Source organism: Thamnophis elegans, unplaced genomic scaffold (genome assembly GCF_009769535.1).
Source record: "Thamnophis elegans isolate rThaEle1 unplaced genomic scaffold, rThaEle1.pri scaffold_88_arrow_ctg1, whole genome shotgun sequence".
Classification (NCBI taxonomy): domain Eukaryota; kingdom Metazoa; phylum Chordata; class Lepidosauria; order Squamata; family Colubridae; genus Thamnophis; species Thamnophis elegans.
This window is the reverse complement of record NW_022473912.1, coordinates 215001-270497: the sequence shown is the minus strand read 5'-3', so window position 1 is coordinate 270497 and position 55497 is coordinate 215001. Positions and strand designations below refer to the sequence as shown.

At 41.2% G+C, this 55497-nt stretch overlaps 2 protein-coding genes across 2 annotated transcripts in view; one reads left to right on the top strand and one right to left on the bottom strand.

The window, feature by feature from the left end:
- Positions 1–1674: 1674 nt before the first annotated feature.
- Positions 1675–42466, bottom strand: LOC116523666 (procollagen galactosyltransferase 2-like; the record flags this gene model as incomplete). Its single annotated transcript, XM_032238793.1, has 2 exons — positions 42106–42466; positions 1675–1785 (listed from the first exon to the last, which is right to left on the bottom strand). Coding segments are annotated over exons 1-2 (380 nt in total), but the record flags the coding sequence as incomplete, so codon positions are not given.
- Positions 42467–49767: 7301 nt separating this feature from the next.
- The window catches only part of LOC116523667 (tRNA-splicing endonuclease subunit Sen15-like), a 15872-nt gene continuing 10142 nt past the window's right edge, over positions 49768–55497 (top strand). Inside the window, exon 1 of the mRNA XM_032238794.1 lies at positions 49768–49941. Within this exon, the coding sequence (XP_032094685.1) occupies positions 49768–49941 (174 nt within the window). The remainder of the gene's footprint in view (positions 49942–55497) is intronic.

The following is a 55497-nucleotide window of genomic DNA, read 5'->3' as shown; positions in this document are numbered from 1 at the left end:
ATATTAAAAGAGAGCACAACAGTCACACAATTCGGGTGGGGTTGAAATCTTAACCCCAGGCCAGCCGGGACAAGCCAGATCTTTAAAGCGGCGCGGAAGGATTGAAGGGTGGTGAGGGTCCGAATCTCCACGGGGAGTTCGTTCCAGAGGGCTGGAGCAGCCACCGAGAAGGCTCTCCTCCGGGTAGTTGCCAGTTTGCACTGGCTAGTAGATGGAATTCGGAGGAGGCCTTAAAAGGTTGGGGGCCACTGCCTTATATTATTCCATTACCTGCAAATTGCAACAGTGGTTAACAAAACGGATTCTACACACACAGCGAAAGTTTATTTGGTGTAGGTGGTCCTGTTTGTTTCCTACTACTTTCCAGGAGAGACAGAAAATTACTGTGAGGCAAACCTCAAAAACAAAATCACGCACCCTTTCAATGTCCTGCTTAGGCATTTGAACAGGAGGTGTGTTTCTGTAGTCATGCCAAGACTATTAGGCATTAGGAAGCCTAGCAAGGCACATTTTCCTGGCAGATTTCTGCTCTAGATTGAAAGAAGTTAAGAATATATATATATATATATATATATATATATATATGTATGTATGTATGTATGTATGTATGTATGTATGTATGTATGTGTGTATGTATGTGTGTATGTATATATATATATATATATATATATATATATATTGCCTTAATTAATTTTATTCTTGTTTTGCAGCCATTTGTACGAATTGTTCCAAATTTCATAATATTCCGACTCTTCTTTATCTTTTAATTTCAGTGTTAATTTGTCCATCTCTGCAAAATCCAAAGGTTTTTTTTAATCACTAATTCATCCGAGGGGGTATTATTTTGTTTCCAGCATTGGGCAAATGCTACTCTAGCTGTAGTTAGCAGATGTGTTAATATGTACTTAATTTTCTTTCTATATTTCCCTTTGATTATTCCCAGTAGAAAGATTTCGGGTTTGTATTTTATCTGTTCTCCTGCAATTTCTTGTACCCATTACCAAATTTTTGTCCAATATTTTTGTGTTTCCGGGCAGGTCCACCATATGTGGTAATAAGTCCCTTGTACTTTTTACACTTTTGATTGGATTTCATGGAGGTAACATGACATCACACACCGTTCCTGGAGGCAACTCTGTGTTGAATGAAATAGCTAATGGGGAAGAGAGCAGGCAAAGAGATGCCTGGAGCCGAGGTGGCGCAGTGGTTAGAGTGCAGTACTGCAGGCCACTTCAGCTGACTGCTAACTGCAGTTCGGCGGTTCAAATCTCACCGGCTCAAGGTGACTCAGCCTTCCATCCTTCCGAGGTGGGTAAAATGAGGACCCGAATTGTTGGGGGCGATATGCTGACTCTGTAAACCGGTTAGAGAGGGCTGAAAGCCCTATGAAGCGGTATATAAGTCGAACTGCTATTGCTATTGCTATGATTATGGAATCCCCTATTTTTCCATGCACAAGGAAAATGCCTACTTGGCAATCCAATAAAACCTCTGTTATGTGTTATCCGTTAAGCAAGCATCAGGGGGATTCTAAGAAGAGGAAAACCCACCTATTTTCAAAATAAGGAAGGTCAGCCAAGAATTTTAACCCCAACCTGCATTCCCAAGCTTAATGGGCTGGCACTTGCTCCACCAAGTCATTTAGAAATTGCATTTCTTCCGTGCAATACTTACTGAGGCTCATCCATTGGCCTCCATTCGACATAGTGGTAGAGTTTTTGTACGTTCTTCAGCCATTCTCTCAGCATGGCGGTTGTGTTGTCAATGTTATGATCAGTGGCCACCCTAAAGAAAAAAAATAGGTATAGAAAACAATTACTTGCATTTATGTCCCTTTTTTTCCGATAGAATTTTTTTTTATTTCCCATTTTCGTAGCATATAATCACACGTATACTATTACATAGTCAATATCATGTTGTATTATTAAGTAATTACATCAATTCATCTTACCATCAACTACCAAAGGGGGAAAAAAAACAGTTATTGGCTCTTCTGCTCTCCATACACCATATTTATACCTTATAGGACACTTTCTTCCCCCTCTCTCCTCCCCCTTTCTACATCCTTTCCTCCCTCCATCATTTTCTACTCTACTTCCCCTGCCTTTCTCCTCCTCCTCTCTCCCCTTACCACTCCTCCTTATACACCTCATCTTCCCCCCTCACCCTCTCTCCTGTCCCTCTCTTTCTTCTCATCCTCTGCTTCCACTCTTCTACATCCTGTCTTCCCTCCATCATTTTCTACTCTACTTCCCCTCCCTTTCTCCTTCTGCTCTCTCCCCTTACCACTCCTCCTTATACACCTCATCTTCCCCCTTCACCCTCTCTGCTATCCCTCTCTTCCTATCTTTCTTCTCTCCTCTGCTTCCCACTCTTCTACATCCTGTCTTCCCTCCATCATTTTCTACTCTACTTCCCCTTCCTTTCTCCTTCTCCTCTCTCCCCTTACCACTCCTCCTTATACACCTCATCTTCCCCCCTGACCCTCTCTCCTGTCCCTCTCTTCCTATCTTTCTTCTCCCCTCTGCTTCCCACTCTTCCACATCCTGTCTTCCCTCCATCATTTTCTACTCTACTTCCCCTTCCTTTCTCCTTCTCCTCTCTCCCCTTACCACTCCTCCTTGTACACCTCATCTTCCCCCCTCACCCTCTCTCCTGTCCCTCTCTTCCTATCTTTCTTCTCTCCTCTGCTTCCCACTCTTCTACATCCTGTCTTCCCTCCATCATTTTCTACTCTACTTCCCCTGCCCTTCTCCTCCTCCTCTCTCCCCTTACCACTCCTCCTTGTACACCTCATCTTCCCCCCCTCACCCTCTCTCCTGTCCCTCTCTTCCTCTCTTTCTTCTCTCCTCTGCTTCCCACTCTTCCTCTCATTCGCTTGGTGTATTTCAGCTTCTGAGCAAACTCCCTTTTGTGTTGATGGTATTTATAATTCCATTTCAATATACATAAAAAAGAAAAAATAGCAGTATACATGTACAATCATAATACCTTAAAGTCCAACACCCCTCCATTTATGTCCCTTTTATCACCTCTTTGAAAAAGCAACTGCAGGCCGCTAGAAGCTACGCTATTAAGACTTTCCTAAAAAAAGAAGATATATACTAGAGAGCAGCTTCTCCAGGGCACTATCCTCTACAGCAGCATTTCAAAAAGGATATTGACAAGAATCAGAGAATCCTAGGGTTGGGAAAAGCCATTCACGTCTACCTCCCTGCTCAACACAATAATCCAAATTAAAACATTCCAGACAGTTGACTGTCTAGCTTCTGCCTGAAAAATAATCAAATCAAGGGGAGCCATTCCGGGTCATTAGTTCCAGTGTTTGAACTGTTCATAGTTCACTGAGTAAGATTTAGTTCTGAACAACTGCTTTCTAATAAAGGTCGGGATAATTCATCAGTTGGAACGAAGTAATTACGGTAGGTTTTCTCTGAACACAATACTGTTAACATTTTTAACAGACACATGGTCATATTCATATATTTATGCTTGTGAATACTAGGTGGATTAAACTAATGACCCGAAGGCAGGGCAGAGAGAGGTGCAGAGAGTAAAATTCTGGTAAGGGCTGCTCATAAGCCCAGGATTTCCATAGCTGACAAATAAGGGTGACATCGATCGAGGCTTGCAGCTACTTTGGAGCAATAACATTCTCTTAGAACAGTGGTTAACAGAGTTGGAAGGGACCTTGCAGGTCATCTAGTCCAACCCCCTGCCCAAGCAGGAGACCTTACATCTGCCTCCACCTAGGATTGAACTGACAACCTCATGATTGTGAAGCAAGAGGTCCACCTCTAGGCCACAGCACACTCGGGACCAGAGGTGGGTTCCTACCAGTTCGCACCTATTCAGTAGAACCGGTTCATCAAATCTACTGAACCGGTTAGAAGAGGTTCCACCAGTGGACCCGGAAAGCAGGCCACACCTACAGAAGAGGTTCCAAAATTTTTTGAAACCCACCACTGCCACACACACACAGACAGACAGACAGACAGACACAGAGAGAGAGAGAAAGAGAAAGAAAGGAAGAAATAAATAAAGAAAAAAGAAAAAAGAAAGAAAAAGAGTGCGAGAGAGATGAAGGGAAAAAAGAAAAAAGTGACAGAGAGACAAAAGGAAGGAAAGAGAGATAGATAGATAAATAGATAGATAGATGATAGATAGATAGATAGATAGATAGATAGATAGATAGATAGGGAGAACACATGGGTGGCAAGCCACTCCCATCAGGTCACATGGCTGGCAAGCCACTCCCACAAAGGAGGCCACACCCACAGAGTAGGTTCCAAAAACTTTTGAAACCCACCACTGGTCGGGACCCCTTTGGGGGGGGTCGAACGACCCTTTCACAGGGGTCGCCTAAGACCATTGAAAAACACATATTTTCAAAAAAAATACGGAAAACATAAAATAATCTTATGGTTGGGGGTCACCACAACATGAGGAACTGTATTAGAGGGTCGCGGCATTAGGAAGGTTGAGACCCACTGTTTTAGAAGATCAGAGAGATTACTTATGAGTAGTGTTCTGGCCCCCACTTAGCCTGTTCCCAAAACTAAAGTCGCACAAAGCTTGCCAAAAGAAAGCCTTTATCAGTCTCGGCTCACGCTGGCTGCGAGCCCAAAATAAACATAGATAAAGTCTCTTGCAAACAAGGGTTACGCAGCAGAAGGCAGAAACAAAACTCTTACAGCACCAAGTTTTCAAGAAGCAAAATCACTTATCCAAGTGTCTCACAAACTCAAACAGGAATGGAACTGAATTCTCCATGAACAAACGACGAACGTTGACTTCTGCAACCAGGGCGTGGCACCCTCCGTCCTTTTATCTCCAGAAGACCACACTAACGAGCCCCAGCTGCATTGTTATTCCTGCATCCCGACTCAACTCGCAGCAGCAAACTTCTGCTGAGTCACAACAGAGTAGTATCTTCCTATTCAATTCAAATGACAAAAGGTACATTTCTCACCAGTCCACTCTGATAAGGGCATCCAGTCCAGAAAATCGTCTGTCTTTCTATTCTGCTTGAGGACACATTCCATATTATCTTACCTACGTAGTTCTACAAGACCAGGAGTGTCAAACTCAACTTCACAGAGGACTGCATCAGGGTTATGTTTGACCTCAGAGGGCCATGGTGGGGATGGCCAGCTCAATGTTACTCATGTTGTGGAAGCCCGAGTGAAAATGGGCTCTTGAGTTCCATTTTCTCCTGCAATCCTCTACCAGAGGAAATGGAGCTCGGGAGAGCCGCCCACAGCCCTTACGAGCTCTGTTTTGCTGGCAGAGGCACCGCAAGTCAGTCTTTTGCTATTTCAAGGGAGCCCCACAGGCCAGATTGAAGTTCCCGTAGTCCAGATCCATCATCCCCCCCCCTGAGCCTTGAGTTTGACACCCCTGGACTAGAGCAACTAAGACCAGCCCTTTTATCTTTTTAAATTTGGCAAACTCTTTAAAGTGACAAGTGGTGAGCCAGAATAGGATTGGTTCAGTTATTCCACACACACCCTAATTTTGAAACACCTTTCCCAGACGTGAAGACCATTGGTACTCAGACTTCATACTATTTTAATCAGCTTTGGTTGATCCTGTTTTATTCTATCCTATCCACATTGTAGTTTATAATATTGTAAAACGGAGGGAAGGAAGGAAGGAGGGAGGGAGGGAAGATAGGAAGGAAGGAAGGAAGGAAGGAAGGAAGGTTAAAGTCACACCTGGTGCATGTTCTGATTATGCATGAAAGTTTCTCTTGTGACAGCTAGGAATATATATTTCCCCATCAACAGAAGATTCTAATCTTCTTTATTCATTTAATAAAGGATCTTGCAATTGAATTCTGTGGCTCTAAGACAAGATCTGCTTATGGAAAGTTAAACCTTTTAAACTGGGGAGATGACAGCAATTTTAGCCATCAACAACTCAGTGTAGAAATGCAAACATTCCAATTCCAGCATATCACCTTTTCTGTTTTATTGAAATAATAATTCCCCTCCTTCTTGGTATGGGAAGATATGGATGTAGAAACTTTTACTGAAGCAAAAAGGGAGAAGGGGGGGGGGGAGAACTAGATGCACATCTGTGCTTCCGTTTAACCTGCCAAGCAGAGGAGAGAACATTATGAAAGAAACACAAGACTTACACACATGTTCTCTTCATGGGGGTGGCAGAAAGTTTCTGGGTCATTTGCGATGTTATATGAAAAAGCTAGAATTGATAACTTGTCCAAGAGGAGATGAATACATTCACTGCAAACATCATGAAATTTAGAGCAGAATACAAAAAAAAGACGGTTGCCAATTTGGATTTTTGCATCTTCTTTATTAAAAAGAAATAACAAATCGGATCGCGTTTTCAGTTCTCCTTCACGCTTGTTTCATATTTCATATTTTGGATATTTGACTAATGGCCCATTGGTAGCCTTAAGATATTTGCCTCCTAAAGCTGCAAGTAAATTAGGCATAAGATTTCAGACCTAAACTTTTGAACGGCCTTTTTTCTAAAAGTCATGAGTTTAGTCCTTGTGTTAGAAAATATACTCCTAAACAGATGAAGAACGTTTCTAGAAGCCAAACGGTTGTGAAATATTTTTATTTAAAAGCAGTGAGCATATTATCATGTATACAGATGCTTATACTCCCTTGATATCAAATCTATATACACACACATACAAATTCCTCTACATTTAAAATTAGTCTTTTTTTTTTCTTTATGGCCCACAATCCAGTTTTACTACATATTCTCGTAGCCATCATCTCGTTCCCTAGTCAGTACTCTCTGAAAAGAAATAAGGGAGGGAGGGAGGGAGGGAGGAAGGAAGGAAGGAAGGAAGGTAGGAAGGAAGGAAGGAGGGAAGGAAGGTAGGTTTTTAGAACAAATCATTTATAGGTAGAGACCAGGGGTGGGTTCCTGCCAGTTCTAAGCTCTTCTATAGAAGAGGTTCCACAAATCTACAGTGCCATTTAGAACCGGTTCCAGCTCCCTCCCCCTGTCCATCCGCAGATCATCAAGATGAAGAGCGAGAGGAGGAATTCTGGGAGTTGAAGTCCACAAGTCTTAAAGCTGTCAAGTTTGAACACTCCAGGGGTTTTTTTCCTAAAGAATTAGGGGTGCGAGGGTCTTGTAACTGGACAGCTTTAAGACTTGCATGCTTCAAATGCCAGAGTTTCTGAGCCAACATTTTGGTTGCTAAGCAAGAATGTTGTTAAGTGAGTTTCACCACATTTTACAAGTTGGCCACGCCCATCCAGTCACATGACTGCCAAGCCACTCCCACCTGGCCACATGGCTGGCAAGCCACTCCCACCCGGTCACATGGCCAGCAAGCCACTCCCACAAAGCAGGCCACACCTACAGAAGAGGTTCTAAAAATTTTTGAAACCCACCGCTGGTAGAGACTGACAACTTAAAGCATGATATCCAACCAGATATTTATTTCACTGAAAGGTAACTAAAAGAAGAGGAACATTCTTATTTGGCAATAAAATGGCCGACAGCAGCAATTTTGTATTTAACAAATAGAGCGTTATGACATCTAGATAATATTCAGCAAATTGGTCAGAGAATTAACGAAAAAAATCGATCTTTCTTCCATGTGTACATCGCTATTTGGAGCCTCTGCTTATTTACTTTGTGAGTCTTGTCAGGGAGCAGAGAACATTTTGCTTTTTTTTTTTTAAAAAAAATCCTGCTAGGAAAACTACCATAATTTCTACCGAAAGAAACACTTTGTGCTTCCCGGTTTCCAAGATTAAGTACCACATTGTGGTTTATGCAGAACAGGCAGAGAAAACACACCCCTAATACAAACATAAATGTTTACTCACCTATTTCCCCAACGTAATATGAAATGCAATATACTCTTATTAGTTCGGGCAGCAATAGCAATAGCAGTTAGACTTATATACCGCTTCATAGGGCGTTCAGCCCTCTCTAAGCGGTTTACAGAGTCAGCATATCGCCCGCACAGTCTGGGTCCTCATTTCACCCACCTCGGAAGGATGGAAGGCTGAGTCAACCTTGAGCCGGTGAGATTAGAACCGCTGAACTGCAGATGACAGTCAGCTGAAGTGGCCTGCAGTACTGCACCCTAACCACTGCGCCACCTCGGCTCTGGATACACAATATGGGATACACAAAAAAATGTGCCCCACTAATTATTATGGGCAGAGAAACATTACGGAAAAAAATTAAATTCCAGTACACTTGCACACCATAACGATACCAAATAAAATTTTGAAGGTTTCAGTGATACAATCAAAGCAATCATTATGGCATTTGTATACAGGGTGAGTGAAAGATACTTGTTCAATATTTTGTTGCACTTTCAAAATACTATATTTTTCCTCATTGGAGAGAGGGAGAGAAAATCAAGATTCAGGATTCACCTTCTGTTCATAGCAGGAAAAGTTTCAGTTAGATATTTTTTAAAACTCAAAAAAAAATCCTATGTTTCCCCTAGAGCAGTGACAGCTAAATTTTTCCAGGCCGAGTGCCCAAAGTGATTGCGTTCGCAAATGTGCATGCACGTCCCCAAATCCAAAAAATGCAATGTGCGTGGGCCTGGCCCCTGTCCATGTGCACCAGTGGTGGGTTTCAAAAATTGTTCGAACCTACTCTGTGGGTGTGGCCTCCTTTGTGGGAGTGGCTTGCCACCCATGTGACTGGATGGGAGTGGCTTGCTGCCCATGTGAACGGATATGAAGATGCCGACGACACTTGTCAGAACCACCTTAAATGACCTCACACACAGCACTGGCATGCATAAGAATAGGATGTAAACTTGTGTTTTTTATTTATATATATATATATATATATATATATATATATATATATATATATATATATATATATATATATATATATATATATATATATATATATATATATATATATAAATAAATAAATAAATTTTAAAAAAAGATTTTATTGGTAAAAAGAAAATACAACATCCATAACTTGTAAAAAGCAATACAACTACATTTCGAGATATTCCCATACTATCAAATCATTATAAACATCAAAGGTTAGGTATCTTATTCCTTCCCTCCCTCTTCTCTTCCCTCGTTTCTTCTTTTCCATATCCTTTTCTTCCCTCCCCCCCTTACTTCCTTCTCCCCTGCCTTCCCTCCTTTCTTTTCTCCTTTCCTCCTTTCCTTCCCCCTCCTTTCCCTCCCTCGATCCCCCCTCCTTCTCACATACCTTCCCTCCTTCCCTTCCTCTTTCCCTCCTCCTTTCTTTTCTCTTAACCTCCCTCCTTTCCTCCCTCCTTCCTTCCTTCCTTCCAACACTCCTTCTCTCTCTTTCTCTCCCTCTTTCCCTCTTTACTACCCTCTCCTCTTCCCTCCCTCCTTCCTCCCCCAGTTTCTTCTCTCTCCTTCTTTCTTCCCACCTCCTTTCCCTTCTCTTCTTTCTCTTCCTCCTCTTTATCCTTCCCCCCTTCTTCTGCCTTTCCTGTTCCTCTCCTTTCTCCTCTCCATCCTGACTTCCCTACTGTCCTCCTTCCCTCCCCTCTAACCTTTGTTGCATTTACATATTTTCCTCTGCTGAGGACAACCTGGTTCTCTTTTCCTTTCCTTGCTTAAAGAGGCAAGGATTATAAATCCTCTCGCCTCATCTAAAATGAAGCTTAATTGCTAATTCCATGCAGGTAGTTATAGCGGATTTCCTATCAGCTTTTTTAAGTTTTCCCAACATTGTAGTCTAACAAAATTGCTCGACGGTGGGTTATCACCCCTAATACATTTCTCCTTTCGCTTATCTCTCAGTTGTTGTATATTGTTCATTTGAGTTATTGGTTTAATCGTATTAGGTTAGTCAGCTATCTCTTTTTGTGTCTAAGTCTTCACTGACTCCTCAAGCCATTTGTACAGCTTCTCCCAGACTGTATAAAAGTCTGTATCTTCTTTGTCGTTAATTCGACAAACTTGTGTTTTTTAAAAAAAATGTTGCGTTGTTTTAATGCAAACCAAAGATGCCTTTTTAGCAAACTTGTGTTTTTTAAAAGGCATCTTTGGTTTGCGTTAAAACAACTTCAACACACGCAATGTTCTGATTGCACCACAAACGCAGTAGTCATCCTTACCTTTCACAGAGGCACTGAGTTTTATAAATAGGAGCATGATAGTGTAGAATAATCATATCCAAGGACCAGTGGTGGGTTTCAAAAAAACTTTGGAACCTCTTCTGTAGGTGTGGCCTGCTTTCCGGGTCCACTGGTGGAACCTCTTCTAACCGGTTCGGTAGATTTGACGAACCGGTTCTACCGAATAGGTGCGAACTGATAGGAACCCACTTCTGATGTGCACCCCATGTGCCCTGCTCCCTCGTCCACATGTGCACAGCCCCCCCCCGTACGTAGCCCTGCAGCCATGCATGTTTGTGCAGGGGTCCCTCACATGCACCCCGCTGTCTGCACGTATGCATGCGGGGGGACCATCCCCCCACGAATGCACGACAAGAGACCTGACAACCAGTTGGCCAGCAGGAGGCACGCATGCATGCATGGTGGAGCTGAACTGGGGTGACAGCTCATGTGCCCACAGAGAGGGTGCTGCGTGACATCTGTGGCACGTGTGCCATAGGTCCACCATCACAGCAATAGAGGATCTCTTTAGATTTGCTCCAGAGAATAACACATGGGCTACTCTGGTTGTTTATATACTCTATACAATTATTTGCTGCATGTTTTAACTTGCAGTCTTAGCATTAACGTCTTAGCATTAACAATCAAAAGGTATTACGCAGCAACTATTTTTCGTTCTCCTTAGTTAATGGAAGGAGAAATGAAAAGTGCATCAGAAGCTGAAGTGGGAAAATACAGAAAGCTTGCCAACAACTTTGTTTGACCAACTCACACAAACCGTTAAGATTCCAGTAACTACACAGCGATTGCGCAAAAGAAGATTTATGGGGAGGCACATCTGGCCAACAGTTGTCAGATTTCTAATTCTAAATGAACAAATAGAGCCGAGGTGGCGCAGTGGTTAGGGTGCAGTACTGCAGGCCACTTCAGCTGACTGTGATCTGCAGTTCAGCGGTTCAAATCTCACTGGCTCAAAGTTGACTCTGCCTTCCACCCTTCCGAGGTGCATGAAATCAGGACCCAAACTGTGGGGGCAAGTTGCTGACTCAATTTGCTAAAAAAAAAAAAATTTATAAACCGCTTAGAGAGGGCTGAAAGCCCTATGAAGTGGTATATAAGTCAAATAAATAAATAAATAAATAAACAAACAAACAAACAAACAAACACATAAACACATAAACACATAAACACATAAATACATAAATATGTAAGACTACAGATGCCGTAAAGAAAAAAAAATTAATAACAGGATCAAAACTCATAATCTTCACTCAGAACTGCCAACAGTTTGCTTCAGCGAAGAAAAATAATGCTTCCTCAGAATTAGAAAAGTGTTGTGGCTAGTTCTCTAACGCAGCCACGGAAGCCCCAATCTAGTCTTCACTACTGGACAAACTTCCAGATGTGTTGCAACCACATCACCCAGAATTCCCAATCAATATAATATTTATTTATTTATTTATTTATTAGACTTATATACCGCTTCATAGGGCTTTCAGCCCTCTCTAAGCGGTTTACAAATTTTTTAGCAAATTGAGTCAGCAACTTGCCCCCACACTCCGGGTCCTCATTTCACCCACCTCGGAAGGATGGAAGGCTGAGTCGACCTTGAGCCGGTGAGATTTGAACCGCTGAGCTGCAGATCACAGTCAGCTAAAGTGGCCTGCAGTACTGCACCCTAACCACTGCGCCACCTCGGCTCTTCCAATATCATTGGAAGTTCTGAGTTTATTAACTATGGATATTGCTTTCCTTGTTCAAGTGTGTGATCTAGCATCAGAAGCAAACTTAGGGAAGACAGGGATTTCATTACTGTACCATCCCTGTTCTGACCCCCCCTTCTCCGTCCAGGAACGAACGCCGAAACCAACGTAAATAAGAATACTTTTAATCAGCCCAGACTCTCGTTGGCTGCAAGCCCAAAATAAACAAAGAGATAAGCACTCTGGCAGCAAGTCCTACCAAAACTAGGCAATGCAAACAAGCTCTCACAGCAAACCAATTCTCCAAGTTGGTTTCTCTGAATCGTCAACGTTGACTTCTGCAAACAGGGCGTGGCACAAGCAGTCTCCTTTATAATCAGGAGAGGATCTTAATAAGCATCAGCTAAACGTAATCATCTCCTACAATTACTCAGTTGTTTTTGCCACCGAGTAGCCCTTCGATGGCGTGCATCCTGAAACAACTCACAAGTGTTTTCCGGAACACTCCCTCTGATCCAAGGCTCCGCCGCCACCTGGTGGCCAACCAGTCTCTCCTCGCCCTGCTCGGAGTCGGCACCCTGTCCAGGGTCCTCCACCTCCTCCAGGGCCGACTCATAAGACCCCTCGCTGTCGGAGTCTGGCAGCAGCTCCAATGGCTCCTGATGGGCCACAACCAGGGGTGGGTTTCAACCGGTTTGCGGCGGTCCCTGCGAACCGGTTGGTCGGCGTTCCCGGAAGTAAGTAACTTCCGGGAATGGCGAAGGGCCCACCTGCGTGCCCCCGCGCCCGCTCCTTACCCGGTTTTGACGAGTTCTGTGCTTCCACGCATGCGCAGGACGCATACAGCGCCTGCGCGATCCTCCAGGAGCAGCTGGAGCATCGCACAGACGCTAGTACGCATGCGTGCGCCGCACACGTGCACGAGGACGCCGCCGGCCCCATTCCAACTGAACCGGTTGGAACAGGGCGAGAAACCCACCCCTGGCCACAACACATCCTTATTGCTTAAAAAAAAAACAGCCTCAAGGTGATAGTTGAAGTCCATCCCTTTTTATGTGCCATATGTCAGAATTAAAAAGAATGGGTCTTCAATTGTGCAGACTCAAACTTCACAATTGAAGCCCCACCCTTTTTAATTCTGACGTGTAGCACACAAAAAGGGATAGATTTCAACCATGCAATTGCAATCACTGTTTTCTCTTTGATTGATTTATTTCTACCGCTTTCCCTGATGTCTCCAATCATAACACCTCAACAGTTATCTGCATTTTTCTACAAGTCACTTAAGAAGTGTAATTTGTCCAGGATTCTGCAGAAACCCAAGGGTAGAAATTGGCAGCTGATTTTAGGAATAGCAAAATTTTGTTAAAATTTTTGCAGAGAAAGATAAAAACAGGAAAAAAAATATATAGAATAAAAAAAGAAGAGAATGAAAAAAAAAGAAAGTCTAGTTTCCAATTTTTATAGCTATTTTAAATGCAGATATAAATTTACCTCTTACTCTTAAGATTCATCATAATTTTTATTTCTTCTGTAATCAATTTTTAAATCATCAAAACCATAAGTCACAGGTTCATCTTTTTGTTTCATCAAAAAAGTTTATAAAGGTTTCCAGTCAACTATAAAACTAATTAATGTCTTTTTCTCTTATCAAAGACACCAATTTGGCTATCTCTGCAAGTTCCACTCATCTTCAAGGACCCGTTCCTCCACTCTGGGTAATGCAATCTCCCTGCAATTTACCTAATTTTATGAAACTCCTAAATTAGATATGGGGGGGGGGGGAATTCTGCACTGAATCTGAAATGCAAAGACTGTACTTTAATTTACTTTCAACGCCCTTTTAATCTGCTTGTCGATGCGCCTACTTTCGGACTAGATAGGAGAAAGCTATCTTTTCTCTAAGGAGAAACTAACAGTTTACTTACAAACCTCACCGTATGTTAATGTTGACTTTCCTTTAAAGCAAGTCTTCCTTCATTTCGTAGTTCTCAAGGTGACAAATTCCTTTAGACACTCTGCTCTTAATCTTACTTTCCTCTTGAGGATCTATTCTGACAAAGATAATGGTTCTCAGAAGAGAGCTACAGGGGGAAAAATGCTTTAAAAACTCATAATTGCAGTCTCAAATACCAGCCTGTCACTATTAGCCTTCCTATCCTAAATGATGTATGTAAAGAGCATTTTTCCTCTTTCAGTTTTCCTCATCAGGCATTTTCCAGTCTGACAGCATAGGTAATTGAAGTAATCAGGTAAATCACTTATCAGTAAATATTTTCAGGAATACCAGCCACCGGGGCTTTTGAAAAATCTAACTATTTTTTTGTTTGTTTCAAAAATCAAAACAATTCTTTAAAGTTAGCTTAGCAAGGAGGAGCTATGTTCAATGTAAAGATGTTATCAATTTTCTATTCTTTTTTCAAATATATTTTGGACTGTTTTTGTTAAAGATTTATACCGTGTATGGGTTCTGGGAAGTCAGGGGAGGAGGGGTTGGGGGGGAGGATGGGAGGGAGGGATGTATATTAGGCTTGACGAGGGGTGTTAGATTTTAAAGTAATATGATTGCACATGTATACTGTCTTTTCTTATTTTTTTTCTTTAAAACTAAGATATGTTAAGTACATTGATATGGAAGCATAAATACCATCAACATAGAATGGAGTTTGCTCAGAAGCGGAAATACACCAATAAGAGGAAGAGTGGGAAATAGAGGAGAGAAGAAAGATAGGAAGAGAGGGATAGGAGAGAGGGTAAGGGGGGAAGATGAGGAGGATAAGGAGGAGTGGAATGAGGAAAGAGGAGAAGGAGAAAGGAAGGAGAAGTAGAGTAGAAAAGGATGATGGAGGGAAGAAAGGAGGTAGGAGAGAGGTAGAAGAAAGAGGTGTATGGGGAGCAGAAGAGCTAATAATGGGTTTTTATCTTTTTGGATTATTTTTCTTTAAAACTAGGATATGTTAAGTATATTGATATGGAAGCATAAATACCATCAACATAGAATGGAGTTTGCTCAGAAGCGGAAATACACCAATAAGAGGAAGAGTGGGAAATAGAGGAGAGAAGAAAGATGGGAAGAGAGGGATAGGAGAGAGGGTAAGGGGGGAAGATGAGGAGGATAAGGAGGAGTGGAATGTAGAAAGAGGAGAAGGAGAAAGGAAGGAGAAGTAGAGTAGGAAAGGATGATGGAGGGAAGAAAGGAGGTAGGTAGAAGTAAGAGGTGTATGGAGAGCAGAAGAGCTAGTAATGGGTTTTTATCTTTCTGGGCGTTGATGACAAGAGGAACTGATGTAATTACTACTTAATACAATAGGATATTGGCTATGTAATAGTGTACATGTGATTATATGTTATGAAAATGGAAAATAAAAAAGTATTTTATTAAAAAAAAATCAAAACAAAGGCACACACTCTTTTTCTATCAGTCGTGCAGCTGAACCAATAATAGACCCTGAGTGATTGAACAATGCAGGATAAAGACAACCAGCCAGACATCTGGACCAATGTAACAATGCACAAATTATATAATTGAGCCAAGTTCCAAAAGGGAATGTAAACAGAATAGAGTGTTTTACCTTAGAACAGTTTTACCTTGGAGCAGTGTTTCTCAACCTTGGCAGCTTTAAAGTGTTTGGACCTCAACTCCCAGGATTCCCAACCAGCATGCTGGCTAGGGAATTGTGGGAGTTGAATTCCACACATCTTAAAGCTGCCAAAGTTCGAGAAACCTGGCCTTAAGAATTTGGCCAGTGATAAACCCCGTGGATGTCATGCCAATCACAATGCATCTACATGAGCAAGTCTTGAAATCCTGCCAGGTAGTGAAATTTTGCAAAAAACATGCCATTCTTGCACAAAATCTCAGGAAGTTTTGGCCATGTATATGTATATTATTATTATTATTTGATATAAATACAATGCATATTTAATTACTTACAAACACTAATTCAACATATTGGCTGGGGGGACTCTGGGAGCTGACATTATAAAAGCAGAGATACACTGCATTAAAGTTTTAGCACCTTATGCATATATATATATATATATATATATATATATATATATATATATATATATATATATATATATATATATATATATATATATATATATATATATATTTTTAAAGATACCAGGAAAGATAAAATGTCAGCGTTCCAAGTATCACGTAGAATTAAATCAGAGTCCAAGGCAAAACGATCCTTAAAGTTCCAATTTAATGAATCAGACATCTTAGCACATCTGTGTTAATCCCAATTCTGGAAATTACATCAGAATCCCACCCAGTTAAAAGTTCATGATCTTGTCCCCACACCCACAATCCATCACATGGTGCAATCTTCTTCTTCCACCCTAGCGTCTCCACCCAGCTGCTTCCGATCAGGTGCAAAGGTGCGGAGACAAAAGATGACCTTGGGCTTCTAGCAAAGAATGAAAACAATACATTCCACAATCCTACTCCTTTCTATTCCCCCCTCCCAACTACTACACTAATGAAACAGCATAATGAAATAAGAGAAAGTGTGGCAGGCCAAAATTCTAAAAGGAATATAATTGTAGGCCTGACATAAACAAGCATAAAATCCTTTACAACTAATATATGTACCCAAGCTTAACTCTCTCTCCCCCACTTCCCAACTCATGTTCAATATTGCAGTTTTCCTGAGACAGATAAGACTTATACTCAGGGGCATCGGAATGGATGCTCTCGTGATAATGATCACAACACAAGCTCTAGTGCACTGCAAACTCACTTCCTTTTGCATCATCTGCATGCAACATCACACCGTAGCTACAAAAGGGCAGAGTTTGCAAACACCTGTTTCAGGTTCCCAGGTCAAGAGTGGAGACCAAAATATCACCTCTTCCATCAGCTCCTCAGTGCCCTTCCTCTACAGCTCATCACAAAAAAAAGTGCAATAAATTTACACAAAGGTTATCATTCGGCTTTAAAATATATCCCCCCCTCCCTGGTTTTCTGTGAGCCGCCCTGAGTCCCCTCAGGGAAAAGGGCGGCCTACAAATGCTAATAAACTAAACCAAACCAAACCAAATCTGCATAGATTCCATCAGAGGTGGGTTCCTACCAGTTCGCACCTATTCGGTAGAACCAGTTCGTCAAATCTACCGAACTGGTTAGGAGAGGTTCCACCAGTGGACCCGGAAAGCTGGACACACCTACAGAAGAGGTCCCAAAAATTTTTGAAACCCACGACTGGTCCTTGGATATGATTATTCTACACTATCATGCTCCTATTTATAAAACTCAGTGCCTCTGTGAAAGGTAAGGATGACTACTGCGTTTGTGGTGCAATCAGAACATTGCGTGTGTTGAAGTTGTTTTAACGCAAACCAAAGATGCCTTTTAAAAAACAAGTTTACATCATATTCTTATGCATGCCAGTGCTGTGTGTGAGATAATTTAAGATGGTTCGGACAAGTGTCGTCGGCATCTTCATATCCGGTCACATGGGCGGCAAGCCACTCCCATCCGGTCACATGGGCAGCAAGCCACTCCCACAAAGGAGGCCACACCCACAGAGTAGGTTCGAACAATTTTTGAAACCCACCACTGGATTCCGTGTACAATTAAGTTCACGCAGCTTAGTGCTACCTAAGCATAGTTCCAACGGATAGAATATGTCTATGTATATCTAAGACTGCAAGCGAGTAGATCTTGGTGATCTAATCAGAATCAGGGATTTGCTAACACAGCAAGAGAAACATTGCCAAAATCAGTCCTTTTTAATTCTGACGTCAGTTATATTCCTGCGGTGCAGCTTTTTGGAAAATTACCTTAAGAAACAGACAAGGCATAGTTAGTTCTTTAGCCCTCTGCATTTCTAAACATGACTCTGCATTTTCCTCTCTTGAAAGGTACCCCTGTCTGATGAATAAAAAGGCAGAGACAAATTGAGTCTACCATAGCTAAAAGCATAGATAGAGGAGCAAAGAGCTGAATATTGTGTTACTGGAAGTGGAGAATATACTATGACTACAAAACATTGTACCTAATGGGCCTATGTGCGGACACATGTAGATGACCACAGAGCATCTTCAAAACAGCTGTAAGACTGTGTCAATGCTTCAAAGAGAAAATGGTTTGCAGGGCCCTAACATTTTCCACAATTTCCCCCAAACTCTCTACAATATAATTTCCACAACATGTGCCTTTTTACATGTTTACAGCAAAACTATTTACCACAGAAACAATGGAAACAGTGAAATCCAAACTTACCACCCCCCGATACACAGTATATGAACTGACTTGGCCAGTGGGGAGAAATTCACACTATTAATTAACCGCATCCTATTTTTGGTCATATGAGGCAAGCTTTTAGGTGGCAGAAATTGGTGGCACTGTTCCATTTTTCTGTTCTTGCTAAGATTCATGTTTCGGACATGGGAAACTGTCACAGATGACAGTTGTCTTCAGGGATGGTCAAGGACCTCGTGTCCATTAATTGCCAGACCATTTGGTAAGATGGACTATTTTACAATCGAGTCACAAATATTATGGGATATGTCGACTACTAAGGTCTGCCCTAGATCAGCAATTCCTGAATACTTTGGCCTCTGAACACCTTTGCATTCTTTTTTTTTAATTGAAAATTTTTAGGAAAAAAAAACTTTTGCAAATATTTACGTCCTCCCCATTCGAACCCCACCCTCCCCCAACCTTCCCCCCACCCGACTTCCCAGAACAAATACAGGGTATAAATCTTTAACAAAGATGTTCTAAAATAAACTTAAAGAAAGTTAGTATCATCTTTCATTTGAGCTTTAACTCTTTTGTTAGGCTAACTCTAAACTCTATCATTCCTTGCTTCTTCAGTCATAAAGTATCTGGAATTTCTTAGTCCCCTATTTATTTTGAATATAGTCAATCCATCTTCTCCACTCCAGTTTATATCTCTCATTGGAGTGGTCCTTGAGATATGCTGATATTTTAGCCATCTCTGCTAGGTTTGTTACTTTTAATGTCCATTCTTGAATAGTAGGCAAGTCTTCCTTCTTCCAGTATTGCGCCACCAACAGTCTTGCTGCCGTTATTAAAGCACCTTTACATTCTTAAAGATTACTGAGGATCTCAAATACCTTTGGTTTATGTGGGTTATGTCTATCAATATTTACTGTATTAGAAATTAAAAGAGACATTTTAAAAGTATTTATTTATTTGACGGAAAAGGTGTCAGGGGATGAGAACTACTGCCCTGGATTATTAAGTAAATCCAGATAGGAATAGAGAGGCTATTCTTACTTTCGGTGGCAAGCGGATTCCATGATTAATGTCACGAAACCAAGGAAACTTAAGAATGAATAAACAGTGTTTTTACCATTCAGCTGCTCAGGGATCGGTTACACAGATGATTAGGCGGTTCTCCAGATTAAACAGAAGGGAAAAACTGTTTCTTAACGTTACACAAAAGAACAGCTTTGTTCAAGAAATGAGTGTCATTTCATCTCTTTTGGGTTGAAATTCTGTACAAGCGCTTCTTAACAATAATGGACTAGCTTGCACCTGTTTCCAGCAAAGCTGAGTTTGCAAAATATCCCTTTCCTTCTCCTCTCATCAGAATACCAAGTCTGCTGAACGAATCCCTTTTATATATTTCTATCCAGATATTTATTTTATTTAAAATACTCTACCCCATCTTTAAACTGATGGGGTGGCTCAGTGGCTAAGACCCAACTTCTTTCCTCAGTGGGTCATTTTGCCCTTAATCTACAGTACACCACAAAGAGATATTTCTCAACTTGACTTCCTAACACTAACCCTAATCCTGTTTTCTATTTGGTGAGCGGCTACTGTGCTACCAGGGGACACAGTGGCTCAGTGACTAAAACGCTGAGCTTGTCGATCAGAAAGGTCGGCAGTTTGGCGGTTCGAATCCCTAGTGCTGCATAACAGAGTGAGCTCCCGTTACTTGTCCCAGCTTCTGCCAACCTAGCAGTTTGAAAGCATGGAAAAATGCAAGTAGAAAAATAGGGACCACCTTTGGTGGGAAGGTTACAGCGTTCTATGCGCCTTCGGTGTTTAGTCATGCCGGCCGCATGACCACGGAGACGTCTTTGGACAGCGCTGGCTCTTTGGCTTTGAAACGAAGATGAGCACCGCCCCCTAGAGTCTGGAATGACTAGCACGTATGTGTGAGGGGAACCTTTACCTTTACCTTACCCATCTTTAAACTAGAACTCTGAATTTTGATTTGTGTATTTAACACATTGACATGCCTCTGGGCGGCAGTTAAAACAATATAATTCAAAATTAGCTAAACTTAGTTAAATCCAGTGATAATATGTATAGTTAAATAAAAATTGATAAGGATAGTAATATACACAACGTTGAGCTGTTATTATAAGTAATAATTGGATATGAGAAGGGAAGGTTAGAAATATTTTTGGACTATATATAAAGATTATTAATAACAATAATAATAAAAAAACAAAATTAGACACAGCTAAGTTTTAACTAGTAGAGGGAAAATGTTATGATATAGGATATAGTTAATTAAAGAAAGGATAATGATAATAAATTATATACATGGAGGATTAGAAAATTTTGGTATTGAAATATTATGGATGTTTAGCTAAAACAGGATATGAGGATTTAATGTGAATGGAGGATTTTATAAATAAGTAAATATAATGCCAGCATGTGGTTATGTATGAATTCTTGTATATTTTATGATGAAGGACGTTTAAATAACAATAGTCAAATAAAAGTGGAGGCATGATGATGGTAATATAATAAATATTTGAGTTAAGATATTTGAATTAATATGAATTATATTTGATGACGGTGGAAGAGATGCACGAAAGCCTTTTGTAACCAGCTGATACACTTTCTACAGTATGTAAAGAAGGAGGAGTTGTATGTTTGTTTTGAAAATTAAAAAAAATTACAAAAAAAACACAATATACCGTAACATGTATCAAAACACTTTAAAAACAATGCTTATATACAAACAACCAAGCCATAAATTAGCCAATAATATTTTACTCCAATGAGTGTGTGAACTGACCTATGTAGTTAGTCTATAATTTAGTGTAATGAATAGAGTAAGTTCAGAGGTATAGCAATAGCAGTTAGCAATAGCAGTTAGACTTATATACCGCTTCATAGGGCTTTTAGCCCTCTCTAAGCAGTTTACAGAGTCAGCATATTGCCCCCAACAACAATCCGGGTCCTCATTTTACCCACCTCGGAAGGATGGAAGGCTGAGTCAACCCTGAGCCGGTGAGATTTGAACAGCCGAACTGCAGAACTGCAGTCAGCTGAAGTAGCCTGCAGTGCTGCATTTAACCACTGCGCCACCTCGGCTCTATCAGTCATATAGTCAGTAAGATCCCTTCTTCCACCAGCAAGTCAACTTAGGGGAGAAGAAATAAAATGGTAACAGCTGAATGGGGGCAAAACAGCCCAATAAGAATGTCTATAAGATCTTGGAAGGGGCATTTGTGGGTTCATGCTCACAGTCTTAGCAAGCCTTCTCTTGCATGCTGTAAACAGCAAATTTGAACTCCAGTGGATCATCGGGAGTTTCTCAGCATGATCCCTGTGAAGCAACACTTTTAGGGAACTGAAAGTAGTTTTGTTTTTTCCAGTTTTCGACTCGCTTGCAAAAGTTTCTTTCATCAGAAAAGAAGGATGTTACTCCTGATATGAATAGAAATGTAAAAGGTATGGTAAATCTTCAGTTCTCTAATGCTAATGCTAATCTCCCATGTTACACCCCTTTTAGGCGGCCTGCACTGGTTGCCGGTTGTCTTCCGGGTGCGATTCAAGGTACTAATTATGACCTTTAAAGCGCTCCATGGCTTAGGCCCAGGATACCTGCGAGACCACCTACTGCCACCGGTAGCCTCCCACCGTCCAGTGTGATCCCACAGAGTTGGCCTCCTCAGGGTGCCGTCGGCCAGACAGTGTCGGCTAGCGACCCCCAGGGGGGGGAGCCTTCTCTGCGGGAGCACCTTTCCTCTGGAATGAGCTGCCCCCGGAGCTTCGTATGATCCCCGACCTCCGATCCTTCCGACGCGCCCTAAAAAGTTGGCTTTTCCAGCAAGCCAGCCTGGCCTGAACAAAACAAAATAAATTATTGATCACTGTTAATTTTAATTCGATTTTTTTTTTTAAAAAATGTCATTGTCAATTTTAATTGGGTTTGGGATATTCTATTTAATTTTTTGCAACTTTTGTATTACGTGTTTCTTTTAATGTTGTACGCCGCCCTGAGTCCTTGGGAGAAGGGCGGCATATAAATCTAATAAACCTAAACCTAATAAAATACATACGTATACCTAAAGCCCTTAGCTAGTAAAGGTAAAACGCTAACAACTATCACTCTCTTTTTTTTTTACATTGAATATTTAGAGACGCAGCTCTGCAAAATTCCAATTCTATGCTTTGCAGTGCTATTAGGCAATCTCATTATTTCATCAGCCCCCTGCCCATGGATTCTAAATATATTTTTGCAACCTCTGCGTGTAGTTTCACTTCTTCATTCCACACTCCTGGAGGGTCCATGCTGCATGTATTATGATGTGTTCGTGCCTAGTGTATACGTACTTATTGCATTGCAAAAATTCCTCTGGGATTCCCTATAAAGTGCTTAAGCTCTCAAAAACAGGTATGCCACAGAGAGTAGCAAAGGCCTCCAACTACAGACCACCTTTTCCAACCCAGAATTTGCTGGAGATCACAAAAACTGAGCACCATTCTTTAGGATATTAATATTAATGGATGACTGGATGCTCAAACTTCCTGCCGTGAGCCTAAGCATATCAAATTCAAAGAAAAGAGGCAACAGTTTTATGTCATTTGTGTTAAGAAGTTAAAAGTTTCAGGAATAGGAGGGAATTAAAAAAAAGGGCCAGGAACCAGCAGAAAATCTGGGCAGAGAAACATCTTAGGGGTTGAGAAGATGCAGGGATCAGGGCCAGATTTTCCTACAGGCTAACTAGGCTTCAGCCTAGGGCCTCAAGATCAAGAGGGGCCTACATTCAAATTGTTAGCAAAATTAAAATTACACTATTCTAAAAACAGTGAACACTAAAACACTGAACCGAAAATAAGGAGAAATTCTACGCATATGACTAATAAACAAACATAAAAATGTATTGGTTAAGATCGTTTCAGCGCCGCGGCAGTTGGGGAGCCCGCCCATGTTCCCGGCACCGGCGGTCGGGCAAGAGGCACGGCCGCTCCCAGTAGCTGCCCCATCGACGCGGAGCCCACCAGCGGCCAGGCAGGTGAGGGCGAGGGGGCCGAGCCGGGCAGCTGAGCGCAGCAGGGGAGGCGGCTGGCCTCGCTGCCTTTGCCGCAGAGCAGAGCCACCCTCCGTCAGGAGGCCAGCTATATATATTGATATATATTGATATATATCACAGTAATGATGTATTTTATTGTCTCTCATGTAATTTACAAACTTAAAAATGGGAGGTGAAAGGGCCTCACAAGTGGAATAGCCTAGGGCCTCTTTTCATCTAAATCCGGCACTGGCAGGGATATATTTGTGTAAGGAGCATTTTGGATGGACATTTTGTATGATGGTGAAACAGTGAATAAAATATAATTTAAGGTTGTTCTAGACAGAGTTGAAATGCAATTTTGGAAGGGTGAGTGTGTATGTGAGAGACAGCATGTGGTTTCTCTGCAATATGAAGGATTCAATAGAGAGGTTGTGTTTTTCAGATGAGAACCTGTCTTGTACGCAGGTTCTAGGAAACGTTATTTATCTTTCAACCTTAACAGTAAGCCTTTCTTTCAACTTGATGTTATTAGACTGGCTGGGTCCTCCATCTGGTAAACATTTATTCTCTTATGACAGTCATTTCGTGGTCACAGCCGTGACAAACTTTCAACATGTTCAAATGTGTTCCACAACCCAAAAATGTTCTAAAGAAGTTAGGAAAAGCTATCCTCTGCTCTAGGTTGAATATTCTCTGCCCCCACTCAATGGGTTGAATTCAATACAACTTGACAAAAAAAGACCTATTGTAGTGGTAGGGAGGAATAAGATACTAATCTCCAGGGCTAAGCATACCTGAAAATGATTTAGAATTATTCTGGATTTCATGGGAGCACTGTGCCTCTTTCTTATTCACTGAAGCAACCTGATATTTTCAGAACTTTTTCATAAGTCAAAGAAAGATGCTACGAATTTTAAAAAAAATACAGTTGATGAAACTTCTAAATCAGTTATATATTGAGCCGAGGTGGCGCAGTGGTTAAATACAGCATTGCAGGCTACTTCAGCTGACTGCAATTCTTCAGTTCGGCTGTTCAAATCTCACCGGCTCAAGGTTGACTCAGCCTTCCATCCTTCCGAGTTGGGTAAAATGAGGACCCAGACTGTGGGGGCAATATGCTGACTCTGTAAACCGCTTAGAGAGGGCTGAAAGCCCTATGAAGCGGTATATAAGTCTAACTGCTATTGCTATTGCTATTCTCAGAGACTTGCATAAACTTGGTAAAAGTCAACCTGCCCAGCTAGGCCAAAGCCATGCCAAAACACTTCAAACTATGAGCCCTACTCATCTCAGTCCACACCAATATTCTTTTGATCCTGTTCAGTGCCCTTTCATCTCTGGTAATTACTTTATTTTATTCATTTATTTATCTCTATCCTGCCTTTAATATTTTTACAAATAACTCAAGGCATTGAGCATATCTAACACACCTTCCTCCTCCTATATTCCCCACAACAACAATCCCGTTGTGATGGAGCACCCACAACTTCCAGAGGTATTCCACTGGTTAATTCTTCCCACTGTCAGGAAATTTCTCCCCAATTCGAGATTGGATTTCTCTCTGATAAGTTTTCATCCATTACTTCTCCTGTCCTCAAGTGGTTTGATGGATAGATCAACCCTCTCTTCTCTCTGATGTTCCTCAGCCCTCGAAGAACGGCTATCATATAGACTAGGCATACCTACTTCCCTTAATCTATGACAGAACAACAGAAGTCACGCTGGGTTAAAAGAACAGTGTAGGGACAGGCTACTTCTAAACATAATAAACAACAAGGAAAAATAAATAAATAAATAAATGGAACTACGATTCTCCTCGGTATTCACTTCTGATGGATACTCATTTGTAGATGGGGAACAAAGGAGATGGGCAGAATTCCCAACATCTTTCTCCGGGTGCCGTCGACTACACAATGTCGTCTGGTGGCTCCTCGGGGAGAGCCTTCTCTGTAGCTGCCCCGGCCCTATGGAACGATCTACCCCCTGAGATCCGGACCCTCCCCACTCTCTCAGCCTTCCGAAAGTCTGTTAAGACCTGGCTGTTCCGGCAGGTCTAGGGCTGCTGATCTTGTTCGAGCTTCAGCCCCATTAAGGTCGAGTGCATGTTGTGTCCTTTTTAATTCGCTTTGTCTTGTATTTTAAACTCTTTTAATATTTTTTAAACTGTTTTTATGTAAGCCGCCCGGAGTCCTTCGGGATTGGGCGGCATACAAATCCATTAAAATTGAAATAAAGTGCGTTTCCAACAAGTCCTGGGCTTGCAACCACAACAAAAACATCCAATGTGCAAGGAGTGGAAATACAATTAGAACTGGCCATCCAGTTCCGAGGTGGCACAGTGGTTAGGGTGCAGTACTGCAGGTCACTTCAGCTGACTTATCTGCAGTTCGGCGGTTCTAATCTCATCGGCTCAAGGTTGACTCAGCCTTCCATCCTTCCGAGGTGGGTGAAATGAGGACCCAGACTGTGAGGGCGATATGCTGACTCTGTAAACCGCTTAGAGAGGGCTGAAAGCCCTATGAAGCGGTATATAAGTCTAACTGCTATTGCTATTGCTATTGCTATTTATCACCTACTAAGCTAAAGGCCCTAGATGGGCTTCAGAGCAGCAGTAATTTCTTTGCAAAAAGAACTGTGATCAGAGAAGGCAGGGTTTCAGCAAGTTGAGAGGGAGAAAAAGAACAGACATTTAAAAGTAACCCAACTCCTTTCCCCAATTCTAATCCTCAACAGGGATCACCAACACAAGTATATATATCTTGTTCTTTAAACACTTGCACTCAGCAGAGACTCATATTAGGAAAATTTTCATTGCACAACCATTATCCACCGTCTTTTGACCTCGTCAAGCTCTCCTTCAAGTCTCAGGTATACGAGAGGAACTCTGGCAATAAACCTTTTTGGAAGCAGTTCCTTGAAGCTGAAGGCTGCCAAGCAGACAGCTATGATCTCACCAAGCTAAAATAACAACTCCTTGGGAGAGTCAGTCTATTTTATTGGTCAAGCAACCAATCTCTTCAGTGCCAGAAAGGAATCTCTCTGTCTTACCATCCCTTCCATCCCATCTTACAGTTTACATTAATTTTCAGATGAGACCAGAGGTGGGTTCCTACTGGTTAGCACCGGTTCAGTAGAACCAGTTCGTCAAATCTACCGAACCGGTTAGAAGAGGTTCCACCAGTGGACCCGGAAAGCAGGCCACACCCACAGAAGAGGTTCCCAAAATTTTTGAAACCCACCCCACACACACACACACACACAAACACACAAACACACAGACTCGCAAAGAGAGAGAAAGAGAAAGAACGGAAGAAAGAAATAAAAAGAAAAAAAGAAAGAGAGAGATTAAAGAAAAAAGGAAAAAGGGACAGAGAGACAAAAGGAAGGGGAGAGAGTGAGAGAGAGAGAGAGAACACATGGCCGGCAAGCCACTCCCACCAGGTCACATGGCCGGCAAGCCACTCCCACAAAGGAGGCCACACCCACAGATTAGGTTCAAATTTTTTTTGAAACCCACCACTGGTGCCAACCTGGCATACATAACTGAGACTTGGGTAGGCCTGGGAGTTGGGGGAGGTCTTCTCTAGGAAATATGCCCATCTGGATTTCAGGTTTGGCATCAGCTACAACCTCAGCAAAGAGGTAGGGCTGGGTGGCTTTGGCCATCCACAAGTTACTAAAGGTTCTTAAATGTTGCACTCAGAGTTAACTGGATGATCTCCTATCCACTGTTCAAAGAGCAGGTGGGAGGTGTGGCCAAGAGAACCTTTGTTCATGTTCATCAAATGCCCCTGTTGTGCCTTTTCCTCAACTGGAAGGCTCTTCAGTCATTCATTCACGCCCTGGTCTCCTCATGATTGGATTACTGCAATGCACTGTGCATTGGGCTGCTCATGAAGACTAACTGGAAGCTACAGCTAGTTCAAAATTAGTGGCACTAAGCCGTAATGGGTGCCTTACAGTATGCCCATGTGTCACCACGGTGCCAAACGTGCACTGGCTTCAGTTGGCTTCCAAGGGCATTTCAAGGTGCTGGTTATTACCAGTCAAACCCTGGATGTCATAGAGGGCCTGGATATCTGACAGAGTTTATTTATTTGCTAAATTTCTAGGCCGCCCAATCCCGGAGGACTCTGGGTGGCTTACAAAGAAAGAAAGAAAAAAGAAAAGCAAAATAAAAGAATAATTTAAAAATTCGCAACACGCATACATTTCTAATAGGGGCTGGACCTTAACACTAAGGTCAACAGCCCCAGGCCTGCCGGAACAGCCAGGTTTTAACAGCTTTCCTGAAGGCCATGAGAGTGGGTAAGGTCCGGATCTCTGGGGGTAGCTGGTTCCACAGGGTCGGAGCAGCCACAGAGAAGGCTCTCCTCCGGGGGACCGCCAGCCGACATTGTCCGGCTGACGGCATCCGAAAGAGGCCCACCCTGTGGGATCTTATTGCTTGTTTCCAACCAGTTCTTGCTGCCCCCACCATCTAGAAGAGCATCTCTCCAGACATATGAATGGTGTCCTCTAAAAGATCCCAGAAAGCTTTGGTCCCAGGCCTGGGGTTGATGTTCATACTTATTCAATGGCCCATTTTGTCTGGATGTTTTTGTGGTCTATTAGATTATTTTAGCACGCCTCCCTGATTCGATGTTTTTAGTGGTTTTTATGTTTTCCCTAGTTTTTGCAAACCACCCAGGGTCCACTGGAGTTGCGCAACCAATACATTTAAATAAATAAAAATACAAATGACAGGCAAGACTTTTTTTTACGCTCAGGCTAATCTTTATCCTCTTCAGGTTTTGTACTTGTGTATCAGATATTCAAATGGCCCTCGTTTTAGTGAATTACCTTTGAGTACCATAAGGATGGTTGTGCTGATCACAGCTACAGAAAGAAATCTAAGTCAGGTTGTTCCAGAAATCTGATAACTACTTATGAAAGGCACAAAGGATCATTCTGACCAACGCAATTTTCTGTTCACGGTTCGTGTGATTCACAAATAAAACAACAGAAGCCGCTTTGGTTTAGGAGGCCAAGAAGCTTCCTGGGAAAATAGTAAAATTCTGCTCAGAGAGCCGAGGTGGCACAGTGTTTAAATGCAGCACTGCAGGCTACTTCAGCTGACTGCAGTTCTGCAGTTCGGCTGTTCAAATCTCACCGGCTCAGGGTTGACTCAGCCTTCCATCCTTCCGAGGTGGGTAAAATGAGGACCCGGATTGTTGTTGGGGGCAATATGCTGACTTTGTAAACCGCTTAGAGAGGGCTGAAAGCCCTATGAAGCGGTATATAAGTCTAACTGCTATTGCTAACTGCTATTGCTCCCCCCCCTAATAAACCTAAGTTTTACACTTAATTTTACAGTTGTATGCTGAGATTATCTGTCCCATGTCTACATGATTAATTATGTTCCTCTTCATATCTCCAGCTCGGTCTACAAGAAAAATTCTGGCACATTTCTGAACTATTTTTTTTTAATCTGAAGTTGAGCATTAAAGCAATCCCAGAATTCCCTTGTTCTGGACTCTTTTCTTTCTTTTCTTTCAATTAGGTTGCGCATATTACTCCAACAGAATTGTAGCTTCCTTTGCAGCAGTGATGGGATTCAGCGGGTTCGCACCTATTCGGGAGAACCGGTTCGTAACTTTCTAAGCAGTTCGGAGAACCGGTTGTTGGAAGAAATCTTATTTTATTTTTTTCCTACTTTACAGGGCTAATCCTGTAAGGAAGGCAGGAAGGAAACATTCTGGTGTTGTTTCTAGCCTAATCTTTCTTGCCCTGCTTACAGAAACTGCCTCTCCGGTTAACCCTTATGACATTGTAACAGCTAAGGCGAAGCGCCCATCGACATGAGTTGGCGACAGCCACATTGTCACATGACCACCGAGTTATGCCTACCCAGCTGGTCATTATGGCAGAGAACCGGTTGTTAAATTATTTGAATCCCACCACTGCTTTGTAGCTACCTAGATGGATACTTGTAAATTTCAAAAGAGAGTTATTTCAAGCGAAGGGAGAATTTTGTCTCTGGATGTAATTAAAAATGTGCAGAATAGCAAAAAATATGCAGAGTAGCAAACTAGGTGCCAGAATTTGGGGAAATCTATCTAATATCACAAACAAAAGAAATCTGCAGGTTAAGCAGATTTTGCTGAGGGCAATGCATTGAGTGAGGTCATGTGTCACTCTACAAGCATGTCACTAAAAAGATAAGAGGACATCACTCGTCAGTGAAATTCCACAAATGATTTCCTCTGGTAGCTCAAAGGTTTTGACGTTTATCCATAATGAATGAACCTATACAACCAAGGAGTCTTTTTGACCTCTGGAATCAACGCAACTATTTTTAGACACGTCGAAGCCCTCAGCATAATTCCAAGTCAAAAGATCAGTGACAAGCCCAATTTTGACTAACTAAAACACACGGACCACTGCAGAAAAGTATAACATGAGCTACAGTATAACATAGAACTGTAAAATGTCTTAAGAAATTGAATTACTTAAATCTGGGGAAATTCTGACAGTGAAAACAAATAACCAGTGGAATGAGCTGCCTCCAGAAGAAGTTGTGCGTGCTCTGTCACTAGAGGTTTTTAAGATGTTGGACAGTCATTTGTCTGAAATGATATAGGGTCTCCCGCTTCAGCAGAGGGTTGGACTAGAAGACCTCCAAGATCCCATCCGATTCTGTTATATCAAGGGTAAATGGCAAGAATTCTTTACAAATAGAAACAACAAGCTCCTGTTAAATTTGGTTCTTTTGGATGGTTCTTCTTTTTTTCTAAAAAGCAGAAAATTTTATAATGTAAAACACCCAGCATCACTGGGAATGGGGGGGGAGGGAGGGGGACCGCCCCCACAGTCTGGGTCCTCATTTTACCCACATCGGAAGGATGGAAGGCTGAGTCAACCCTGAGCCGGTGAGATTTGAACCGCTGAACTGCAGCTAACAGTCAGCTGAAGTACTGCATTCTAACCACTGCTCCACCTCGGCTCTTCTTAGCCAACAAGAAGTAGCCAATGAAAATATTTAGCCAAATACAATTTTGCATACTCCAGAGATTGCACTACATCAGAAGGACTGGAAACAGAATTTAGGAAATACCCAACGTTATAATGAACAATAGCAACTTTGGCGAATATGATAATGCAGGATCTGATGTTCTACTTCATTCCACAAAATATCTCACAATGCCCCAGTAGGTAACAGCAATAAGACTTAGACTTACATACCTGTTCTGATGCCCTTCTTCCTACACCGAAGCACGCCGAGACAAAGATACTTCAAGGATTTATTAACACACAGACTAACCTTGGCAGCAATCCAGCCTGCCAAGCTAGCCACGATAGTTTCGCAAGCTCTAGTAAATACATTGATTCCTGCGACGAGCGTGTGAAAAGTCATTCCTTTTATAGTCTTGAGAGAAGCCTAATTACCACCAGCTGAGTTCAATTATCTCCTGTAGCTGCGCAATTGTTCTTTACACCTGTTAGCCCTCCGTTGCTGGGCATCCAGGACCAACTCCTTTGTCTCCTCCCCACTGCTCCAATGCATGACATCAGGATCACGCTCCCTTGTCTCCTCCCCACTGCTCCAAGGCTCAGGCGCCTCCTGGTGGCCAACCAGCCTCTCTGCACCCTGCTCGGAGTCGGAACCCTGTCCAGGGTCCTCCACATCCTCCAGAGCCGACTCATAGGGCCCCTCGCTGTCGGAGTCTGGTGGCAGCTCCAACGGTTCCTGCTGGGCCACAACACATACCACTTCACAATGCTTTACAGCCCTCTCTAAGTGGTTTAAAGAGTCAGCATATTACCCCCAACAATCTGGGTCCTAATTAAATCTCAAAATAAATTAGGAGAAGCACTGACGAAACAAATATAAAAACTGGAATAGGAGATGTTTGTAGCTGAATACATGTTCAGTAAACACAAATACTATATATACACTCCATCTGCTACTTTCCTTTCCTTTCGCCTGGTTTATCATACTTCTTTTCTCTCAACTAATAAAGATTTGGTGTGGACCAATGCTGTTCAGCATCATTGTATCTCTAAAAGGTTTTTAGGACAGACTTCTTCAACAGATGCCCTCCTGATACTGTATATGGACATGAACTCCAGAGTTCCCTAATCATCAAAGCTATCTCTCAGTATTGTAGGGGCTGAAGTTTACCCATCTGAACATAAATATCAGTGGTGGGTTTCAAAAATTTTTAGAACCTCTTCTGTAGGTGTGCCCTGCTTTGTGGGAGTGGCTTGGCAGCCATGTGACTGAGTGGGAGTGGCTTGGCAGCCGTGTGACTGGGTGGGCGTGGGAAACTTGTAAAATGTGGTGAAACTCACTTAACAATGCTCTTGCTTAGCAACCAAAATGTTGGCTCAGAAACTCTGGCATTTGAAGCACGCAAGTCTTAAAGCTGTCAAGTTACAAGACCCTTGCACCCCTAACCCTTTAGGGAAAAAAAAACCCCAGGGGTGTTCAAACTTGACAGCTTTAAGACTTTAAGGTTTAGATAGGACTCTTAGAGGCAGGCGGGGCGATTGGTGAGGCAGCCAATCAGTGAGCGGTGGGCGGGGCAAGTGTGCTACGGACAGGCGGGAGGAGGGATCTGGAACCGGTTCTAAACGGCACGGTAGATTTGTGGAACCTCTTCTATAGAAGAGGTTAGAACTGGCATGAACCCACCCCTGGGTGGGTTATATGCTAGACAAGAGAATGGGGAGACTAGCCAGAACCTCTACATGGTATTGAATTTGGACTGGACCTTAGTAACTGGACCTTATGAAAATGAAATCCATAGATGAAGGTCACTGGGTAAAATCACATCAGGAAGGAACAGAGATGCAGAGGACAAAAACACGAAAAGAATGTAGCCAAGTCTCATTCTTTTGCTATAACAGTGATAACGACACTGTCCTATTCTACAGAATGAAGGGGTACTTTAAGAATATACTTTGCTATTTTACATACACAGATTGGAAGGAAGTATATCAAGAGCTAAATCCAATAAACTGGATGCATCGTTATTAAAATCTTCCTAACCACTACAAAAAGACTGACATTCCAAGCAGATATATGGTTCTGTCTGACAGAATCCTAGCTTCAGACACAGGAAATTAAAGTTCTATTTTCCAGGTTGCTTGTAAGATTCTCCTGCATTGATTTCCAGAAACAAAAGTGACCCGTTTTAGCTCTTGCTGCACCCATATTCAACTCCTTCCACCAAGCCCAATTTATGCCTTCTCCAATTATGAACGCAATCCCCCTCTTCATGGTTGTCGTGAGACTGGAGGAGTTTCACTATCAATAATCCATGAAATGCCTAGCGGGGAGAAGCATCATGCAAAAACAATGTATCTACTTTTTGGAAGAATATTAAGCCCTTCTTTAAATAATAAATGATTGACAATTCGATGTACACCTTTGAAAAACTGCTTTAAGCTAAAGTCAATATAATTAATATGATTAACTTCTGCCCCATTTATTGCTTCCGGAAATCTGCCTTCCACAAAGCAATTTTCTTTCTGAAACATACATGAAAAAAAGGAAGTAACAAAACTAAGGCTTAAACGTGCCAAATTTCCACTTTAAAAACTGATCCTCCTCATGTACCCATGAGTTCTGTTTTGCAATTGTTTAGTGAAAACCCAACTTCTTTCGTCAGTGGGTCATTTTGCCCTTAATCTACAGCACACCACAAAGAGATATTTCTCAACTTGACTTCCTAACACTAACCCTAATCCTGTTTTCTCTTTTGAGAGAAGCTACTGTGCTACCAGGGGATACAGTGGCTAAAACGCTGAGCTTGTCGATGAGAAAGGTCAGCAGTTGGGCAGTTTGAATCCCCAGCGCCGCGTAACGGAGTGAGCTCCCGTTACTTATCCCAGCTTCTGCCAACCTAGCAGTTAGAAAGCATGTAAAAATACAAGTAGAAAAATAGAAACCACCTTTGGTGGGAAAGTAACAGCGTTCCGTGAGCCTTCGGCTTACAGAGCTGAGGTGGCGCAGTGGTTAAATGCAGCACTGCAGGCTACTTCAGCTGACTGCAGTTCTGCAGTTCGGCTGTTCAAATCTCACCGGCTCAAGGTTGACTCCATCCTTCCGAAGTGGGTAAAATGAGGACCCGGATTGTTGTTGGGGGCAATATGCTGACTCTGTAAACCGCTTAGAGAGGGCTGAAAGCCCTATGAAGCGGTATATAAGTCTAACTGCTATTACTATTCGGTGTTTAGTCATGCTGGCCACATGACCACGGAGACGTCTTCGGACATCTCTGGCTTTGAAACCGAGATGAGCACTTAGCCCTAGATTCGGGAAAGACTAGCACATAGGTGCGAAGGGAACTTTTACCTTTACAACCCAAAACAGCAGAAAGTTTGAACCTATGCACGAAGAATGATCATCTGGCAGCCTTCCATAGGTTTCAGAATTGCAAACTACAATGTGGTCATTCTGCAATGAATTAAGAACAGATTTCAGCCACCAGCAACCTCTGTCTGCTGGAGAATCACTGAAAACATGGGCGGAGAGGGAAGAATAAAAAAAAAACACATAGTTTTAGCAGAGGGGAAAGTAACACGTGTCCGGTTTATTACTACATTAAAGAAAACCCAAATATCTATCATTTATTTGCATTTGCAGAGGTGGAAAAATAAACCTTTCCTATACTTAAGGACAGCTGTCTGGGTATTTGGCTACCATTATAATTCCCACATGGCCTTTTAGCACTTTCCACAGATTTTGAACCAGAAGGAAAAGGCTGCTTAGAAGGAGAATGCCAGAGTAGGATTAGGACTGTTTTATTTATTCATTTCTTATAAACTCTGTCTGGAGAATTTAAAACTCACATGAAAATGCAGACGTTCACCAAGATTCTCTGGTTTAATCTCAAAAAGGCAATTTGGACAAAATTACTGGGCCTTGAAAATAAGACTGCAGTATAGATAATTGGATTCCACTGAAGTGATTTTTAAAAAGGTCAAAAATTCCAGGACAACTGGCAATCCATATGTAACACACAAAAGACACTAAAGAATGACATAGATTTAGTGATGGAATGGAAAGTGTTTTCCCTTTCTACATTTCTATCTTGCATTCGTGGTCCCCTTATTCGTTATCCATTTTTATGTACTATTCTATATTTATTTATACTTAGCTATTTATAACCAAATATTGTTTACCTATATTATGCTTTATATTCTTACTAGGAGCCGAGATGGCGCAGTGGTTAGGGTGCAGTACTGCAGGCCACTTTAGCTGACTGTTATCTGCAGTTCAGCGGTTCTAATCTCACCGGCTCAAGGTTGACTCAGCCTTCCATCCTTCCGAGGTGGGTGAAATGAGGACCCAGACTGTGGGGGCGATATGCTGACTCTGTAAACCGCTTAGAGAGGGCTGAAAGCCCTATGAAGCGGTATATAAGTCTAACTGCTACTGCTAATTGCAATATAATTAGCTTTTATTTACCTTTGAGTTCTATTAAAAGCATATTTAATGTACACATATACATTTAGTTTTTTGTTTTAATTATGTCACAAACATTATTGCAAAGGATGGAGATTCAAAATATTGCTTCAACTTCAAATCTATTCTGAGTTCCCACTAATGTTTTGGAAGACTTAAAAAGATTGTTCAGAAGGGCACCCAAGTTACAGAGTTACAGTGAAAGAGGGGGGGAAATGTCTCATCTCCGGTTATAAATTTCTCTTTTCACTCTACTATACGAGCCTGATATTTTATACAACATCAATTATGGAGGAAGCTCCATTGAATACTGGTAGTCTTGACTTATGACCATAGCTGGGGCAAGAATTTCCATGGCTAAGCAAGATAGTTGTTAAGTGATTCGCTCCCAATTTTACCTTTTTTTTGCAATGATTGCTAAGTGAATCATTTGGTGAATCATGAGGATGTTAAGTGAATCCATTGATTTTGCTGGCTGGGAACCAACTGAGAAAGTCACAAATGCCCTCAAGATGCTGCAACCATCATTAATACATGCTGGGTGCCAAGTGTCCAAATTTTGATCACATGACTGTAGGAATGCTGCAACGGTTATAATAGCAATAGCACTAGCAATAGCAGTTAGACTTATATACCGCTTCATAGGGCTTTCAGCCCTCTCTAAGCGGTTTACAGAGTCAGCATATTGCCCCCAACAACAATCCGGGTCCTCATTTTACCCACCTCGGAAGGATGGAAGGCTGAGTCAACCTTGAGCCGGTGAGATTTGAACTGCCGAACTGCAACTAGCAGTCAGCTGAAGTAGCCTGCAGTGCTGCACTCTAACCACTGCGCCACCTCGGCTCATGAGAATGAGGACTGACTGCAAATCGCTTTTTTTCAGCATTCTTGAAGCTTCAAAGAGTCGCTCCAAGAAGGGTTATAAGGAAAGGACTACCTTACAGTGGAATTACTTGTAGTTTTAATTTAGAAAATCAAGGAGTAATGCAGGATGTCACTTTTATTTGTGAAGGCAAAAAAAACCCGGATTGATTTAAATCTTTCCACACCGGGAAAAAAATGCCTTGATCTATGGTCTTTTGAATTCATCCTTTTGATTTGTCTACCATTGGAATGTACTTAGGCATTGCAGTCTTGTATCTTTCAAAATATGTACACAAACTACTATTTTCAACAATTAAAAATGTGTCATTTGATATGGAAACCTGCAGCAAAGCAAAGTAACTCAATTAAATTCTCCTTCCTTGTATATTAGAACTATAGGTGTGCGGTGATAGCCAATGTTCGAAAGGAATTTATTTTCTCCCCTTGATAATTTCCAGAATTACAACCTGGATATCCCTCAGCACAATCTTTTAAATCCCATTAGTTCAAAAGTTTATCTAAAGAGTACAGAATATTGTTACAAGCGACTTAATGGGAAGAAAACCGATGTCAGTGGATAATTATAGTATGTCATTGGTGATTTTTCTGACATACTCCCAAATCCTTAGAGAAGAGTTTTTAGATTTTTAAAGTGTTGCTCATACTTTTAGCAAAAGAATGAGATTATATTTGGAAAGTGACTTAAAATAAAAACACAACTTGTTCTTTCTTCCCAAATCTTCGATACAAACATTTGTTAAAGTTAATAAGCATCTTTGCATCTTAAAACAAGGACACAAATGTTTTTAAAAAGCAGAAAGCCCATAAACATTTCTTTTCCCAGTTTGGATTCTATCAACCTTCAACCATTATTGTAGTCACACATCAATCATATTAAATTGAGAAAATATGTATTCAGGGTCCTTCGTAATAAAAGGCTACTAGATATCCATTTCCCTTACTTGAATTCAACTACAACTGATGTTTCTGCAATGGTTAAACAACAGGCTAGAAACTAGGAGACTCTGAATTTTAGTCTTGCCTTAGCCATGAAAACTGGCTGGAGTACTTTGGACCACATACTGTCTCTAGAACATGACATTCAGGTCTGTCAGTCAATTCTTATCACCACCAAATGGTTCAACCTTTGGTTGATCTGAAAAAAGCAGAGCCTTCCTTTGTGGGGAAATGCTACCCGGTTTCCCCAAAAATAAGACCTCCCAGATAATAAGCCCAATTGGGCTTTTGAGCTCATGTTCTAAAATAAGCCCTCCCCTGAAAATAAGCCCTCCCCGAAAATATTGCAACACAGCAGCAGCCATGAGGTGACCATGCTCACCACCTTCTGCAACTCAAAAATAATAAGACCTCCCTAAAAATAAGGCCAAGTGCCTTTAAAAGAAAATAACACTCTGTCTTATTTTTGGGGAAACATGGTGTTCTGACCCCCCCTCGTTCCACACCAAAGCACACTCCGAGCCAGAGATAAATTATGGCATTTAATTAACAGACAGACAGGTCCTTGGCAGCAACCCAGCACAGACAGGTTTGGGCAGCAATAAACACAGATAAGGCTTGGCAGCAATCCAGCCTGCCAAGCTCATACAAAGTTCTCTGACATTCGATTCTGTGTTGACTTCTGCCAAGAGGGGTGTGTGCACAAGTAGCCTTTTTATAGTCTGGAGAGGAGCCTAATGACCATCAGCTGAGTGCAGTTACCTCCTGTAATTGCGTAATTGTTCCTGACGCCTAGTAGCTCTTCGATAGCGTGAATCCAGGAACAACTCACTACTGACGTCCGGCTCACTCTCCCTTGCCTCCTCCCCACTGGTCCAAGGCTCAGGTGCCTCCTGGTGGCCAACCAGCCTCTCTGCACCCTGCTCGGAGTCGGAACCCTGTCCAGGGTCCTCCACGTCCTCCAGAGCCGACTCAGAGGGCCCTTCGCTGTCGGAGTCTGGTGGTAGCTCCAACGGCTCCTGCTGGGCCACAACACATGGTAGGAAGAAACAAAACTGCTGCACACATCTGTTATACAACATATTAAATCCTGGACATATAAAATGTAAATTAAATCCTGATTAGAGACTTCTGCCAAGGAGGGACAAGCCACATGCTCTACCCTAGCCAATAGCCAACTTTGGTACCATAAATGCTGTTTAGCCAGCCCATCTCAGCTTCTGATGCTATGTGTGAATTCCTTATCCAATAATGGCCATGTTGACAATTCTGAGGATTCAAAATTCCCATATTTAAAGAGGCCAGGCTGGGAGAGTTTAATTTTAAGGAATAGGTTTATTACAAGGGCCGACAACTGCTGAATCTTGTCTGGTTAGTGGTTTGCTGAAGCCTAAAATATTCTAGGCTGTAGCTATGTTGCCATCACCTGTAGTTATATTTTCTGAACCAGCACATATAAAGTTGCACTTAACTGAACTCATTGCTTAGAAATGATTTGCAGTTATCTGAAAAAGCTAGCAAAGCAGTTCTTTCCCAAAAACATGGGGAAGTATTTTATAAGAAGTTAAAACACTGCTGCACCTACCTTGCTCAGAGATTAAGAATTCACCAGGGTGTCTTTCTCACATTAGTCTTTGCTAATCGTCATCCAAACTACCTGGGATTTAACAAATTTCCTTTGGATCTAAGCTTTGCTCTATCATTGAGCTAGAACTGCCTTCTCACCCTCTGGAACGAGCTCCCCGTGGAGATTCGAACCCTCACCACCCTCCAGGCCTTCCGCAAAGCCCTTAAAACCTGGCTGTTCCGACAGGCCTGGGGCTAAAGAGCTTTTGCCCCCCCCCCCCTCGAATGGTATGGTTGTTGTGTGCTTTTAAATTGTGTATTGTTCTGTTCGTCTTTTTTATCCCTTATCTGTACCCCTTTCCCTGACTTGGATTGTGAGCCGCCCTGAGTCCCCTTCGGGGAAAAGGGCGGCATATAAATGCAATAAATTCAATTCAATTCAATGTCATGTAGCAGTGGCGAAAAAGGATTGTCATTTTCATCTACTAAAGCGCATAATGTCTTTTTCTGAATACGTAAAGCAAAAAAGAAAGACTGGAGCATAATGACTCAGTCATAATGCAACATGACTCTTGGTTTGGAAGGCAAAAGCACGCAGTACATTCTCTTCCGATGGGAAACCACATTGATATGCTAAGGAAAACAACATGGACATGCACTGCAGTCTGTTAAAAATGGTGGTTGGTTCATACACAAGAGGAGAGAAGCCATCTGCTTGCCAGAGCGCATGATTCAGAATGGCTTTCTGAACAAATGCTTTTCCCTACAACTGGAGACCTAAAATGTTATAGCTAGCTGCAGGCATGGGGGATTTAGCAATAGCAATAGCAGTTAGACTTATACACCGCTTCATAGGGCTTTCAGCCCTCTCTAAGCGGTTTACAGAGTCAGCATATTGCCCTCAACAACAATCCGGGTCCTCATTTTACCCACCTCGGAAGGATGGAAGGCTGAGTCAACCCTGAGCCGGTGAGATTTGAACAGCCGAACTGCAGAACTGCAGTCAGCTGAAGTAGCCTGCAGTGCTGCATTTAACCACTGCGCCACCTCGGCTCTTTAGCCCTTTACTAAACCATCATTGTCAGAATTGGCAAATTCTTGACAACCAGACTACAAAACTTCACGACCTGCTCCTATCCGCCATACTTCCCATATAGACTGCCTTCCCCACTAAGCACTGCTTATCTTTTGCATTTTCCAGTTCAAAGAATAAAATATTAAATGGGACTCAAGGTACTGGCTATTTTACAGTCTCGGAGAACAAGATTGGAAAACATTTTTAATTTTAAAAAAAATTGAGCTTATTTTATTGCTTTCTACTTTTTTTTCTTTTTGAGGTGCAAAGCGAGGAGCCCTTAACCCCAGGAATCCTCTCCATATGTTAAATCATTTAAAACCTGCAATTATCATGCTGAAAGAGATGTCCACTTTGACTTGAATCATGTGCCCTAGCAAATACAAATATAGTGGTCCACCACTGAACTTAAATTGTCTTTTATGTAAGCCGCCCGGAGTCCTTCGGGATTGGGCGGCATATAAATTTCTTCCTACAGCAGCAATTGGGAAAGCCTAACACTTAAGAGCAGACCCAGACAGGTACTCCCCTAAGGGAGTAATTCTCTATATTGTCATTCCTGAGTAGCTGGATTCAGCAGCAACATTTTTTATCCACAGGCTGCCAAACTGCCTTTTTCAGCAGTCCCCCCCCCCCCCCAGAAGCTCCTCCAGCCTTCCTTCACAAATACCTTTCCTGGGGGATTTCAAACGCAGGCAGCCATAACATGTTTGGAAAGTGGGGTAGGGGTTGAAGTCATACAAAAGACATTCCCATCTGGTTTCTTTAAATTAGGTATAAACTGACATTACAGTCCTCCTGAAATATACATAGATAGATAGATAGATAGATAGATAGATAGATATGATTGATAGATAGAGATAGATATAGATAGATAGATAGATAGATAGATAGATAGATAGATAGATAGATATGATAGATGATAGATGGATAGATAGATAGATATAGATATAGATGTGACTTTAATATGTATGTATGTATGTATGTATGTATGTATGTATAGATAGATAGATAGATAAGAGATAGAGATGATAGATAGATAGATGATAGATAGATATAGATAGATAAGATAGATAGATAGATAGATAGATAGAGATGATAGATGATAGATAGATAGATAGATAGATAGATAGATAGATAGATAAGAGATATAGATGATAGATAGATAGATGATAGATAGATAGATATAGATAGATAGTTAAGATAGATAGAGATGATAGATGATAGATAGATAAGATAGATAGATAGATAGATGATAGATAGATATGATTGATAGATAGAGATAGATATAGATAGATAGATATATGATAGATATGATAGATGATAGATAGATAGATAGATGATAGATAGATATGATTGATAGATAGAGATAGAGATAGATAGATAGATAGATAGATATAGATGTGACTTTAATATATATGTATGTATGTATAGATAGATAGATAGATAAGAGATAGAGCTGATAGATGATAGATAGATAGATGATAGATAGATAGATATAGATAGATAGATAAGATAGATAGATAGAGCTGATAGATGATAGATAGATGATAGATTAGATAGATAGATAGATAGATAGATAAGAGATAGAGATGATAGATGATAGATAGATAGATAGATATAGATATAGATGTGACTTTAATATATATGTATGTATGTATGTATGTATGTATGTATGTATGTATAGATAGATAGATAGATAAGAGATAGAGATGATAGATGATAGATGATAGATAGATAGATAGATGATAGATAGATAGATATAGATAGATAAGATAGATAGATAGATAGATAGAGATGATAGATGATAGATAGATAGATAAGAGATAGAGATGATAGATGATAGATAGATAGATGATAGATAGATAGATATAGATAGATAGATAGTTAAGATAGAGAGATGATAGATGATAGATAGATAAGATAGATAGATAGATAGATAGATGATAGATAGATATGATTGATAGATAGAGATAGATAGAGATAGATAGATAGATATATGATAGATATGATAGATGATAGATAGATAGATAGATGATAGATAGATATGATTGATAGATAGAGATAGAGATAGATAGATAGATAGATAGATATAGATGTGACTTTAATATATATGTATGTATGTATAGATAGATAGATAAGAGATAGAGATGATAGATGATAGATAGATAGATGATAGATAGATAGATATAGATAGATAGATAAGATAGATAGATAGATAGATAGATAGAGATGATAGATGATAGATAGATAAGATAGATAGATAGATAGATATAGATAGATAGTTAAGATAGATAGATAGAGCTGATAGATGATAGATAGATGATAGATTAGATAGATAGATAGATAGATAGATAGATAGATAGATAAGAGATAGAGATGATAGATGATAGATAGATAGATAGATAGATAGATAGATAGATAGATAGATAGATAGAGATAGATAGATAGATAGATAGAGTGTGTGTGTATGTATGTATGTATGTATGTATGTATGTATAAATACATACATATATAGCCAGTGGCTGTCCCCCTTCAATATTCTCTAAAATTAAGATAGACAGACAGACAGACACACACACACACACTCACTCACTATTGTAGGGGAACAGCCACTATATAAAAAGCAGGAGCCTAACACAATTAGCAGATGATATTAAAAGGTGCTTGCTTCATAAATCTGCCTTATCTCCTCCCTTTATTTACACAACCTATTACCTTTTACATTTTTTAAAAAAAAATCCAAACCACGTTCCCTGATCCTTTTTGCCACCCTACCACCAGAGATCCTTGTTCTCTCACTGTAACTCCCTGCCCTTAAAGACTTAATTGGAAGATCCCGAGCAAGAGGTCGACTAATTCCCCTTCTACTCTCAAGCAGTAGAGTTAAGTCTCTTCCTTCCCACCCACCCACCCACCCACCCACCCACCCAATCAGTTGGCAACCATACCTGGCACACGCTGGCATCAGTTCCTGCCCATCGCTCAGTCTCCCTGGCACCTTTTGACCAAATACCTGGAAATAACTCGGGGGGGGGGGGAGAATTTCCCATGTGATGGTTACAAACCTGCCCCCCACCCCGCTCTCCCCTGGCTCGGATCGAATCCCCCGTCCGGTTCTTCTCCGGCGGCGCTTTTTTGGCATCCTTACCAGACGGCGATCCGGTTCTTCGGGTAGCGCAGCCTCTCCAGGCAGCCGAGGAAATGGGGCAAGGAGCGGGCAGCGTTCCTGGCGAGGATGGCCAAGAAGACGGTGGGCTTCTGCAAGGCGGATTCCGGCAGGGGAGACGAGCCGGGCATCATCGCCGCCGCCGCTGTGCCGGCCACCCAGCCGTTCTTCATCCAGAGGGCGAGAGGGAAATGCAGCAGAAGCAAGAGCGGGAGCCGGCGGCGCAACGGGAAAGCCGGGATCGCGGGCATTTCTCCGCGGGGGTCGGCTGCCAAGAGCTCCCGGCGTACCTGCAGGTCCGGCTGGACGGGAAAGCGAGGAGAGCGAGCGGGAGAGCAGCTGCTCCAACGAAGAGGCGCTTCTTCCCCCCTCCCTCTTTTCTTTTAATGAATTAGGAGTGAGGGGGGGCGGAGTTCTGCTTTTGCCAAAGGCGGATTGGTGGAGGCGGCGAAACCTGCAGCCAATCCTGAGCTCCTGGCTAACTCTGAGCGCGAATCAAAACAAACCATGCGCGCCTTCTCATCCTTTCTTTCCTTTCTCTCCGCGGTCGCCCCGAAGTCCCGGGAATAATAAGGCTAAGCGCGAACCGACCAATCACAAGCGAGAAAGGGACCATCCCAGGCATCTGGCTAGCAGATTGGTGCAAAGACCATGTTGGGAGTCCTGAAGAATTTTCTTGCATTCATGTTCTTGTCTATTTCATTCCATACAGGGGTCGTTTTTGAATTTTAATGCTTTTTTTATCATGCTTTTTTAAATTTTTTTAAAAAAAATAATGGGAGGGGGAAACCATTTCCAACTTTCTGGTGTTCCGCCTGAAAGGCGTCCCACTGATACGGTTCCAATCCCACTGATCTATTTCTAATGCAGCAGTGTTAGTATTGTAGGAAGTTATAATTTAGATTTTTTTTTTTAGATTTAAAGTTTATTTATATGCCGCCCTTTTCCCTGGGGGGACTCAGGGCGGCTTACAACTTAAAATGGGGGGGGGGGAGACAAACTTTTAACATATATAACCCAGCCCTCTCCCAGAAAAAATGAAATAGCCTAGGAAATATTGAAAAAGGCAGAATATTTCTCTGGATGTGAAAAGAAAGAAACATGTTTTAAAAGACAGAATGGTTGCCTGTAGCTTCCTGCCCATCCCCACTGTTAATGGGCCATTGAGATGGCCAGGCTAGTCCACTTTACATAATAAAGACTTCACCAGCAGCTACAGAAAGGCATGATAATATACTCAACTGACCACAAGGCATCTGAGAACTCATCACAGCCTAGAGAGTAGCCCCCTGCATGGCCCCATGGGAGTCTGACAACCAATCAGAATACATTTCTTACACAGGAACGGGAAACAGAGAGGTGGGACTAAACAGGGTATAAAAGCCTAGCAAGCCCCTCCCTCAGCCCTTCTCTTCTTCTCCACCAACATTGAAACATGTGATCACCTTTTCTGTACAGGGCTCAAGCCATGTGATCCTGTCCACCATTAAACCACCTTTCCAAGCAGCCTCCATGTCTCCAGTGTCTTTTTCCCCACTTGGAGCTGAACCCAGAAGGACATTTCTCTCAACAATCCCACGACCAATACAGGGGTCGTTTTGAATTTTAATGCTTTTTTTATAATGCTTTTTTTTATTTTTATTTTTAAAAATGGGAGGGGGAAACCATTTCCAACTTTCTGGTGTTCCGCCTGAAAGGCGTCCCACTGATATGGTTCCAATCCCACTGATCTATTTCTAATGCAGCAGTGTTAGTATTGTAGGAAGTTAACACCCAGCCCTCTCCCAGAAAAATGAAATATCCTAGGAAATATTGAAAAGGCAGAATATTTCTCTGGATGTGAAAAGAAAGAAACATGTTTTAAAAGACAGAATAGCTGCCTGTAGCTTCCTGCCCATCCCCACTTTGTCAATGGGCCATTAAGAAGGCCAAGCTAGTCCCTTTACATAATAAAGGCTTCTCCACTTCAACTCCAGGGGGGATGGGATTAAGGAACTTTACCCAACTCACCACATGGCATCTGAGAACTCAACCAAACCTGGATTCAGAACACAGCCTAGAGAGTAGCCCCCTGCATGGCCCCATGGGAGTCTGACAACCAATCAGAGTACATTTCTTACACAGGAACAGGAAACAGAGAGGTGGGACTGAACAGGGTATAAAAAGCCTAGCAAGCCCCTCCCTCCGCCCTTCTCTTCTTCTCCACCAACATTGAAGCATGTGAATCACCTTTTCTGTTCAGGGCTCAAGCCATGTGGTCCTGTCCACCAATAAACCATCTTCCCAAGCAGCCTCCATGTCTCCAGTGTCTTTTCCTCCACTTGGAGCCGAACCCAGAAGGACATTTCTTTCATCAGTATTTAATACAAATGTATAAAGAGAGAGAAAATAAAATATTCACAATTTCCCCTTTCTTTGCCACGGATTTACATCTGATACATTTTTTTTTGCCTGAAGTGAGAAAGGGAAACAAAAGCGTTTGTGCACTTCTTCAAGTAGTCCCTCATCCTCTTCTCAGCCTGGAAACCATGTGTGATCTGATTCACGGGAAATTGAATCCCAGGCAAATTTATTTCCCAAGCTTCTCATTACTCAGTAGTTATGCCACACAGGTATGACTGTGAATAACATTCCACTTGATGGAAGTCTTCTCAGAATTTAGAAACTCATTTAACCATCTATCAATCACATGCATCCACTAGAACAGTGTTTTTCAACCTTTTTTGTGCAAAGGCACACTTTTTTCATGAAAAAAATCACGAGGCACACCACCATTAGAAAATGTTAAAAAAAATTTAACTCTGTGCCTATATTGACTATATATAAAGTAATTTTCCCACGGCACACCTTACACTATGTCACGGCACACTAGTGTGCCGCGGCACAGTGGTTGAAAAACACTGCACTAGAACTGATCACTCACAAAATCTCCAGGATACAGTTCCAGAATGTACATTTTTTTTAAATTGAAAATTTTAGAACAAAAAAACTTTTACAAATGTTTACCTGCCCTCCCCACCTGAACCCCACCCACCCCTAATCTTCCCCACTCCCCCCCCCCCGACTTCCCAGAACAAATACAGGGTATAAATCTTTAACAAAGATGTTCTAAAATAAACTTAAAGATAGTTAGTATCATCTTTCATTTGAGCTTTAACTCCTCTTTGCTAGGCTAACTCTAAACAGATTATATCATTCCTTGTTTCTTCAGTCATAAACTATCTGGAATTTCTCAGTCCCGTATTTATTTTGAGTATAGTCAATCCATCTTCTCCACTCCAGTTTATATCTCTCATTTGAGTGATCCTTGAGATATGCTGATGTTTGAGCCATCTCTGCTAGGTTTGTTAGTTTTAATGTCCATTCTTGAATAGTACGCAAGTCTTCCTTCTTCCAGTATTGCGCCACCAACAGTCTTGCTGCCGTTATTAAATGCTAAATCAAATTAGTCTTTATAACAGTACAATCCACTAGAACTGATCACTCACAAAATCTCCAGGATACAGTTCCAGGATGTACATTTTTGACAGCCTATGAAATTTAATTGGACTCAAGTGCACATTGACGGAAGCAGAAATTAGCTACCACCCAATTCAGTTATGTTAGCAGCAACTGGACAACATCTACCTTTGCAAGTGAACCAAGAACGGCAAACACAAAAAGGTTCTTTTCCTAAAATTATCTAAAATAGATAAATAGGAGTCGTTAAATGAAGATGATGATCTAGAATAGCTAAATAAATCAAAGAAAAAAAAGCATTCATATACTATAATATGACAACTGATGCAATATTAAATAATCCATACAGTCTTCCGGAGGGAAGAATAGGATAGGAACCAAAGACATATCCAGGCAATTTTAAATCAATATCCTCAGTTTATGTTTAATATGAGGATTTTTTTCTTTTTGGAAATTTCTTTTATTAGTTTTATTACAGAAAAAAACACACAAAGAAAAAAAAATCATCTTTCATTACATCTTGTAGAAAGCGTATCCATTGGTCACAAGTACATTTCGTGCGTTACTTCCACAATCACATATATTCCATTCAGTTTAAATTGCGTATGTTAAAAATTTGTATATTTTACTGTCACCATACCACCATTTTAATTTAATTAAGATTTCAAAAACACAGCCATCTGCTGGCATTTTTTTTCCCTTTCCCCCAGTCTCAATCAATCTGCCATATCTTTATAACATATTCTAAAAAAAAAAGTCAATTAATAGGACATCTAACATTTCCTCTCTCTAACACAGTGTTTCTCAACCTTGGCAACTTGAAGATGTCCGGACTTTAACTCCCAGAATTCCCCAGCCAGCAAATGCTGGCTGGGGAATTCTGGGAGTTGAAGTCCAGACATCTTCAAGTTGCCACGGTTGAGAAACACTGCTCTAACATATTCTTTATTATTATTATAGTTAACTAGGGGTTATTTACTTGCTTTCTCTAAAATGAGGATTTTTTTTCTAATTTATATAGAAGTTTAAAAAAAAATTACATGACAATATGATCTCTTCTATTCCTCACCAGTTAAGACTAAAAAGTTGTTCCAGAAAACCTTTTGTATTGCGTCCAGTTACCAATGTTACAGCAACATAGGTAGTTCAGATTTTATTATATCGTACCCGGCAATTCTTTTATCCTCAAATATCCAGTTTGAAACACAGTCGTGATGACGCAGTGGTTAGAATGCAGTTCTAAAGGCTACATTGCTCACTCCAGGAGTTCGGTCCTGACTGGCTCGAGGTTGACTCAACTTCCATCTTTCCAACGCGGACTCTGTTAACTGCTTAGAGAGCGCTGCAAAGCACAGTAAAGCAGTATAAAAATCTTAAGTGCTATTGCTATTGTTCAGTGGTGCGTTGCTCCTGGTAATAGTGGCGGCAGGAGAGCCTGCCCACCCGCCCGGACACTTCTGCGCATGTGCACGAGCGCGGGTGGGAGCGAGCCCGAACCGGTAGTAAAAACATTTGCAACATTTGCAAACCCAGTGGTGGGTTTCAAAAATTGTTGGGACCTACTCTGTGGGTGTGGCCTCCTTTGTGGGAGTGGCTTGCCACCCATGTGACCGGATGGGAGCGGCTTGCTGCCCATGTGGCCAGATGTGAAATTATGAATTAATACTTAGGTCGGTCCAAGTAGCTATTCAGAAGTTAGTGGTTAGAAGCAATCGTAAAGCAAGATATGGAATTAAAACCAGAAATATTTTGTTGGCTATTTGAAAGGGAGTATAATATATATTTAATTTTACACATGTTAGCAGCTGCTGGAATTGTGTTTGCACAACAGTGGAAAAACAGAGATATGTAAATGAATAAATATTACAATGTGCAGGAATAAATAAATTGACAATTAAAATCAAGAAGGCTTTGAATACTTTTTCACATGGGATTGGTTTTAGCAATTGCCAACTAACGGAAACAGAAATTAGAAATCCAAAAGTATGAAAGAAAACACCAAATATGTAAGGAAAGATCCCTAAAATGTATAAGGAAATATTACTAGATCATTATTAATGTGTAGATAACTGTGGGACATTACACACCCACCAGTGGTGGGTTTCAAAAAATTTTTGGAACCTCTTCTGTAGGTGTGGCCTGCTTTCCGGGTCCACTGGTGGAACCTCTTCTAACCGGTTCGGTAGATTTGACGAACCGGTTCTACCGAATAGGTGCAAACTAATAGGAACCCACCTCTGTACCACTGCTATTGTTGTTTATTGAAATTAATATGATAGTTCCTGCAAGTAGCTTTGCATTTAAATATATGAAGGACCCATTTTTCACTAAGTAGAATGTAATTTTATCAAATCTGTAAGATGCTGCCTTTCTCAAACTATATTTTCAATTAATATTCTCTGGAAGCACAACATAATCCTTTCAGTATTTCCATTGATAGGAATAATTTTAGGAAGCACTTAACAAGACTATACTTCTAGAATTTCATACTTGTAACACAAAATCAAAATAACTGACAGTTTCCATTCTTGTAAAAGAAGTAATGAAAGAATGAACAGATGTTCTTTATTACTTTTTTCCTCCAGTTGAACTCAGAGAAGATCCCAAAATTGTTTCCAGACAGGTTTAATCTTCCAATTTCTATTGAAGAAAAATACAATTTATATTCAACGATAGAAATGTTATAAGGATAATAATAGCAAAAGATCTGCAACACTGAGAGTTTTTTTAAAAAAAAATATTCCCTGTTAGATTTTTGCATTTGATGTTCTTTAGTTTACGTAAATAAATTGACGATGTATAAATTCAATTTGAATTAAACATATAAACCTTACATTCAGTCTTACAACTGTAATGTATTTGATTTGATTTAGTAATTAACAGCATTAATAAATATGTTCCCAGACAGATCAATGTAAAAAGCTGTAAAGAAGGAATGTGTGCAAAGAACAGAAAACAGAATTTAAAAAACCCCAAAGTTAATAAAAACTCTAAAATATCACAGCTGCTTTTATCTGTTAATATTCACTATTTATTACTGGGAGAAGGGAATCTTTATTATATGGGTTTCCATTTGTAACTCACCCATGTTTTGTCACTCACTGTCTATAGAGGAAAATAGAATAGCTACGTGAGATCTGATTTTTGATGCTAAAATCCAATTGTATGGAAATATCTCACCTATTAAAACCTAAATTTATGGGTGCTTAGCTATTTTCAAACCTTTTCATTGGTTTCACCTGCAAACATTCAAAATTGATAATCCATATTTCAATGGTCATTCCAGTGGGGAAAAGACATTCAGAACACCTATTGCTTACTTATGTTTAAAATTCTTGAATCCTTAAAATTCTAGAATCTTTACAGAAATATCCCTTTCTTCTCCACATTATCCAAGTCATTTTTTAAAAACTTGTTTTTCTTGTGCAGCTTTCAGAGATGTTCTGTTCTGTTACTTTGTTTCACATTCTATTGTCTTGATGTCTGAGAGTCACCTGACAGGTTAAAATTTATGCACAGTGATAAAACTGAAAGTCATAAAAGTTAAAATCTTTCTCATCATATGATAACCATTATTTAGATGAAGAATACCTGCGAAGTTTTCCTTTCCATAAAATCCTTCCCAGCAGTTCAACTATTCATTTGAAATACCTTAAAGGTATTAAACACAGCAATCCCTCTTATCAATCTTGACATAATATCAATATTGCCCCCTGTAAATTTATGGGGTTTTAAATTATGTTTTTATATTAGCAGCAGTCTCAAGTAAATAGTCAGAAATATTTACATCTACCAATAGGGATACTTAAATCTAGTTGCTTGAGATTAATCATGCTGCTTAATATTCTGTAGAAACCAGCACAGTAACTTAATGAATTGCAAAATAATTTAGATTTATCTCATTCTCTGTTGTCTCAAAAATATGCCTTTCAAATCAAGAAGGGTGTTTTTTTTAAAAAAAAAAAAAAATCGGCGCCTGCAAGAAAAAATTTCAAATCAAGAGCTGCTAAAGAAGGATGTTTTTTTTTTTAAAAAAATAAGAAATTTAAAAAAATTGAACGAGACAAAGAAAGCAAATATTCTTAGGAACGAAAAGTTCGCTTGCTGAAAAGAGGAACCCTAGAGCTCGTTCAAAAGTTGGGCGGGAGAACTATTTGGTTGAAACACCAACCGGAACGAAGCTGAATGACACTCGAATCGGGAATGGAAAAACAGGAGGGCGACCGCGGCGGAGACGGAGCAAACGGAGGAGAGGGAGGTTCGGTCGCTGGATGCTCCGGGTTTTGTGGCCAGGGGGAGGAAGCCTCAAAGCCCGAGAAATGGGCCCTTCCAGAGGATTGGATGTCTACTCATCCTACGGTTAGTGGGGAAAGAACCGGGGGGAACATAAAATCTCCCTTCCCATACTTGGCTTGCTTATCTATCGGTATCTGTAGCCAAGTCTCCAACCTTGGCCATTTTAAGACCTGTGGACTTCAACTCCCAGAATTCCTCAGCCAGCTTTGCTGGCTGAGGAACTCTGGGAGTTGAAGTCCACAAGTCTTAAAGTTGCTGACTGAGGAATTCTGGGAGTTGAAGTCCACAGGTCTTAAAGTTGCTGGCTGAGGAATCCTGGGAGTTGAAGTCCACAAGTCTTAAAGTTGCTGACTGAGGAATTCTGGGAGTTGAAGTCCACAGGTCTTAAAGTTGCTGGCTGAGGAATTCTGGGAGTTGAAGTCCACAGGTCTTAAAGTTGCTGGCTGAGGAATCCTGGGAGTTGAAGTCCACAAGTCTTAAAGTTGCTGACTGAGGAATTCTGGGAGTTGAAGTCCACAGGTCTTAAAGTTGCTGGCTGAGGAATTCTGGGAGTTGAAGTCCACAGGTCTTAAAGTTGCTGGCTGAGGAATTCTGGGAGTTGAAGTCCACAAGTCTTAAAGTTGCTGGCTGAGGAATCCTGGGAGTTGAAGTCCACAAGTCTTAAAGTTGCTGGCTGAGGAATCCTGGGAGTTGAAGTCCACAAGTCTTAAAGTTGCTGGCTGAGGAATCCTGGGAGTTGAAGTCCATAAGTCTTAAAGTTGCTGGCTGAGGAATCCTGGGAGTTGAAGTCCACAAGTCTTAAAGTTGCTGGCTGAGGAACTCTGGGAGTTGAAGTCCACAAGTCTTAAAAGTTGCTGGCTGAGGAATTCTGGGAGTTGAAGTCCACAAGTCTTAAAGTTGCTGGCTGAGGAATCCTGGGAGTTGAAGTCCACAAGTCTTAAAGTTGCTGGCTGAGGAATCCTGGGAGTTGAAGTCCACAAGTCTTAAAGTTGCTGGCTGAGGAATCCTGGGAGTTGAAGTCCATAAGTCTTAAAGTTGCTGGCTGAGGAATCCTGGGAGTTGAAGTCCACAAGTCTTAAAGTTGCTGGCTGAGGAACTCTGGGAGTTGAAGTCCACAAGTCTTAAAGTTGCTGGCTGAGGAATCCTGGGAGTTGAAGTCCACAAGTCTTAAAGTTGCTGGCTGAGGAATCCTGGGAGTTGAAGTCCACAAGTCTTAAAGTTGCTGGCTGAGGAACCCTGGGAGTTGAAGTCCACAAGTCATAAAGTTGCCAAGTAAAAAGTAAAAAGTCATTTTGTCATGCCTGCTCTGCTTGTAAAAAAAAGCCAGAAATTTCTGGGTTCAAATCAGAGCCCAGATCGGGCGAACCAGTAGTAGCGGTGGTGGAAGGCTCCGCCCACCCACCCGGATGCTTCTGCGCATGTCACGCGAAAGCGGGAACCGGTTGTAAAACATTTGAAAACCCACCACTGGTTCAAATATACGTATATAGCAATAGCAGTTAGACTTATATACCGCTTCATAGGGCTTTCAGCCCTCTCTAAGCGCTTTACAGAGTCAGCATATCGCCCCCACAGTCTGGGTCCTCATTTCACCCACCTCGGAAGGATGGAAGGCTGAGTCAACCCTGAGCCGGTGAGATTAGAACCGCTGAACTGCAGATAACAATAGCAATAGCAGTTAGACTTATATACCGCTTCATAGGGCTTTCAGCCCTCTCTAAGCAGTTTACAGAGTCAGCATATCGCCCCCACAGTCTGGTGATACAAAGAATTTTAAAAACAAAACATTCAATTCAAACCTGAACTTTTCGTGCTGGGATTAATGGACAGTAAACGTAAAAAGAGCCACAGAAGATTATGTTTATATAGTATACGATACCGATGCAATAAATGCAAAATTGGAAAGTCTCTGAAATACCCAGAATGGAGAATGGTTGGTGAAGATGACATACAACTAGCAGAGATGGCAAACTTAGCTTGTTTGAATTAATTTATTAGTGACTGCAAATGCTTTATGGACTTTTTGCCGAAAAAAGAAAATGAACTTGAGATTTATGGTCTGAAGATTAGAAAGGAAAGAAGGAAATTTTGATGTAATTTTAGAGAAAGGGGGGATATAAATGCATTTATAGCTGTCAAGAAGATCAGAAGCTGCTTCCTTGTAATTTATTTTCTTTTTTCCTACTTTTTCCCTTTATTTTCTTTCGTGGTTTTCACCGTTAAAAATCCTTCAATGAAATTATAAATTGAAAAAAACATTTATTTCCAGCAAGTGGTTTTAAGATTATGCATATGTAAGTTCAGAGCCCTTGAGAATAGCTCTTTTTATGAATTTAGATTAACAAGCAGATTTTTTTTGCGGTTAGGTATATGTAAGTCCAGTGCCCTTGACAATACTTCTGTTTATGAATTTAGATTAATAAGCAGATTTTTGACAGAATGCAGAACCCCCCTGATCTATTTCCCTTCTTAGGTCTTTCCTCTGTTGAAAACTTATTTTGCTGTTTTTATAACACAAATAATCTGAGGGGTAGGAATGCATTAGTCTGTTCAAGCTTATAAAATAAAAGCTTTACAATTGAGTTTCTTTTAGACTTTAAATTTTTAAGACAGGGAAGATTTTTTTTTCTTTAAAAATTGGCTGGAGCTTTAAACTGTGCCAGATGTGGGTAAAATTTGCCGTAGCACCTTAGCAAGGCTGTTGTTAGATATTGTAGATTGTAGATTGTAGAAGTTTATTTGTATGCCGCCCTTTTCCCTGGGGGGACTCAGGGCGGCTCACAACCCAAAAGGGAGGGGGAGACAAACTTTTTAACATATAAGACAATACATAATTAAAAACACAACATTCATACCATTCGGGCGGGTTAAAGTCTTAGCCCCAGGCCTGACGGGATAGCCAGATTCTGAGGGCTGTGCGGAAGGTCTGGAGGGTGGTGAGGGTACGAATCTCCACGGGGAGATCGTTCCACAGGGTCGGAGCTGCCACCGAGAAGGCTCTCCTCCGCGTAGTTGCCAGTCGGCATTGACCGGCAGATGGAACTCGGAGGAGGCCTAATCGATGAGATCTAATAGGTCGCGTGGAGGTAATTGGCAGGAGGCGGTCTCTCAAGTACCCAGATCCACTACCATGTAGGGCTTTATGGGTGACAAGTAGCACCTTGAAGCGTACCCGGAGATCGACAGGTAGCCAGTGCAGCTCGCGGAGAATAGGTGTTATGTGGGTGAAGCGAGGTGCACCCACGATCACTCGCGCGGCCGCATTCTGGACTAGCTGAAGTCGCCGGGTGCTCTTCAAGGGCAGCCCCATGTAGAGCACATTGCAGTATTCCAGCCTAGAGGTCACAAGGGCCCGAGTAGGTATGTATTTAGTGTCACAACCCCTGGTATGCCCAAATATGAGAGGATTCCATTCTCTGTCTATCGGCTCGTCACAAGACACCATCCAGACAGAAGCCCAATATTTTTACTGTTGCCTTTGTTACATTTGTGTTGTATTTGTGCTGATAAATAAATAAAGGGAGACTAGTATAGATCTATTTCAAGCTATTTAGCTCTCATCAGCTAGCCATACCCTTACTGGGATTTGAACCTGTGCTGTATTAGGCAGTTGTGTTAGCCACTAAGCCACAAGGTTCTCCTCCTTAGCCACTAAGCCACAATCGCTCGTGCGGCCGCATTCTGGATATACAATCCAATATGCGGTCGCATATTCATATACAATCAGAAGAGGCTGTGTCTGAATCTGGCAATTTATTTTGAATTATGCATGCATGTCAAAAGAAAGTAAGATTTGACAATCTTGGCCCCTCTGATGAGCAGCTGGTGGGAAATCTTTGGATGTCATCATGAAATCAACAGCAGTAAAAGTATCACGGTATTACTAATTTAAGTACTTCAACATTGAATGTTTATGAGATTTTTTTCCCCGCCTTTGTTACTCACAGCAGAAAATACAGGTAGTTTTTGACTAACAACAGTTAACGTAGTGACTGTACAAAGTTACAGGGGCATTGAAAAAAGGGACCTGACCATTTTTCACACTTACAACTCGCAGCATCCCCATGGTCACGTGATTTACATTCGGCTGCTTGACAACACGTTTATGACATTTGCAGTGTCCTGGGGTCATGTGACACCCCCCCCCCTTTTGCAACCTTCTTTTTTTTTTGAGAAAATTTTGTTATTGTTTTAGTTAAACAAAAACACACACACAAAAAAAAGAACCATCTTTCGTTACATCTTGTAGAAAGCGTATCGATTGGTTACAAATATACTCCGTGCGTTTCTTTCCACCATCCTTACATGTGCTTCATTCAAATCGAGTTGTACATTTTAAGTCAAGAAAGAAAAATTATGTATTTTACTATCCCTGTGCCACAATTCTCATTTAGTTACCATTATTTAAACATGTTTTTTGATCTAGAATCATTTATATTTAAAGACACAACCACCTCCTGGCGTTCATTTACAATTTCAATAGCTCTCCAATAACATTACACCTTTATGACATATTCTGAAACAGATTCAGTTAAGTAAGATATCTAAGCATTCCCTCCCCCCGTAACACACCTGTATGTATCATTAAATATCCATTAACATTTCCTTGTTATTATTTTTTTCCCAAAATATACTTTTTTATTTTCCATTTTCATAACATACAATCACATGTATACTATTACATAGCCAATATCCTATTGTATTAAGTAGTAATTACATCAGTTCCTCTTGCCATCAACGCCCAGAAAGATAAAAACCCATTATTAGCTCTTCTGCTCTCCATACACCTCTTTCTTCTACCTCTCTCCTACCTCCTTTCTTCCCTCCATCATCCTTTTCTACTCTACTTCCCCTTCCTTTCTCCTTCTCCTCTCTCTACCTTCCACTCCTCCTTATCGTCCTCATCTTCCCCCCTTACCCTCTCTCCTATCCCTCTCTTCCCATCTTTCTTCTCTCCTCTGTTTCCCACTCTTCTACATCCTTTCTTCCCTCCATCATCCTTTTCTACTCTACTTCCCCTTCCTTTCTCCTTCTCCTCTCTCTACATTCCACTCCTCCTTATCCTCCACATCTTCCCCCCTTGCCCTCTCTCCTATCCCTCTCTTCCCATCTTTCTTCTCTCCTCTGTTTCCCACTCTTCTACATCCTTTCTTCCCTCCATCATCCTTTTCTGCTCTACTTCCCCTTCCTTTCTCCTTCTCCTCTCTCTACATTCCACTCCTCCTTATCCTCCTCATCTTCCCCCCTTACCCTCTCTCCTATCCCTCTCTTCCCATCTTTCTTCTCTCCTCTGTTTCCCACTCTTCTACATCCTTTCTTCCCTCCATCATCCTTTTCTACTCTACTTCCCCTTCCTTTCTCCTTCTCCTCTCTCTACATTCCACTCCTCCTTATCCTCCTCATCTTCCCCCCTTACCCTCTCTCCTATCCCTCTCTTCCCATCTTTCTTCTCTCCTCTGTTTCCCACTCTTCCTCTCATTGGTGTATTTCAGCTTCTGAGCAAACTCCATTCTATGTTGATGGTATTTATGCTTCCATATCAATATACTTAACATATCTTAGTTTTAAAGAAAAAATAAAAGAAGACAGTATACATGTGCAATCATATTACTTTAAAAC